This window comes from Parus major, chromosome 5, assembly GCF_001522545.3.
Source record: "Parus major isolate Abel chromosome 5, Parus_major1.1, whole genome shotgun sequence".
Taxonomy (NCBI): domain Eukaryota; kingdom Metazoa; phylum Chordata; class Aves; order Passeriformes; family Paridae; genus Parus; species Parus major.
The window spans coordinates 5,246,065-5,314,812 of NC_031774.1; the positions used below are offsets into that span (position 1 = coordinate 5,246,065).

Here is a 68,748-nt window from a genome sequence, read left to right on the forward strand (position 1 = left end):
GTGAAAATAAAAATAACTCTCTTTAGGCCCAAAGGAGAGGAGCAGGTGTACTCACACATCACAGGATAAATATTTAGATAAATAGCAAGGATATCTAAAGCCCTATCTAAAGCTTTCCCATGGACTTTCTGTTAGTACACACTTGTGCTGGATTCTGTTCAAAGCACAGCTAAGTAGCACAGAACAGTCAGAGCTTTCTAAATTCCCCTTTCAGATAAAGAAGTTTAGATGTCACATGTCAAACGTAATCTGACCTCAGGGGTTTCAGCCCAGTCTTTAACAGGCATTTCTCACCCTTGAGAAAATGCCTGGCTTTTGAAACAATGCTTCCTTTCAAGAACTTCGGCTTAATATTGTGGCATGGAGGTCAAGATTGTCTTGTACTGACTGACAGGAGCACAGCAGCTTTCACAGTGGTTCTTTTCTTCATATGTGGCTTTTACTTGTGCTTAACATTTTGAACCAGAAAATGAAGAGAAAGTATAATTTTCTGTGTGAGGCTTTGATGTGTTCTGTCTTTTAGCCTCACTATTGTTGTTGTATTGTCATAATACTGGATTCTTATTCTCCTATTAACTGATGCCCGTTATTTGACAGGACTGTTTACTTTTGTTGGTCTTAAGTTTCTGGCAAGATACACAGACAATTTTGACTTGGACCTTTCAGTGGAAGGACCCAGAGACAATTCAGTGAGTCTCCTCTGTGCAGGATACCAATGGAATAAACAAAGGATGGCCCTGTACTAGCCAGGTCAGCTCAACCCAGACAAAATGAAGGTAAGTTACAGTGCAGGCAGGCTGGGAGCAACCACCAGAAGGGCTGGAAAAGGTTATATCAAAATGGTTATATTCTCAGATCTGAATAGAGGTTGTAAAAGGAACTTGCAAATTGTACGTGTGCAATTGAGCCCCAGAGGCAGCTAGCCAGCAGACAGGGGACCATGTGGCAAATTCCCCTGGGAACAGCCCTGCCTGGCTTAGGTTACACGTCCTTGCCATCACCTGTATGAAGTCCTACTCTTGCTGTGGTGGCTGTCAGGTGGCTGTGTGAGCTGGCTCCTGGCCTGCTTTCCTGGGGTGGGACAATGTGCCAGGAATAATGCACTTGTTTGGCAGCTGTGGATTGGAACATGAATCTGCAGTGTGGGGGTCTTAGAGGAGCCTGTGTTCCTCTTGATTCACAAGACACAGTGGTCAAACAAGCAAGTTTTTTTTGATGTAGCTGACATGTTATGTGCGACCTCTTCTACTGGAAGTGGCCTTTTCTCAGAGGTACCTGAGTCACTCACTGTCACCTCAGGCTACACTTGCTGTGATGTATTTTTTTCTCAGACTGAAACTGAAGTAATTTAGAAAGGATGCCTGGAAGGACAAGAGCGAGATAGCTTAAGTAGTAGGGCTCTTCCCAAACTCTCAGGGATAGCAAATGTTGAGGAATTGAAGTATACTTATTCAGTTTTTATTTTTTTTCCTAAGTTTTGAAAAAAGTTAGAAGTCTCTTTCTAAGTTTTCCTTTTTGCCTGAAAGGCACTCTTTTTTATTAAATAAATCTTTGCAAAAGCTCTCTTAGCTTTTGGTACTTGTGGTCACAAGCCAGGAACAGAATTGTAGGTGATGTGCCTGAGTCACTGTAAAACTAAATGGGGACTCCTCCCTGAAGCTCACTCCGTGCAAGGAAAAAATTAATACCCCCCAAAAAATGAGACCACAAGTGGTCAAATTTTAGTGGGAATGCCACGAAATAGTATGCAAGACAGGGAAAACCCCATTTTCTCACTAAATCACCATTAGAGCCACCTGTTTTCGGGTTTCTCCAGGGCTGAAAAATACATCCCCATGTCTTTACATCTAGGAATTTCATAATCTTTCTTCAGGAAAAAAATAATGTCAACTACATTGGCATACAAAGGATGCATAATAAACCACCTGGAGAAATGGATGTATCTGTTGCCTGAGTCCTAAAAACCTCAGTTTCTAACTGGGTGAATATCTGAGATCTAACAGTAAACTTTGGCAAGGTGGCTTATCTGTTTGAATTATACTGGTTTCAAAGTCCTGTGTAATATGATGATATCAAGGTTTGGGGAGAATGTCTTTAAGCCTGGCTTTTTAAGCTTCTCTTGTTTAGGACTAATTCTTTCTGAAGCAAACCTGGGAGTCAATAGTGGGTTTGGTAGGAGATGCCAAGCTCTTAAAAACCCACCCTGAGGTAACTCAGGGAGATTGAGCAAGCATCTTCAGATTCCTGTTTCATAATATATAATGAGCAGAATACAAACACTTAAAAATAGAACCTTTTAATTTTTTTATTTTTTTAACTGGAAAACCAAATATGTTTCAATCAGATACTTCAGGCATTGGTACTTATGAAATAAAAATGACATTATTTTTGGCATGGAAAGAATGTTGGAAGACTTAGAAAAGAAAATGGATAGCTACTGCATAAAGGTAGCTTTTAATATGCTGATCTCCAGAGGTGCTGCCCCTTGGGCTGGGAGCTGACTGCAGGCACAAGAATTGATGTGATGTTTGCTGCCTCTCCAGTGGTGATTAACTTTAGGAAAATAAATGTAATTAGTTGAAGTACCTTATGTGTCATGCTCCTAATGAATGCTAATGAATGCTATCATTTAAGAATAGTACTTACATTTATTACAAACACCTCCTTAAGAGTATTGTTTTCTTGGGTTTTTTTCCTAAAATAAACTTATCTGGGTCTTAATAATGCCAATGCCAAGGAGTAGAGTCTCTGTTCCAGGCAGCCCATGCAGTAGCTCATACTGTTCCACTTCTCCCACAGAATTTTGTGGGTAAACAGGATGTACAAACACATAGCACCAGGCATGGATTCTCCAGCAGGATGTGTCCTGTGTGCAGGGACAGCCATGTCCCTCCAGTCCTGGGTGAACCACGGGTGGATTTCCTGGATGGTTCTGAGTTTATTTGCATGTCAAAAGTGATTTATGGGTCATGGAGTTCGTTTTAAATGAGTTAAAAATTAGAGAGGTAATTTATCTTACAATTAATAAATTGTAAGCGTCTAGATTTTTCTGGCTTACCAGCAGAATATTTTGGTATTCTCTCATATTTAACAATCTGTCTGTTTTCATTATGAACTGAATTTTCAATAAAGTACAGGGTTTAATTTTGATAAAATTATTATTGGGTAATGTGCATTTCTAACTCTCTCTGTTTGCTTGTAATAATCCAGTTTATCCAGATATTGCAGAAAAGGTCATCTAAGAGTAACTTGACTGAAGTACAGCATGTTGGCAATGTGAAATGCCACCTTTTTAAACCAAGGCATAAATAAGTCTTTTAACTTTACTGCTACTTTTTCTCCTCTTTCCCAATAATGTAGCTATGTTCTGATCATATGGCAGTACAAACATTCACATTCCTTATCTTCTCCATAGTTGTGCAGACCTTGATCCTATAAAGCCCTCACATTCTTCACATAGAAGGTTTGTTTTGTTTTGTATTATTAATTTAGAGATGGAAATGATTGTTTGCAGTCAGTTTATTTTAATACTCTGGAACCAGTAAACAGTGTCGGGGCTAAGACACAAAGGTTAGCTGCTGAGTCTGGCTCTGTTGCATAGCTCTTCTGGGGTTAAGATATGTATTTAGTGTTCCAAATCTCTGATATTATTCATAATTCTAGAGAAAAAAAAAAGAGCCAGTTAAAGAATAGCAACAATTTTTGAAAGATGTAACATTATGTCATGCAAAAGACACGCAGGGAGAAGGTAGGATTGCATTTGAGTATTTTCCAGCATTGAAAATATGGCAGAAACATTGTTCCTCAAAAGTGCTCTTCCTGAAATGTATTATTTAACAGAAACGTGGGGGTTGTGAGGATTTGGGTTGGTGTGGCAGTGATTTTAATTCACCATCTGGCTCCCTAGACCCTAATAGCCTTTCATTTATCTCATATTCACTAGGGCATAGAAAATGCTGAAGGTGTTTAAAATATTACGTGGTTTAAAAAGAACTAGGTAAATGAAATTATAATTATTAAGTAGGGGAATTACAGTGGAAAGTTTTTGAGTGCTTTCCAGGAGGATGCACAATCTCAGACTTGCCTGATCTATTTCCACCTATGTCCTTTCATGGTCTCTTTTTCCAAGCCATTTGGGAAGCTTCCTTATCTGCACATTGCTCTGTAAGGGGTAGGTGTGCCATCTGCATATTACTGTAAATTAGAGGATCCATCCATCTACTATCTTAGATGAGTATGGCTTTCCTGCAGGACTTTGTTAAATTGTGTAAATTTAATTTTCATATCCCTTCTGGAATATTGAACAAAACTAATTTTATGACTGTAGGGTTTGAAAGCAGAAGGGGCAGTAAGTTAATATAATTAATCATTGTGTCATTGCTGCAGAATAATGGACTAATTCTCTTCCTAATTTCCAGTTACTTATCATTTGAAATCTCACAGGGAAAACAGCACTGTGTAGAAAGAACAACCAATTAAAGTAAGTGTTTTGTTTCATCATCTTAAGCAACTGTAACAGAACTGAGGAAACTCTGTTTGTGATTTACTAGTTGCATTTTTTGAGTTTTTATATACAGTTAGATATTTGCCTAAACTGCTTCATATGGAAAAAGTAATGAATTTCCCCATATTGACATATTTTTGTGCATCAAATTTGCATTTTTAGAAAACAGTCAAGTACACAGAATAATTAGCTTGAGTTAAAAGGAACAAAACAAGCCATCTAAAACTCTTTGTTAATTTTTTTTTTATGCCAGCTCTGAAAAATTAAACCCCTCCTGCAATTACGAAAAATCAACAGTGGTCTGCCAACAGGTCCTAATTTGGCCCCTTAAACTAACTACTTAGGTTTTACTTACAGGACTGTTTCAAATATTTATTTTATAGCTGCTCATTTTAAATGTACTTACTACCTGTCACTCACTTTAGTGTGGGACTGTGGGCTCTACTAAATCTTTGCAGGTTCAGGGTTGGACTGGCACAACAAAGATATCTCTGATATCCCCCACTGGGTTTGGAATCTGGATGATTTTTAGAGAGAATACCAAGAAGGTGAAAGAGAACAAACAGGAATGAAGCACTGGGAAATACTGGATCAGACGTAGAACTAAGGGAGGAGCTGGGGAAAAGAGCATCACAGAAATGACTGTGTGGAGCCCATAAAGGTGCAGCTGAGTGCCAGGTGAGGTGATGGAAAAGCAGAGTGGGAATGGAGGAAGGAATAGGAAGTTTTGGCACATGTGAGATAAGACTCCGTGGGATGGGCAGGACAGGAAATGAATAGAAGATAATGTGGTAGCTTCTGTTGCTGTATAGAGTTCAGCATCATTTCTGGCAGCAAGCTGGAAAGCATTTAAATGCTGAGCTTTCAACTAAAAATTCTCATTAAGTTGAGGCCCAGTAACCCTGTCTGAAAGGTTAAAGCAAAAACACCAAACAAGGCAGAATTTTGCCCACTGTTTTTTATGTAAGTACAGATAATTGAACTGAACTTGGAGGAAATACTAACTTGAACCTTTTTATTTTCTTTCCTTGAACAGGAATTCAGCATGAACTGTTTGCTAGTTTGAAGTTTTATTAATTTGGAGCAACTTTAGTCACTGCTGAACCCAAATGAGAATCAAATTAAATAGCTGAAACACTTGACTGTCTAAGTAGATGTAAAAATTCATGATCAGTTTGTTGCAATACTATTTTCTGCATTTTTAGTTTTGATCCCACTTTTCATTTATCCTGCCCAGATTCTTTCCAGGCTCCTGCTTTGACTCAGGGGGTGCTATGGCTTGTAGGGGACGTTCTGGTGGGATGAGGTGGAGAGAATTCATGTTGGGGTTTAGACTGTGTGAGTAGCATTGCTCAGAGTCCTCTTTCTTTGACATTGCTCAATTACTGCTTTCATCCTCAGAATGAGCTTCAGGAAGGATGCAGAAGAATGACTTACCTGCCTGCCAGACACTAGAGAGAATATTTCTCCACGTTGTGCTGTGCTGTGGAGTCAGCTGTCCTCACTTCCTAATTTTTAGATGAGCACTGCTGTGACAAGCCACTTGGAAAAAGCAGGTATTGTGTGGGTTTTCATCTAGAGCTGACATCAGGTGTTTTTAAGAAAAAAAAAGCTGGGAGATTCATATAGAAATTGCCACTCAAGAGTTCATGCCAGTTTTGTTGTTAGCAAACTTAAATGCTGCACAAGCAAGCTTTTGGAGTTTGATTTTTGTTTTCCTCTGTCTGGGGAACATGGTGTCAAGTGCCCATTTTTTATTTTAAGAATACTCTCAAAGACTTGATTGTTCTTTGATCCTAATGCTGTGCTGAAGGTAGTTCAAAGTTATAAGGAGTTATGTATGCTGTGTCTTAATGAAATGCTTGTCTGAAATTGTACTGATAGCCTGCTGTGAAAAAATCAATTTGCCATCAGCAACTGAATGTACTTGATGCTCAATTTAGTTCACCCAACTATTTCACGTTCGTTCCCTGTAGTAAAACAAAAGGGTCCTGAGAATTAATTACAGTGTTAGCATCTGCTCGTGGCAGCTTTGCTGATATACTTGGTGGAATAAGATACTTGAGGCGGGAGGGAGATGGAGTGTAAAGTTTCTCCCACTGCCATTTCTTATGCAAATATCTTTTGAAGGACAGGCTCCTCCGGTGTTTCCTGTACTTTTTCTTTTGGCATTAGAGCACTCAGTTGTGTTCAAAACTAGAAAATACTAATTGCTTCCAGATAATTTGTGTTATGACACTTTTTTGTAGTTCATATTTCCGTAACTGCTGGCTGCACAGTGGAGTATTTTTTGTTTGAATGTTGGTAATGATATTTCTTAAAGTAAATCCCAAACATTTTGGGGGATCAGTAGATGAATGAGAAGTTGTTAAAAATGCAGGTTCCTGAGATTCCCAATGTTGAATCTTGTGTTAGTGTAATTCCAGCCTGCTGTACCAAGCACATTGTGGAGAAGCCTTGAATGCTGGACAAGAATACTTTTGTCTTGTGCAAAGTCTTCTTCAACAGTTTCATGTTTTTTAACATTAAAAGTTGTCAGTGTGCTCACATGCACTGAGGTTTTATTGTGCTGAACATATAAACTGAGCAGAGACACAAGCACACAAAATATCAGTAACTTTAGGATTTTAATATCTCATAATTTTGTATTTTCATGCATATTAAAGTAAACAAACCTTGGTCACTTTGTCTAGGAGAAGGATCAGGTCCCGTAATTTTTGCCTGGGCTTTTTATTTTTATTTTTTTTTGCTGACCCATCACAAGGTATAAATTTTCTTTCTTAGAATGCTTGAGAAAACATGACCTCTCAATTCCAAGAGATTTTATTTGTAAGTTGTCTATAAGTTCTGTCATGTTGGATTTGAAATGTGTTCATCCACTTCACTGCATTTTGGAGAGGATCATCTTAGACTGTTGTGAGAGAGGGCTTGAAATTTAATCTACTCATGGATGATTGGGATGCCTGTAATGGTGGTAGAGTTCTCCTATTTGCATTGGACAATGATTTTGCTTCATGTAATTATAATAAAACCCCTAAATTTAGTGAAGTCAGACCAGGTTCATTTAAATTTTCTGTCCATTAGGTTGCCATGTACCAAATGGTTTTAACTTCTTAACTCATAAGAAGATTGTTGAAGCAGCGCCTGACACTGGTCAGGTGCAGTGGTAATTAATACTGAAGTCAAAAGAAAAATACATAAATTAAATATTTAATAAACTAATGCTCTTATAAAACTGCAGTAACATAATGTGACATTTAATATGCACACCTGCCTATCTTGTTTCTTCTACCCTCTTAAATTTTAACTGAGGGTTCAAAGAGTTTTTCTTTGCTCCCCATTGGCTCAGAAATGGAAGAACATTTCTGTATTTTGCAGATATGCTTTATTAGAACATAACATGGCAGGAATTTAAACTCTCTGCATATGGAACCATTTTAAAAGAACATTTGCTTCTCCAACAGAGTAATCATAGCCTCTAAATAATTATTTTTGTATCTACTTAGCATGGCCATCCTAATCAGGAAAAAAGTCGTATTTCCTTATAAATGAAAGGCGGTTATTTACCAAAAGTGCTGCTGAGAGTTTTTATGATCTCTTTAGACATGAGCAGATACTCAGGTGAATTAAAAACTAGGGTTTTTACAGTTCTTGAATATAGTTTTTATCAAGGTATATGCTTCAAGTGTTGTTTGGCAGTATTGAGGGGACAGAAAAGAAAAAAACTGTTCTATCATTCTATAATTTTTATAGTACATGGTAATTGTTACCATAAAAATACATTATATATGTTTACATAAGCTGTAAGTCTTCCAAACCAATTTTTTTCTGTGTTAGCTTTGGTCCACAAGGCATGCAGAATCTTCTCATCACCATTCCTTGCCTGAGAAATAATTGCCAAAAAGAAGTGGTTTTTTTTTTTGAATACTTCAGCAAAACAGAAGTGGGAATTTGTATGTGCTTTCAATTTGATAGGTAGGGAAACAATTAATAATTTTCCTTTTTTCTTTTTTTGGTGTGGGAAAAGTATTCCTGATAGCCTAATATTTAACACAGCTGGGAGGAAAACTGTAGGTTTTGTACACCATTTAATTTCTCTAGACATTGAGATGTCTTCACCTGGAGAAGGAGCCTATTTTGTGTCTAGCATTTTTCATTAGAGGTACTAATTAGCAATAGCTAACAAATGATGCTGTTATGCATTAATACTCAGAAGTGCATCCAGGATGGATGGATTCACATTGGATCCATCACTGAAATTGGGGACACCTGCTCTCAGAGCTCTGGGCAAGATACCAAATGTAGAAATGCTATTGAAAAAGCATGTACAGAGTATTTAATATAGTTTTAAATAGATTGTTTTGTGGATTATTTTGAAGTAAGCACTCTTAGTGTGGTTGCCTGCACTGCTTGGAATTGGACTTGATCATTCAGATTGTGCCAGGTCAAAGGTCCAGTGGAGGGGTGAGGGCACTATTGTCTTTATCCATGTTTGGTGTCAGTAAAATATAGAATATTTTGTTACACTCCTATTTAACATAGATGAGTTTTCAAGCCCTGATTAACTCCTTACTACACCTTGTTTATCTCTGTGGCAAAAAAGACCTTTCCTTCAGCTTTGAAGGGCATTCATTACTTATCTTTCCTTGATTTGTGGTAGCTGCATACATCACATTGAAACCCTCACCTTCCTTTATGTAACAGAAAGGTTTCAAGTCCACCTTAAAATACTTCAGGAGTTGAACTCATGTGTGTAGTTAAGAAATATAAATTCAATAAGGTCCTTCTTTCAAACAAACCCCTCTCTGTTAACCATGGCTGGACATATGGGGCAAATGCACACATTGCAAAACTCTCTTTTCTTCTGTTCTTATTTTAGTCCAGCTCATAAATTTGCAGATATTTATTTTTTTCCCCTGAATGTTCCTAAAATAATAAATTATAAACTCAAATTAAAGTTATTATTTATGTTATATTATTATTACTTCTATATTATTAATATATTTAAAATATATATGGAGATATATTAATATATATTATGTTATAATATTATTATTTATATATTTAGTTCTTCTAGTTATTATTTATGAAGTTACAGCTCCTAATTTTTTCGTGCTCCTGTACCTACTGGAAAACCAACCAAATGGACTTTTTATTTGTGGGATGTTTTTATTTTATTGTTTCCTTGTTTGTTGGCTGCTTTGCACTGAAACAATGTTTTCATCTGCTTCCTTACCCAAGGCAGAAAAGTCTTGATTTGGACTTGTCAAATTTCTCATGCTTTTAGCATGTAGGTATAGAAAGGTTAAAGGGTTGGATTTTTTAGATGATTTCTCTTATCATATATTGTCTGCAAACCAGAGGTTTAGAGGGAGGGTGGGGAACTACATTAGAACAAGTCTTTAATAAGCCATCACAAAAGGTACATATATTTTATTGGAGTCTATTCCATTGCCACAGCCCAATGCCTACTAAGATAAATATTTATGTAAGAGGGTGCTTTCTACCTGCATATCTTATTTCATTTATATTAGTTTTTTAAACTATGGAAACCACTTCATATTCTTTGTACAGCAATCTGTACAAAAATTCTGCAGTAACTTGTGTTTTAACTGAAAAACTTTTAGGGGTCTTCCAGTTGAAGAAGTTTGGAACAAATGCATTAAATTTGATGGCAGGCAACCTTTGAGGAATATAGACAGTTGTATTGAAAAGTAAAGTAACAGTAAAAATTAATTTTTACTCTTGACATTTCTCTTCAGTGAATAACTTTCTTACAACTGCTCTCGTAATTCACATGGCCCTGTTTGTATTCTTAAATTTTGATAGATCTCTGCACTTTACAACTGTTCAAACTGCATGTTGATGGCAGTAAAAATGAATCACGTTTAATTTAGTACCACAGAGTTTTCATTTTCAGGGAATATCTTAAGTAAATGCACCAATGTGGTACACTCTGGAAGATCCTAGGAACAGTTTTCTGTACCCTTTTCCCCTTTCCAATCTTTGAGAGCCAATCTTTGAGATTATAGATGTTATTTTGAGATTTTTGCATAAAGTAGATAGCTGAGCATGTGTTTGTGTGCACTAAACCATGTGTGTTCCTGGGAACTTTTTTATTTAATGTTAAAGAGAAATTGGTACCTTCCCAGTTCATGATAACAAAGTATGGAATTAAGGAATACATACATTTGATTGTGGCAGAAAACCAAGTGGAAAAGAACAGCACTGAAAACAAGACAGCAGGGTTAACATAACTTTTAGGGGAGAAAGGCATATTTGGTTGCTTACCTTTTCCTTCTACTTAATATAATTACCTCATTTGTGACTTTGCATTAAAATCTGCCTTACTGTCATGTAGAAAAATAAATTTTAATTAGTGCTACCTTTAGTGCATTTTCAGAGACCCAGTGAAATCTGTAATTACTTGCAATTTTATAATTCATTTTAAACACATAATGACATAGCTGTTTGCCTATGTAATCTCTGTACTGGTATGTAACTTCATGCAGGGAAGAATGTGGGTTTTTTTTTGCAGGCCCATTTTTAGGTGATGCTTGATTTAATTTTTTAATTATAAACCTTAGATAGCATTTAAAATTGAGATTTTTGTGTGTAAGTGCTGAGTGACTGAACTGTTTTGATTGGTATCAGACAGGTTTAAGGCTGGCTTTACATGTTTAAGCTAGCTTTATGCATGTTATAGGGTTTTCATTATGAAAGTTTTAACACTGAGAATACCAAGTATCAGTGCACAAAATACCAAGAGATTTTACTGCCATCACATCTAAGGCATTTCTCTTTCATATTTACTACAGGAAAAGTTTTGAACTGGATGCCATGACTTGCAAATTGATCCCCAGCTCAATGGTAAAATCAGTAAATGTTTGATCTGAAAGGAAGAAATATTGATGATTTCTGAATATAAATTCTAACACATCATTGTACAGTGACCTCCACTTTTCATTTAAGGTCACATCACCTTTTATAAAGGATAGCTTGAGCCTCTCTAGACTATTGAAAAGGAAATGTAGAATAAAGATGCCACCTTGTGGGTGAACTAAATGATGCAGTAGATGATTCAAAATGTTTGACAAGCAGATTCTATGCATTTGTGACTGGCTGCTGGAAATTGAATTTATTTTTTCTTAAATATTTAAAGTTATTTTTAGAGTTTAGGTTCATGCATTTTTATGAAGTATCTAAGTAACTACAGCTGGACCATTCTGGAGTAGGTGTTAAATGACTGCTAAAAATCATGCTTGTAACCACCACATAATTTTGGCATCAAATTCAATGCATTGTTCCTAATGTATTAAAGCACAATTTTAATTGTGTCATCCTAACCTGATTGAGTGACCAAAAAAAACAAACAAAAAAGGGAAGATTTTGCAGCTATTCCCTGTGTGAAAACCAAATGGTGACACATTCAGGTTCCTGTGCTGGAATTTCCAATACATACCAAGATTAACACATTACCTGTGTTAATTTGTCATTCTTAACTGCACGTCATGGATTTCTTGCAGTGTTCAATGAAATACCAGGTGTCTACAGACCCTGGTGCCATGGTTTTGACTCATCTTTGCCTTGGGCAGGTTTATATAGAATGCTCTGGACTTTTAGGACTTTATTTCAGTGTTTTTTGACACATTCAATGGTAATGGCCTCTCACAGCTGCTCTACATGGGGAACACAACTGAGAGAAATGGTACTAATACCTCCATTCTTGTATAGATTTTTGGAGATCCATTCATTCTGGATTTTGCTTTGGAAAATCCATGTTTGCTGTGCACCCCAGGTTTCTTGCATAAGAATCTGATAAACTCTTCAGTGTTGCTTAGACTTGTTTGTGGCATTGTGAATCTTTGATGTGACACTGGTGTGAAGAACACTTTCTGCTTATTTAAGGCACTGTGAACAACATCATATTCCTTTGGCTTTGGATTTATTTCTTCCTGGCTTGTCTGCAGGTTCCAGGAGGATTGTTAATGTAACTGATGTAAATACCTCAGTAGGGTTCTCTTTTTCCATGAAATTTGGTTCAGATTTGGCAAAGGCAACTCCTGTCCTCTCCCTTTTTTATGGACAATTGGGTTAATGCAGGAGGGGGCTCTGCAGTGCCGCTGAGCAAGTCATCACTGGCAATTAATTTCTCCACATCTGGCATCTTGGATTATTTTATAAAGGCATGGTTTTGCTGGCCAAGAGATAGACCTTTTATTTGGTAGCTGGAATGGCAGAGGAATTCCTGATGCCTGGTCACAGCTCTGAAATCTGCTTCTTGTCCACATGCTGCCCCCTGAGCTGCTGAAAAGACTGTGGGAGGCTGCAGTAGCACAGAGTCTTCCCTGTGAGCAATGCTGTCTGGGGGCTGAATGTCTGGTGGCTTTTCTTGGCTGATGTTGACCATGAGAGGTCAGGTATTAAAAAAATTTATTACAGCATACTGTAAAATATTCCTAGCCTGAAGATGTTTTAGGCTTTAGATGTTTTAGGCTATTCTGTGTTATGCTCTGAGTTATCACCCTTAGGAAATAATCAATGACATCAAAATCATCCAAGAAGTCAAGCAATAAGTGCCAGATGCAGATTATTTTTTGAGTTTGGTTGTGTACACCTTTTAAGCATGTCAAGTTTTAATAACCCCATGCCCCATTATTTCAGTGGTGTTTATGTATATTTAAACACTAGTGCAAAAAATTAACATTGTATTTGCTGGTTCAAAATCTATTACTGCAGCTGCCTATTCTTAATGTCCTGTAAGTGCTTGTGATTTGAATGATTTTTCTCTTCTATGGCAGCTGAGTATTCTGAACTTAATGCTTTGTGCTCCGGCTCAGAAATTACAGGGTATACAAAATATATTCTGAAATTCATTCAAACTTTTAAAACTTATTATGTCTAGCAGAGACAGATCTAAGATTACTGAGGTTTCTGCTTGAAGTACTCCAAGCAGAAATCCATACTCCATTAGGTTCTGAAACATTATGTGACCTTAATTTTCCAGGTATTTTGCCCTTCAAATTGAAGATAGTATTTTAATACTATTTAAGTCTCCTGAAGAGCCTTGTAATACTATAGGCTTAAGTTGTGAAAGATTTGAACAAAATGAAAGATAAAAAAGTAATTTAGAATTTTTTATTTTTTTAAATGTATAGCAACATAAATATATGCATCAAATAACACATTGAAATTGGTGATAAAAATTGCATATTTTCAGTGCATTTTCCAGTGAAATTATGTGTACATGCAATCAACCATATTTCTTGTATGAAGGTCTTTCTTTGCATTTGACTTTTTTAGGCAGAGGCATTTCCAGTGATTCGAACCTAGGGATTTGTCTTTTATGTTGTGGTGTACTTCACATAAAATTCTACCTGCAGAGTAGATGTAGGATCACATCTCAGGAGATGAAAGACAATTTCAGAGCTAAACTTTCTTTGTGTGGAAAAAAAGAGAAGAATTAGCTTTAAAAAATCTTGCAGAAAATGTTAGGGGAGAAACTGATGTTTTCCTATTAATAAATGCAATGTTTTCTTTCAGCAATATTAAATACAAGGAAATGAAAATTATCAGCACCTGCTGGTATGCCCAGCTCCATGAGATGTTAGAACTGGACCTAATAAATGACAGCAATGGCTTCTGATATTTTATCCCCTTTAACAAAATCCTTGAGCACTCCCATGGCTGTGCAGTAGGACAGAGGCAAAATGCATTAATGCCAAAAATCTGGACAAATGGAAGAGAATGTAATTGAACTACAAGGGCACTTATTCTGGATGTGCAATTGGATCTATTCATGTGTATATTTTGTATGTAAAAATATTTTGATAAAGTGTGTATCTCAGTGGTTACTCTAAGTTTTGGTGTTTTTTTTTTTGTCTAAAAATCATGTTTTTTTCATATATAATGAATAAGATATGTTCATTGATATGATATGTTTATTTCATATGCAAAAAAGTGTTAATGGCAGGGTTTTCTGTAAATGTGTAAGACACTGCTTGCTATTATTTACTGTAACAACTTAGTGTAGGTTGCCTTACCTAAAGATTTTCATGAATTTTCTGATAAGCCCAAAGAACTGTTGAATGGAACATCCTTTTGGCAGGCCTGTGTGCTAATAGTTGCCTAACAGATTATACAAATGTCACAACCTCAAAGAGAATGGCCAGGGATGTGGCTGTCAGCACTGAGACATTTTTCAGTCACAGCTTCAGGTTGGGCATTCTAGTTATTGAGCACAGGAAAAAAATATAAAACATAACCCAGCAGGCAACCATTAATTGCATTTTGCTTGTCTGAGCTGCTGTTCTAGGCTGCCAAACACAGAGCTTTTCCCACGTATTTCCTTCACTGTTTCCCAGTCCTGGGGGTTTGCTGCTTGTTTGGGATCCTTCTTTGAGAGCTGCAAGTGCAGTGGTCACTGGTGGCTACTGAACTGGGTCTTAGTGGCTGGTCCAGTCCTGATGAAGTCAGAATAAATTCCTTTTGTTGACTAGACTGCCAATTCTGGTTTTGAGCATTGCAGGCTGCCTTGGCACTTGGTGAGTGTGAACATTCACCCTGTATTTCTGCCAAGCTAGGAGTAGGACAACTGTGAGTGCAGAAAGGCAGCCAGGAATCTTGAATCAGAGCTGTGAAAAATTATGTCTCCTTTAGTCTGTGCTTGTGGGTTTTATTTTGCCAAAAACTGCAAACTTGACCTCTGATTTGCTAAATATTCCTAACTAGCAAGTGCAAGCAATCTAAATAAGGCTGTTTTAAATGATTCAAGATAGTATATTTGTTGATTTTTTTAAATTTTTTTTTGTTTCATCTAGAAAGCTGCGAAGTTTTGTATCTACTTTACTAAGAGGAATTAGCCCAGCACTCTGAAATGCACAGAGTGAAAGGAGGAAGTTAGGAAGATTGTGGAAAATGCCATCAGAATATGAAAAGGTTAAACACTTATAAAAATTTCCAATGTTGGTGGGGTTAAAGAAAGATCTTTGTCAGATTTCTAGAAGTACTGAGTGTACACCATAACACATTCACTTACTACTTAGAATTTTTGTCAACTGTAATTTTTGTGATCATATTAATCTTTATTGAGAGAACAAGCTTCAGTCTGGTACTGGAAGGGTGGATCTGTTTTTATATCTTACTCTCACTAAGAACTAAATAAACTTGTGGCCACTGTTTCTTCCAGTTGCAGAATTTCCTTACAGTGTTATGTCATTTGTAATTGTAAGCTTGTAATCTCTGGTTTTGCATGGCAAATTCTCTGGCATTCCCAAACAAAATCAAACTTCCCTGTTCTTCACATTCCAGTCACATACAAAATGTTTTATCTCATAAAATACTGGGGAAGAATGTTTTTATCTATCATTTCACAAGAGAAGAACAAAACTAAGTTTTATTTTTGAAGAAACAACATGATCTTGTCCTTTTAAAGGAAAGAAGAGATCATTTGCCTGTGAAAATTAAATCCTCCACAGTTTGTAGTTGCTTTTCAAACTCCTCAGCCTGACAGTGAAATCATGTAATCTGATAATAGCATGCCTGAGGCTTATTGTGATTTTTTGGGCAGTGGTATTAGCAGCTGCTGTGCTCTGTTGATTTTAGTCACTTAGGGTTTGATGCTGATCCCTCTGACCTGAGTGTAAATGTAGTGTGACTACACTGCCTTCACTGGAATTAGCATAAACATTTTGGAGTAACTGAAATCCACATTTATTTAATCTCACTTGTTGTTCTGCTGTGGGCTTTTCAGAAGTCACTAAAGAAAGAAAGGTATGGGTGACTTTACCCATCTCTTTGTGACAGGTTTCTTAATTCAAAGAGTGTTTGTTGCTGACCAGTTGTTAGAATTGCTGTTTATCTGTCTGTGTGTTTGTACTGACAACTCAAGGTCTTTGTGCTAAACGCACACACTGGTTGACTTTCCCTTGTCTTACTGCCAATTTGAATTGCTTTAAGATTCCTGTGCCTTGTCACTAGAATTTCTCTTTATTCATGAACCTCCTCACTGGCTTTATAGTCATTTTGAATGATATGAATGTATTTGAGTGTCTGTGGTTGGATGGAGTAATTTGACAGGTTCTAGAAGTGGTAAGTGGTTGGTGTTGGTAAATGGCCATAAATAAAAACTAGTGAAATGTAGGATCTAATCCCACAGTCATTTTTTCCCCTCTGATGCTGTGGGATCAGATGGGAGATCTGTCTTTATAACAGGGACTAAGGCGTCAGGATTGTACAGAACAGAAATTGCAGCCTGTTCACAGCAGATTTTATAGCACAGATGTCTTCAGTGGCACAGACATGAATGTTTCCTATTTAGTGAAGGCTTTTTCTTAACTCTGGAGGCTTTTCAGACTGGTAAACTAAACTCCCCACAGCAGACCCTTCAGTTTTTTCCTTATAATAAGACTAGTTAATTTGAGGCTGAGCCTCATGTGCTTTTTTCCTCCTTTATTTTACTGACCAAAGAAATTTAATGGGAATCCTATGCCCCTTTGTTTCTCATGGCTCTCAAAATCTCCCATTTCAGTATTTTAAAACTTCAAGTAAAAGATGAAGGTGTTAGAGATATCTGTGTTAATAACTACTGAGTGCTACTCATAACTGGTGATTAAGTAGTGACCAGTGTCTGTAATCTCTGATAATAAACTGGTTCGCTGTATCTTTCATGCATCCTCAGTGTAATTTAGGGATAGCACAGAAATGTTAAACAAAATCAAGAGGTAAGAAAAGGAGGAGAATGAAAGAGTTTTTTTGAGCTGTTTTTTTCCTGGTACAAGGGAGGCTGTCTGGAATACATGTGAAAGTAGGATTTTAGCTGTGTCCAGGCTTGGAGGAGCTGCAACACACAGAGAAGGTCACCCTTCTGCCTCCTTTCCTTTGTGATTCTGATCTCAGTGGCCACAGAAGAAAGCAAATGTGTTGGTCTAGGAGAGAAAGTCTCCAGAAGTGTCTGACCTAAGCCATGGCTTTCTCTTGGCTTAGACTGCCAAGTTCTGCTTTTGTCACTGAGGGCAGGGGTGACCCAGTATTCCAGTGCTTCTGCTCCCTGCTCAGACAAAATCTGATGCAGCTGTTAAAGGGCTGGAGTGCTGCACAGGACACACCTGGCTCTGGGAATCTCTAGGAAAGCATTCATGTGCTTTTTAGGAATTCCTGGCCTGCTTTCTAGGAATTCACCTCTCAGATTTCCAGGCATTTGCACTGTGCTTTCTAGGAAATGCCAGCTTCTGCTTTCTACTTATATTTTGTCATCATTTTCCAGGATTATTTCCCTATGTTATTTTGTGGCTTTTTTTTTTTAGTTTGTTTTGTTTTTTGTATTTTTTCCCCTGTGCTACATCATGATAATTTCCCCTCAATTTACAGGAATCGCTTATGTGCCTTCTGGAAATTTCCTCTTTCATTTCCAGGAATTTATTTCTGGTTTTCAATAATTCTCCTTGTCTGCTTGCTATGAATTTAACCTCCCACGTTTTGTGAATTTTCTTTGTGCTCTCTGAGGAATCTCCCCTCTAGGGAGGTATCCTCCATAGATTTTTTGCTCTGTACTTTGTAGGGATTTACTTTGCATGTTCTAGAAAATTTTCCTTATGCTTTCAAGGAATTCTTCTCTGTCTTCTAGAAATTTTCTCTGCTCTGCCTAGATATTTTCTCCTGCAAATTCAAGTAATTTACACTCTGCTTTCTCAGACATTTCTATATGTATTTTGTAGAAATTTTATGCAGGTTTTTGAGGAATAAACCCTTTACTTTCTAAGAATTTCTCACACGCTTCCTTGGATTTCACCTTTCATTTTCTGGGAATTACACCTTTTTCATTTAAACTAAGGGCAAAAATGTACTACTCACAAATGGTTATGTATTAATTTATTAACCAGTAGAATCAACTATTTATATGGTTTATAGCTCAGGCCTTTTGTGTTGAGCCTTTACTTATTGCAAGCTGCAATGGGGTCCTGGCCCCATTTTTTTTCTGTTCTAGGTGCTGCTCTTTTATAAGTAAAACTGTAGGATGAGGCCTCAGTGTGCATTCATAGCTCTTGCAGTACTTGTCTTCTTGTATGAATCAATTTCCATGTAATAATATTAGAACATTAATTGTGCTAACTGGTGTTATCTTAATTTAACAGATAAGGAAAATTGTAGCAGGAAGGTGATGTAACTTCTCAGCTCCCAAAGGAGCTTAGGGAAGATTTAATTTCTAGCTCAATTTAGAAGCAGATACGCCAAAAGTAGAAGTGAACAGTTAGCAAGAGTTGAACCCCAGCATTCTGCTTTGCTTCAGGTTTTTTAATCAAGTTCAGGTATTGCAGATGCTAAAAATCATGGAGGAATTGAAACAAAACAACTAGAATGTTAGATTCTAATATATTGGCCACATAGTTCCCACCTTCCAACACCAGAAAGCTCAAGGGAGCTCCCAGCATGGCCATTTTTTATCCATGATGGACATCATGTCCCTTGGCATGTCCACCTTGACCAGCAACAGCTAAATACATCGATCTGAGCCCTCAGTTTCTTGGATCCCTTACAGTTTTAACTTTGGTCAAAAGCACCTAAACCTAAAAAATCCTGTGGGTTGGGAAAGATAAACAACTTGAAATTGCTCTTTGGTCACATTGTCAGTTCACACAGGAAAAGAAATCAGACTACAAAAGAAATCAGACTACAAATGTGTTAGGAAAATGCCTCTAGGTGCTGAAAGCTGCCACATTCCTCCTCTCTTTCCCTGATTGTGTCACATGATATTAAAAAGAGGCAGGTATTAATCTGCTCCTCCTGTACAACTCTAAGTTGTATAAAATGTGCTTTTATCATAGTTACCCTGAGTGGTTAAGGCAGATAATTCACTGCTGGAGTGTTTGAGATTTTTATCTATCCATGGGGCAGTCTGCTACACCATTTGCTCATTCTTTAATTGGTTAATTAAATATGTTATAGCTTCTAGATTTGGAGATTAATAAAATCTTGCAAAATAATCTGTTAGGCACATAGAGATGGGGTAGGCTTTGCCTGGTGTCTTGCCCTGTGGTTCTGACACCCACACGATTCTGACAAAGACCACACGACTCTCATGAGGGGATTAAAATAACATGAATAGGAAATCTCAATCAAAAACTAATGTAAAATCTGTATTTTTATTTTTTCTTTATTCCTTTAATTTTTTTTAATATTGGCAGTAATCTCAATTAAGAGAGCTGTAAGCCACTCCCTCATTTATTGTTTTGCTGATTTATTTATTTTGAACTTGTAGTATTTTCTTGTGCCTCATTTATTATTTTGTTGATTTATTTATTTATTGTTTTGTTGTTTTATTTATTTTGAACTAGTAGTATTTTCTAGGGTTTACAAAGGTGTTTGTGAAAAAATTCCTATTCCTCCTTTTTCTTTAATTGTCATATTGATAATATTAAAGAGAAAAAAGTATATACTTCAGTTGATTGATTTATTAACAGAAGATTTTACTCCAGTCAGAATTTTTTAATACAAAAATTTTGTTCAGAAGTAAAAATGTAAAATAAATTCAGGATTTTAGCCCTTTTTAAATATTTTCAGAACATCTTCAAGAGAACAGAAAGATTTCTACATATCATTAAGCTTATCTCTTTTTTGTGTTAGTTATCACATTTTTTTTTCCTGGAACATTTCAGAGAATCAAGAACTGTAATAACTTCATCATATTACAGTTAAAAATTTCTTAGATAGTAAGACTAAGAGTATTAATATTGTCAGAGACTTAAATATGGAAATAGGGTATTAATCACGTTTCATGTAAATTGCAGAACGTAGGCTATTGAGTGAGATTAGAAGTTATCTCATGATAAAAGCACTCGATCAGAAAAGAACATTCTCTTAAGTAGTTTTTGTCTCCATGTAAGTATTTTGTACTATTGTTTTCTAATAAGTCACCTGTCATTCAAATAGAAAAGCCCTAGATCTGGGAAATGAGAGGCTAGGATGGAACCAAAGGGCTTAAGGATGTTGAAATGACATCTGAGATTATCTCTGAGGTTCATCAGAGGCAATGGAGCAGAGGAGCTTTTGCAGAACGCCAGCTGAAAACCTGGTCCTTGTTTTCTGTGGGAATGCAGGTTGCATGATCTCAGCTTAAGCCAATGTTTTCCATTTCCTTGCAGCTTGGATCCTTCCTTCAGCTCACTGATGTCTCCCTGTGTCTAATATACCACCCCCTCGTGGTCTCCAGAGACTGAAGCCCCCTTCACCAGATGAGAGCTGTGCTGCTTTTTGCTCAGGGCAGCAGCTGTCTCAGCATGGGGAGCAGCTGCTTGCTCTGAGACATGACCCCAAATTTCGGTCCTGTGATCCCTGTCCTGCAAGAGTTGAGCCAGCTGAAAGCAGTTTCCAGTGCCACACTTGCAGTAGCCATTTGCAATGGTAGAATGAGTCTCTTTATTAAAGGTGGGAAACTTGATGGTATTTCAAGAGTTAAAGGCTTGTTAATCCCCCAGCACTTCAGAGATTGCTTCTTCTCTTTTTTTCTGCTGTGGAGCAAATGAGCTCTGACCTTCTTGCCCGGAAATGTTTAGCTAAGCTTTCCTTCTTTGGAGCATTTTAACTCCCTCTGAGCCTTGTTGTGCAGCTTCTCTTTTGGGAAAAGTAGACTTGGAGGAATCATGTGCAAATCAGCTCTCCAGGGGAATTGCAAGAGTACCCAGAAATCCTTGCATTTGTTATCCCTGTTTTGGCAGCACTGCTGAAGGATGTCCTCACACGATGCCAGTTAGAAGCAAAAGTGCTTTTTTATTGGGTGCTCCAGATCAATGGCTTCCCAGGTTTTTTGAAGTATTTTGAAATCCTCTTAAAATGTGTTGTATACCATTTGCTTTGAAGGAAAAATCTATTATAGTTTTGTACTGTCTGGTGGGAAAAAAATGTGCTTTTTCCATCTCTGAATGCACCCAGCGATTCTAAAAAAGCTGAAGTATCATTTTTGACTGTGTGTTTTTTGTTTTTGCAGATCTGCTGTCCAAACCAGCATGCTGTGTTATGCCAACCCTGTGCCTTGTCAGCGTGGCAGACAGAATACAGGGCTTTTGTGTTCCACCCGCCCCCTCATCTCTCAGGTTTTATTCCACTTCTCTGAACAGTGGACACATTCCTGCCAGTCTCAGTGTTTTAATTTAATTTGGGCACAGGCTATATAAAACTGAACAGATGTCTGAAAGCAGTGAAGAGAAGACCATAAAATGAACCTCATAATCAGCTTCATTTGAACCAAGCAATATTTTATTTTTTTTTGTCTCTGTTGCCACAAAGTTCACACATGACTTGGGTGTGACAAGAGGATGCAACATGGAGAGAGGAGGTAAGGAAACTGGAATTTGACCTAATTTTCTTGGCTATGTATATTTATTTTCAAGACTGGGTGTTTCTTCATCTTCTACAGTTACCAGCACTCATTTCTCCAAAGCAAAGTAAGTTAAAAAGTAAAATTCCCCATTAAGTTAAAAAAAATATTAAAGAAAAGAATAAAATATCTTCCACAGAAAATATTTTTCAACTCTTGCCCCCAAGAGACAACATAACATTCTTTTCAATGGTCATAGAAAGTGCTGGTTTCCAACAAGTTCCTGGAAACACAGGGTGGTAGTTCCATCCAGTAGGCAGGCCAGGAATTCCACAGCACAATATTTCACTGCCTAAAAGAATCCATTCATCAGAAGATAAGCTGAAAAAAAATTAACCTGAAATACTGAACTTTTGAAAATGTTTTATTTTTAAGACATTTAACATTATTTATTTTTACCTCCAGGTAATGTAATAAATGAGGTTAATTACATAATTTTTTGAAAAGATGTCATGGTTGTGACATGACAGTGATATTCATATGTGATATCATGCCTTAAGATTGAGTCAATTCTTGCAAAGGTTTGTCTGCATGAATGTCTGCAGTAGATATATTTTATTACCAGTGTCTAAACTGATGAAGAAATACATGCCCTAAAGCACTTATTAATCCTATAAATAGTCTAACACAGAGTAAGTTTACAGGCTTTAAAGGTATTGTGTTTTGAACATAAAGCTTTTGTTTTAGGAGTCAGAGGTTGCATGTGATCAGCAATTTTCTGGTTTTCCTCCCACCCACTTCAAGGTACACCTTGATGTCTTTCAATTATGGTACCCCTCAGATGTAGAAAAGTGTGTAAATGGTAATATTTTTACAAAGATAGTAGGTGAAAAAACTGAGACTGAAGCTGGATTTGAAGTTGATTGTCTTTAATTTCTCAGTATTTCACTCTCATTGAAGTCTCTTTTCTTATCATTCCTGCAGTAGTTAACATTGATGGAGACATATTTATCCTGTATCATAATCCTCTCTTTGGGCTTTAAAATTGTTCAGTTGAAAACTTTAAAAGCTTTTGTTGGAGGAGTTTGTTACATGTAAATCTGAAAAGAAAATTGAAAAAGGCACTGAAACTGAAATTTCAGAATTAAATGCATCATCTTGGAAAGCAACATAAATGGATCCCCTTTCCAGGAGCACTTCTATATATACATTTCTTTATATTCATCTACATGGGTATAAAGTAACAATCACCCTAAATTAGAAATATCTGAATATGCAATCAATTATTTGCCTTTGTGACTTATGTGGAAAATGTGAGTAGGAGGAGGACACATAAAGTCTAAGCAAGGAAAATGAAGATGTGTAGCCACACATAGATGTTGGTCACTACTGCAAAAGCAGTGTCGAATTATGTTGGATAGTCAGCCCTAGCAATTGGAGATGTCATAGCTCTCTAGATGTGTTACTGGCATCTAAACACTATCCACTTTCAGATCTCCCAGGAGTTTTATGAAAATGCATGACAAAGTTTGCTTAAATGACACTCTTTTCAAAGAAAATATGCTTGGGAGGCTGTGGGGTTTTTTCAGTATTATATTCAGGAACTGCCACTGCATTAACAACAGTTTTTAATATGTAAATTCTCAGCTATGGAAAATTTTTGCAATTCCCAAGCCATAGGCACCATGGAAGGTGGTTTTGTTTCTTTTTTTTGGTTTTATTTACCAGTTGTTTTTACAGAGTGACTACTCACTCACTTTGTCTAGTTTCCTAAGACAGCACCTGTGAAATTTCTGGAAATCAGTAGGAAAAGGCACGAAAAGCAGCTGGGAAACTGGGAAGGCATTGGGAAATTTTCTAGGAAGCACTTAGTAAATTCCTGAAAGTTGGGACAGAATTCCTAGAAAACAGAGGGAGGTTTTTCCAAAAACACATGGAGGAAAATACCTGCAGAGAAAGGGGAAATTTCCTGAAAAATGAAGTGGTATGGCCTAGAAAGTGGAAAGTAGAAAAAGGAGGAGAGCAATCAAAGCGAATACTTTCAACAACACACTTAAAATTTCTAGGTAGTTGGCTGTGGATTCCCCAAAAACACACAAGGAAGTCTTATAAAGCAAAGGGAGAATTCCCAGAAATCTCGTGCAAAGTTATGGGCATGGGGAAAATTGTGGAAAGTGTGGAATAAATGGAAAATTTCCCAGAAAGCTGAGGATATTCCTTTAAAACAGTGGCATACACTCCTGCAAAGAATGAGGTAAATTCCTATGATTTGGGGTATGGATGGGCACTCGTAGAAAGCAGGATGGGAATTTTCCAGAAATCATCTGGGAATTTGATGGAAAACAGAGAAGAATTCTGGACAATGACAGGTGGCAGCTCATGATACTTTACAAAGTGAAGCAGAAAACTTGTACCAAACTCTGCAAGTTGCTGATCCTAAACCTTACAGCAAACATGCATGAAGACTGAAACATATTGAGTAGAAAATACTGCAAATATTTTTGTTGGAAAAATCAGATTGCTTCTCTTTGATAGCAAAAACATCTTTTGGACATACGATTGCAAGGTTTAAATTAGTTTCTATTAATAGATAATCAATAAAGTAAGATTTTTAAGTAGTTGCAGTACTTGTTATGCTTATCTGTTTTTCGATGAAATTCATCCATTTGGAAGGAAACTAGAAGGTGGCAGCCTTGGGATGATAACTGAAGTGAAACACAAGACTACTGTCAAAAAACAAGCCACTAAAAAAACTAAAGGAAAAGAGTAAATATCTTGTAGATGTGTGATATTCTTTAAATTATTCCTAGCTTTCTTATTATCTGATGATTCTCCTCTTCCAATATCTCTTTGAGCACCAAGACAGAGGTCATATCAGATACAGAATTTCTCTTTTCAGTTATGGAGATGTATATGATTTTTCAGGTAGTCCTTTGTGTCTCATTCATTGATCATGTGGCAGAAACCTGAAGCAGCATAAGTTGTGAAAACACTCAAACTCTTTGTCTAACTTGTAATTCAGGGCTCTTATTCTTTCATGAAAGAATAATTGAGAATATATTTGCATTTTAGATTGCATAGTAACCAAATCTCTTCAAAGGATATATGCAATTGAATAGTGTTTCTTGTTTAAGTATTTATTTGAGTTTTTATCAATAAAGCAAGGTAAAAATAAGGAATAAAAAAAAGCATTCCATTCACAAATCAGCATGAATACCATGGTGCAAATTTTTCACTAAAATTTTGTGGCTGAGCTGACAGATAAGTTTTCAGCACTTCATAATGGCAGCACATATTATAAATACTACAGTAGGATATGTAAAACAGTATTTGCTGTTAGCTGCATGTGTAGGAATTTTTTTTCTTGGGATATTGAATTGTTTGGAAGTCTCATTTGATTCAAATATTACAGTTTTAATTCCTGGTTGCTGAAAAGTTGCATTTTACTTTTTTTTTCAAGGGTTGGTAATCAGGCTTTCTAGAAGCCATTTTCAATGCATTAAATGGAAGAGGCTTTAAGCTAAATCCATACTTAGCCCTTGATTTGAAATCACAGTATTTTTGTATATTTTAAAAAGTATATGTTTTGAAAGCTTCCGGGTTTGTTGTAGTAAACACAATACTGACAATATTTGTGGCTGATCAATTGTCCTTTGTCTTCTGTCCATGAAATACTAAGTGCATTGGGGTTCTGGTCATCACAACAGCTGTAGCATTGCAATTAGTTATATATTGTTATTATATTAGAAAAAACTAAACTCAGAGAGTACAAAATCATTACATTCTCCCTTTTATTAATATTAGCAGACATATCTTGTAATGGAGCTGTGTGAGGATGGAGAACTTAAAAAATGCTTTGTGGTAAAGCACATTTTACAGAAAATGAGACAGGACACATAATTCAAAGCCTTTCTTCAGCAATAGGGTGTCTGCACAAAAACTGTAATTACATTCCTCTGTTTCTCTCGTATGTTCATTGATTTCAAGTGTTCATACATTTAAAAACAGTTACTGATTGATATTTTATCTATTATTTATTTCATAGGATAAAAATAATCCGGTAAAGAAAAAGTAAAATCCACTACATGAATGCTTTTTCAGAACTTTATTTTTCTTACAGATGCAGTATGTGCTGCCATTTTCTTTTATTTCTCTTTCTGCTCCAGCTATGGAAATAACTGTGTTATTATTTTTTAGCTTGCAATTGCTTTGCATTATAACTTTAACTTAGTTCAGTTGTTATATGTACAGTGTATTACAGGAGATAAAAAAGCAGAAGTGGATTGCTCCTGATACTTCCTAACAGCATATGTTACCTTTAGGGTTTAATAAACATCAGCAGAACTATTGCAGTCCTGAACAGTCCACAGCAGAATTAACCTATCCATCCAAAAATTTAGAGTTTGTAGACGGTGCCAGGCTTGGAATTCTTAAGTTTTTTTGCAAAAAAAATATTAATCTTTGTTAGAACATAGTGCTTTTTGGAACCTTGCCTTTAATTCTTTTTCCAGAGAGATATATGGCATTATGGAATGGAATAAGGCCTTGTTTCTTCTGGGCCCTCATCACAGGGGCAAAAACGCTTGACTGGTTTGGTAAATAAAAATGGATTTCAGGTCTGAAAATAAGGGCAAAAAAATAGACAAGATACACTTTACTTTTTTTTTTTAGGTGATATCAGATGATCTGATTTTAATAGACTGAACCATTATGTGCTTTTGCCTTTCTCACAGGATTGTGGTGAGGAATGCGATTTCAAAATTTGAAATTCTTGTATGACTCCCTGGAAGAAGTAAGGAAGATGGTTTTTGTTAGGCTGCCACTAGTTTAGAGTAAAATGCATGGGAACTGCTCATAGGAATTGATCAAAAGATTTAAAAATGTTTCAGTCAGAATATGCTCACTGTAACTGATAACACTTTATTTCTTACTCAATCTTGTCAGGTATTGTTCGCAGAGATCTAAAACTGGAAAACATTTCAGTTAAAAGCAGTGACATCAATGAAGTAAATGCAGTGAAATTAAACATAAAGGTAAGATGACAATTGTAGCAGTTCAGCTTCAAGAACCATCTTTAATATCCAGGTATTACTGGGAGACCTGACTTTGGTACCTATAAGTAGGTTTTGAAATGAGTCACTAAATGATGTTATTAGGGGAAAAAAAAAATCATTTGGAAGCTACAAGCCACTGTTGAAAAGAGTGTTTGTTTTTTTTTAAGTTGTAAGTACATTTCTTGGTCAATCAAAAAAAAATTTTTTTAAATAACCATACGTTGTTCATCCAGATCTACATTTGCATAGTCCCAAGCCATTAGTTACAGGAAGCCAGCAGATGCTGTGAGATGTAATTAATATTTAAATTAGGAATGTTCTCAATTTAAAGTAAATCTGTTAGTAATTCAGTAAAAAGCCTATTTAGATAGTATCTTGATTGAAATACAAGTATATTATAGGATTCTTTTGATATTAATAAAAATTTGCTACCTAAAAACGATATTCCACATGCTTACATCTTCTTTTGTATTGAGGACAACAGTTTTTGATGCTTTATAAATCATGTGTTAATTGTGCATCACTAATTTGCTGTTTTAGTCGTAGTTACTGTTAAAATGTAGGCATCATCTTGTAGAACTGAATTGTTGGATCAGGAATTTACTGAATTTATCTGGGATAGAGGGCTCCAGGCTGAGAAGCATTTTAGACACTGAAGTGGACAACTCAGTAATTTGTAATGGATAATTCCAGACTGCAAAACTCTGTTCTCTTTTTCTTAGACCTGTGTATTTTTATATAATCTCATGCTCATCTTAAGAAACATCGTTCTGGATTTCTATGTACCCTTCAGTTTGGGGCAGTGTACGTCTTTCTTCCCGAAAATGCCAGGGGTAGGAAAGACATTGATGAGTTTTCTGTCTTTTCCACAGGTTTTCCATCCTTTCAGTTGACTCACCACTTCCATCAGTAGAAACCACCATGGCCAGCTTCTCTTTTTTCATGGCCTTGCTTTATGTACCCATTTGGAACAGCAACTAGCACACTGTCATCTCTCCTGTGAGGCGAGGTGTAAGCATTTTTCCTATGTTCCATCCTGTGAATTAGGTCAGATCTTTCCTTTCTTTGCTTGTTCCTCTAATTTTAGAGGAGAATAACTCCTGAATGACTTTAATGGGAGGAGTGGAAAATGCAGAACCAAGTCGCAAGGCTAGCATGGCCAGCAGCAATTAAAGTGACTATGGGAAAGGAGAGATCCATCACACAATGTGAGACTAAAAAACCAGCTAAAAACAACATTTAAGTACTTCAGACACTTCAGGCAAAAGTTCACACTCTCCTGTTTTTTGGCTATAAGAAATTCTTCCTGGATCTTTATGATTTTCTGGTTTTGGGCAGGATATGCAGCAGAGTTATGGGACAAATCCAGACCTAGCTTGCTCCTGGTGAAAGGGGTTCTTCCATATGGCACACAAGTACATGGCACAGGTGCATACTGGCTTGGGGCTGAGATGAAATTTTGTTAATATGAAAAGAAAGAACTTCTTTTACAAGCCACCTGTCAGTATCAGGACATTCATTCCTGAGCTCACAGATATTGATATCTTCAGGTATATGTATTGTCTCACAGACTTTGATATGAAAAGTGTAAAATATAAAAGTATGCTGAAGAATTTGACTTCTCCGTGTATTACACTTGAATAAGGCTTTCCATACAGGATAAAACCCTATGTTGTTTAAAAAAAAAATCAGCATTTTTTTCCACCCTTTGAAATGTCCTCTTCATGGACAGTTGATGTGTAATACCTTTTTGGTAAGACTTCTTTTAACTCTATATCACTCTGGTGGTAACCTCTCTCTGGTGACATAGAGCTAGTTTGTGACTTCTGATGTGCTGGAGAAAAATATAAGAATCTCCAGCTAAGCAGTGGGAATAAATAACAATTTTTTTCAGCCAATTTCCATCCCAAAAATGTGCTTATCCCAGTGTGTGGGACTGATTAATATTTGGTGCTGAAATGGAAGCTGAAAAACCCCCAACACCACAAAAGCAGGTAAATATGACATAGCCTGCCCAAAGCACATGCTTTTAAGGACTTTTCCCGTGTCTATTTAGGCAATGAAAACTCTGTATTCCATAACAGAGAGATTTGTAACCTTTTCTGATTTACTCTGCATGCTATAACATACTACACTACATTATCTAACATAGCATTAATTTTTTTAGTTCTGTGGAGCCTTTTCCTCAACAATTTATACCAGCAAATTTCACAGCTTGCTCCTAAAGAACTGAAGCAAAAAAATAAATCCTTTTTGGGGGAAGATAATTAGGTCCTTCCAACATTCTGATTTATTAAACACTAGTAGCATTAAATACTCTTTAAGTGAGGGGGTTGTACAGGATAAAATTACTTTCCAATTTACCAATCATGACAGAAACATAGAGTCTCATCAGTGCAAGGGGCCTTGAGTTGTCTGATTTATTTCTCTGTCCAAAGGAAGAAGCAGCTGTACTGAGGTCGTTTCTGAGGAATATTTGTGCAAAGTGTACTTAAAGACCTCCAGTGATGAAGACTCCATAACCTTCCTACGCACTCTATTCTGATACTTCATTATCCTCCTAGAAATTTTTCCTGCTGTCTGCCCCAAACCTTCAGTTTGACAATCAGCTTAAACTTATACCTGCAGGCTGTGATCTAATCACTTTTTTTCATTATAAAGTTTCAGTTAACTCACCTGCAGCCACATAATTGCTCTAGCTGACCTAAGGGAGGTGGTGGAATCCTGTGTGTAGGAAAAGGGTGGAATTCACATTTTCAGACTATTATTTCCTCCCCTATCCAGATATGAAGAACAGGTAGGCACCTTCCTACTGTCAGCAATCTGTTATTTCACTTCTCTCTTGGTCTCTTGTTCTTTAAAGAGGACAGTCAACTACAAAACATACCTTGACACAGTGACAACACTTTGACAACAAACAAGTTACAACTGTTTTCTGAAAAGCATTTTTTATGGACCTATGCATTTCTCCTGATTAATACATTGTTTAATGTATAAAATTATTACATTAAACACAGTAATTTGAATTACAAAAAAATTTAAGGGAAACAGTATCAAAATCCTTACTAAAAGAGAGATAAGTGGCATTTTGTGTTCCTCTTGTAACCCCAAACCTTCTTGTAACCCTGTCAGCCTGTGCTGCATGGAGGTTTGTTCCTGACAGGTGTAAAATATCTGTTACTCACCTCTTTGTTTTCTTCTAGGTGCCTAGTAATTCCAGCATTTCCCTGGGAGTTAAAATTAATGGGATACTTCTATAATTCTTTGATGCCAGCTTTTCCACCCTCTTACAGATAGATACCATGATTACCTTTTTTCAGTTTTCAAGTATTTTATCTGCCTTCCACTAATGGTTCTTGAAGAGCTAATAGCTCTGAAAAGTCTTGTCACTTTTAAAGTACTCTAGAATGAATTTTATCGGTTATGGCTGATTTTAAAATTTCCAACTCAAGTACTTGCTAACCTTTCTCTTCTCTGTAAAAGACTGAGGTCTTGCCCCTTCATCACTGATATTGATTGGACTATCCACTGCTTGCACTTGACATTTTGGTTAAAATTGATGCAAGAAGACATTAAATACATTTGCCTTCTAAGCATCATCAATCAATTGTGTTCTTGGTTGAATACAACACTGATGTCTTTATTCACTGTCTTCCCACCACTCATATTCTTATAGATTATTTCATTTGGAGTTACATCCCTTGCTAGCTGCTCCTCATTTTTTCTTTCTGATTTTGCCTCTCTATGCTTATATTTTCCTTTTGGTCTTATTTCCATTTTTTTGTATCCTCCCTTGTTCTGTGTGAGACTCATGGAAATTTAAAATTTAATCAGACTGGTTTAGTAATGAAGAAAAGATATAAAAGTAATATCAGCTTCCCGAGTTGGTAATTTTATTTTGTGTAGGATATGTATTTAAGGACATAAATGTATATAATTTTATAACTTTTCTCAGTATGTTAATAGCATGAATTATTGATAGCTTAAAATATTTTTAAAATGATTCATTAAAAGTTAGTGCCCACAGCAGCTATGGCCAGTTTGACAATATTAATGGTTAAAATTTCCTTTAAAATTTTATTTATCAGTTGTGGTATTATCAAACTATTAAGTTAACCCTTTCAAGATCCTTATGATAATAATTAGATATTTGAAGCTTGGTGCCTACCTAAGACATAAAAAAATCTGAGATCACAGTTCAACAGGCTGTTTTTATTTGGTGGGACAACACCAAGTAAAATATTCACTGTCAATCTCCCATTGTGTGAAGATTTTTCTATTTTGTTCCTTACTGGCACTAAGTATGTCACCTCCTTTGATTCTTGAATTAAAGCCCACAGATCTTGCTGTGAACTCAGCCATATTTCCCATGATGCAGCAGATAAAAATCTCACTGAGATGGCCCCAAACCAGCATCTTTCTGACATGTGACTGAAATAATATAAAGTGAGTAGTGAATAGGTTCTAATTTGCAAATTTTAATCCAGGACTGAAATAGTGAGTTTGAATTTTTTTATTTGAGAGCATTTTGGCACAGATTTTGTTCATCATCTGATGTGTTCAAGAAAACAGAGGCTTTGTGTTTTGCAAAAACCCCGTGTTCTGATGTGCTACCCTTATGTCTGGTAGAAAACCAAGTTCATGTCATGTCTTGCTTTAAGTCAGAACTTTAAGTCAGTGTGTTATGAATGCTTCTTTAATAACTTACTGTGGAGAAGAAAAGTACTAAGTTTAATCACACAGCTGATGTCACAATGTCACCACCCCCTTAACAGCTAAATGATAAAAGTGAGGACACATCAGCATGAATTGTTAAGGCCTGTACATTATTCATTTAAACATCTGCTGTTGGTTCCTCTTTACATATGGGAATAAATTATACCACATCAGCACATTCTTCATGCTTTGTGTTTAAGCATTTAAAAGTTTTTTTTTTCTATTATTAATACTATTTTTTCTGCTTGGTTGGCAGCCCATGAAGTTATCAGTGCCTGTGACTACAGCCAACAGTGTGACATTTGGAGCACAGGTGTCATTATGTACATGCTGTAAGTAGCTTGTAAAGGTAATATAAAATCTACAGACCCATTTATAATACAAGTACTTACAATTTTGCACTGAAATAAAAAATAAGCCTGTATGCTAAGTCTTCACAAAAGAGTGAGCTTTTATAATTGCTTGTATGTAAACAATAAAAATTTCTATTCAAAAAGAGATAAAAGATACAGTTCAGTGTTAAAAATTGAGTATTTGATTTATGGACCACTAAATAGTCTGGAAATAACAGAATGTTGCAGTGAAGCACCATAAAATCAAACTGTGAGTTTAGGCCTCTTTTTTCATTGTTGTCTGCATCTAAAAATGAGGACTGAGTGGTTGATTTACAGATTATTGGTCAAATTCTGACATGGATCACACAAACTGCAATCAGGGTAAAAGCTTTTCTTCTCCACCTCTGGCTGTGGGAACTCTGTAACTGAGATATTCCAGGGCTGCCAGGTCTCCCTGTACAGGTAACTGTATGTCTTGGAAGTTTATTAGTTTGCTGGTATAAGAGGAATAAATGAAATTTTACGTTTGTAAGACTACATGGCTATTTATATTGAAGTCTTTGATCATTTAGAACGTTTGTCTTAGCTACAAAGTAATTATTCCTCTCTGAAAAACCATAACCCACCTATACTAGCTAAAAAATATGAAAAGGTACCCCAGTAATTGAAAATTAATTGTTGTAAAGGATGTAAATTCCTGTGCCTGTGATGCAACTAAAACATCACATATTTTTCAGGCACATTTCTCTGTCATAATGCATTTGCACGTTTTTCCTCCCCAGTTTGTGTTTTTCTTCTCTGTCACCAGAGAATACTTCAATGCCATTGTTTTAGAACACCAAACCATTATTTCATTGGTTATTATTTCTGTTCTGTGATTGTTTTGCTTTCGTTGCATACAGCTGAGTTCTTTAATAACCTAAGAGTTTGTACATGGATATGTGGATACAGACACAGTTTCACAACCTCCTCTTTTCTGGATTGTCTTAGTTTGATTTTAGTTCTCACTTTATTTTGGTTCCTCAGCTTCCTTTCTGTACAATTAGCTCACACCTTTCTTCTTGTGTCAGCACAATGAAGTGCTCATAGCTTTATTGCCTTTATTTTTATTCTTTTTTTTAATTTCTATAATTCATGTGTACAATATACTGATACAGATAGAGTTTTATTGTCGTACTTCATGACATTAATATCTACATCACAGTAGTAGGATTTGTACAGAATAGTAGAATATATTATAAAATATTTGGTAGAACTGGGATGGTTTGGCTGGCTAATAAGAATCCAGAGCTGTGCCTGCAATCAGCACAATTCACAGCTCAGAACTTGTAAAATTCAGAGCAGTGAACTGTGTTGATTGCAGCTGGAGCTTAGAACTTCTGACCTTCTTCCATAATTAGCAATATAAATATTTCTTAAAATTAGCATTTTGTAATCACAACAGTGTCAGAACAAAGTAGCATTAATTCACCCCTTGTTGTGTTGACTACCCAAGAATGAAAACACCGTGTATGAATTAATAGAATGCAATTCACACTCCTTTTTATTGCTTAATTTGAAAACAGTAATACAAAAGCCATAAGATCATCTTCTGATTCTAATTCTGCTTTTGCAAATTGCTTTTCTTCCCCCCCTGAATAATAGCTCGTGCTCCTGGTGCTCCTCTAATGGGCTTAAGGATGCTGTTAGAGGCATTATTGCTACCAGTGCCTCTTTGACCCTTCCTGGCTCCAGATAATTCTTCCCTGCTAAATTCCTGGCTGCCCTGTCTCCTTTGACCATGCAGGTGGCATATTCCATATTGGTACCAGGGCTGTTACTGCCACCTCAGGCTCTGTCTGCACCTGGATGGGGGACACGAACCCCGAGGTGACTCTAGAACTCTGTTACTGCTCAGAGCTTCCTCTGCACGACAGGGCAAGGCCTCCCTGCTGGATTTTTATGTGCAATTTAAGGTGTGCTCTACACTTCCCATTTCATTTCTATCTTAACAGATACTAATAGAAGCCTCCACAATAGTAACCAGCGAAAAGAAAATCCATTAAAATACAAAAGTGTGCCAGCACATTGAAGGATTAGAGCAGCAAGAGTCCTGCTGCCTGTCATGCCCAGAGAGTGTGGCCCATGTGCTGCTGTCTAATAGGAAAGGGTCAGGGGATTCTTTTTCATGGGCAGTCTGCACTATTGGATTTCTTCCTCATTCTTCCAGGTGTGCTCTGGCCCCCACAGTAGCTCTCAAAAACCTTTGTGCAGCTGAAGAAGCCTGGGAAGCCTAATAAATTACTTCCTGCATTACAGCAATAAGAAACCTATTAAGAAAGTGTGGTAATTCTTGCTCCTTTCTAAAGGCACAGAAAATTTCTTCACAGATTTTCGAGGTGCCATGTGATATGTTTCACCTACTTAACTTGATTTCTTCAGCTGAAGTTATCTGTTGTCTGTCACTGCCTTAGTCTGGAGAGAATTTCGTCCTATCTGTGCATAGCAGAATAATGGGCATTGTCACCAGCCAACACTTGGGGTATCATGTCCTGAAATGAATTCATTCTGCCCCTTTTCTGTTCCTTAAATTGAGTTCCATGTGGATTTAAGTCCTGAGGGAGATTGGGAAGGAGAACTGGAGGATAAAAGAAAAGAGAAACTTTTGTCAAAGACATTTTGAGATTAAAAATTTTGGGGAAAATGCACCAAAATATGAATTTTATTTTTTACCTTAAAAATTAAAACCATGTGAATGAAACAACACAGTAATTTGTTTTGATAGAAAGTGACAGGCATCCCTCACTAGGATGTGACAACTACATTTTTCAGTAGCTACTTCTGTGTTTTGGGAATAGAACTAAAAAATTATTTGTTCCAAATAATTTATTTGATGAAGCTAGCTTCTTTTTTTTGTTTGTTTGTTTGCTTTAAATGGTCACAAAAAGGAGTATTAGTTTCTCAAAAGTATTTGCTACGTAATTCTTGCAAGTCAGTTGTGCATAATTAGTGTTATGTAAAATCTGTTAGGAATTTAATCTTTGTTAGTTTTGATTGAAAACACAGACCACATCACATGGTTTCTATTCTATGGGATTAGTAAAACACACAGATCAATACTTACTTTCAAAATATATTCTCTAATAGTAATTTAGAGTTGATGTTTCTGGTTAATACTCCTGCTGGTACATAGTCACAGAAATGAAACACCAAATGTCTGATATTGAAACTTCTTTTTTTATATGGATATATTTGTTTTCAGTTTAATAAATATATATATTTCCTTTTTTATTTAGTTGTTTCCACATCATTAAGAATACAGTCAGTGTAAAGGAATCAGATGACACAGAAAGATTAAACTGAACATACAGAAATCACATTCATATTCATATTAATATTCAATCATATTCAAGTATTTTACTCAAAATAACAAAAAATAGATACAGGACAAGAATGCAGCTGAGGTATTTTTTTATGAACATAGGTGCTCTTAGTATGGACACTTATGGGTAGGTCTTCACATTTTTCTGACATTTCTTTTTTTATTATCCTATTTCTACTGATAAATAACTTTGGATGAGGCCAAACAAGGCAACAGTCACACTAGATAGGTAAAGAAGATACATCTAAATAGCAAAACAAAGAGTGAAGAATTGAAAATGATGCTTTTTTTCTTCCAGTATTTTCTGCTTTATCTTTTTTTGTTCTGAAAAATGTATCTTATTATAAGAGCAATAAAAGGATATTCTAGACTTCTGTAATTTTCTATGGATCAGAGTTGTTTTAATTTACTCTTACTCTATGAAGAATAGCACTCTAGACTGAGAACTGAACACATTTCATAGGTTTTTAGAATTTAGAGCTGAGTTCTGAACAGCAGTAAAATTGACTTCAGGGATACAAGCACCTGCTATGTATTACTAATCTGACATATATAAAAAAATCTACAGAATAAAAGCCTACAGAATCAAAGTATCTAGTAGTTGCTATAATGCATCCATGACTTTTTTTTGAACTAAACCCTGTTATTAGAAAGACAGCTGACTGGGGCTCCAATGCTGAAATTGAGAGTGGTCTGTTTTGTCTTGTGGCTGTTTCAGTCCTTGTGACTGCTGTTAACCCACTAAAAACATTGGTCCGTGAGTTACTGATGGTTCTTGTCACTGCAACGTGGTGGCTCTTAGGACAGAATTGTTGAATTGTTTGATAGAAGGTATTACTTGGATGTGAAATCAAAAGCAATGATAAGTATACGGTGTTTGCAGTAAACATTATTTCTGAGATAGACTGCACACAGTGGCAGCAAGTTAGCCAAGGGATTTGGGTGAGTGAATTAGGGAGTGACAAAATAATCCATGTGTTCAGTTTAATATTTTCTAGCTGATACTTCAGTTGTTTCTTGGTAAACCTTTGGCTACTACTTCAAAAATCCATATAATAGCAATTACCTTTTGCCTCTGTGGATACCTAGTGACAAAGATTAAATCACTTCTTAACCTCATAACCTTTTCCCTTTAAATCTCTCTGAGAGACACATTTTTAGAACTTGAATCACTTTTTTAGAGTTCTCTGAAGTTTTCCCTGTCCTACCAACTTTTTGATTTCAGAGTGGTCCCATAATACACAGTTTTTGCCTTACCTGGGAAAAATAGTAGGTATTCATTCACTGACCCTAATTTTCTTGTACCTTTTATAGCAAACTTGGAAGAAAAGCTTTTGAACTAATAAGAAGGGAAGACCTCTGCTTTGAAAAATTTGGTCTGGGAAGCAGTTACCAAGGCTGGTAACTAACACAATGGTCTAACAGAATAAATGTTGGCTCCATTGCAATGAATTCCACAATTATAGTAGTTGTGATATTTTTCTTAGCTTTTAAGTAGTACATGTTTTCTGAAGAGCAAAAATGATGTTAAAAATAAATTGACATAAATGATATTGTGAACTAATTTCATGGCACTGTAAGAAGAAAGATCTCTGTTGTATTAAAGCACTCAGTTGAAAATGTGTCTCGTTGTTAGCAGAAATGAGAGGTTTAAAGTTGTGGGTTTAGTTCCTAGAAGAACAAGTTTTGAAACTACTTCTGAAAGTTGATACTGTCCACCAAATCACAGCTAATGACTTACTTGATGATTACAGGATAGCTGAATTTTGAAGAGGTGCAATTTTCTTCCCTCATATTGTACCTCTTACTTTCATGGTACATCAAGTTGCTGTATTGCCTCAGTGGAGCCCAGTAGGTTGGAAAATTTTTTGAAAATGCAGTCTAAACAACATAAAACTTGTTAGGGGTCTGATCCAAATCTCCCAAACCCGTTAGCATGTTTTTCTTGTGACCCATGGGCCTCTGATAAACCTGTTAACTAAGAGAATCTTTATTCTGTATTCCTTGCCCAAACCAACTTTACCTGGTTTCCCATAGGTTTTGACATAATGTGGAAATATGGGTTTGGTTCAGGTTTGATTAATTCAATGATAAAACTTATTTTTCTTTTTTTTTTTTTTATATTAAATAACTTTGAGCTACAGGGCCATTCTGGGGGAAGTGAAATGTAGTGCTGGAAGGGAACCTGAGAGCTTGCTGGCTGGGCTGCAGATCCTGTCACTGTGAGAATACTGAACCTTTCAGCTGTCTCTTGGAACACTGGTGCTCTTTTGTAGTTGAAATTAAAGGAGAGGGAATGGACATAGCTTCTACTGAAAGATAACCCATGATAGCAAACCCTAATTTCTTACCTAGCTGGCTTCTGTACCATTTAGAAAGAGAAATGCCGATGAATCACTGCAAAGTATTCTGGTATGTGGGAGCATAAATAGCTCTCTCTATTCAAGATGGAGCATTGGTTTTACCTGACACCTTCCCCTACAAAAGAGCCATTCTGGGCTAGCCTGCAGCTTTCTTCCTTCCTGCTAATTGAGTAGAGCTGAACAGGAAGCTTTTTTCCCAAGGTTTCATTGCGTTCTTGTGTGTGGGAGAATAGCCACAACCAAATGTGTAACTCTACAATGGCCTGGAAAATGAGGCACTTTTCATCCAGCTCTGCCCTGCCATGCTATAAGTACCACACTGTCTTTGCTTCATGAAAATGAAGATATGGAAAAGTGCCACCCAAGTGATTTCATGATTTCTCACCACGTATATTCATGGAGCTTGAGACTAATTTCCATGTGAACATCATTGCATGTAACAAGACCTTCCCACAGTTCACAGGAAGCCATTCTTATCTCCATACTACATAACATTTCAGACACAGTAGATTTTAATTTGCAATAATTTTGTTCTTTTATGAAGTAGGTAGCAGACTTGATATCTTCTCTACAAAATACCTACAGATGCAACCCTGTATTAGGGAGCTTTCCATTTGCACTTCCACAGTAAATGTGCAACAACTTTAAGCATTGGTTGCAGGCAAAATTATATTTTACATTTTTTTCATCAAGTTTGAATGGTTTCTAAATCTGGACAGGTGGTTCTCATAGGCTGATGACAGAATTCCCTCAACACTCTGAGGCCTACAGGCACTCTTGGGTCAGAAACCATCAGAAATGAGCTCTGGAAATGCACTGAAGCCATTTGTACCTCCAGCTGATCTACTTCTAACAGTTTTACCTGCTTCCTTAAAGGAAAATTTTCTGGATGAGACTGTGCTTAAGACAGTGATTTTGGCTTCATGCTTCAGCCTTTCCTGTAGGTGATCAGCCAGAGTTGTCTATTACTCAACCCTTTTTGCCTCACACCAGGCACCATAAAGGACTGTCCTGGTTTAACCCCAAGTGGCACCTAAGCACCACACACCCAACTCGCTCCTGTAAAAACTTACTCCTCAGCTTCATTAGGCAGATGGTTCTCCTGTTCCATACCTTCTACATTCCATCTGCATGTTCCACCTGAAGCCCCCAGCTGCTTTATTGGCATTTTCCTGTGATGCTTCCTTTTTTCACATATATTACATATTGTAATGTTAAATGTTTTTTCCATTTCTAGTACAAACTCTAGGTTTTCAGAGGAGTGTAAGAAGAAGAAATGGGGACTTCAAGTGACACTTAAAGTGAAAAGCCAAATTCTTAAGGAAATGCTCCTGAAGTTATCCTGATAGCGACCTGGTTTTCAGAGCTCTGGAACACCTGTGGCTTCCTCCTCACTTCAGCAGGAGCTGCAGATACTCAGCACCACTGAAAATCAGGACACGAGTTTCTACTTCATGCTTGTGCCTTCACAGCCTCTGTGATTTTACAATAGCCAGATGGGGAACATGAAAGTGCATTATCATGTAGAGAATTCTGCGTGTAAAAAAATTAACCCCTTGGAGCCATGTGACACATGAGCTTCTGCATAGGAGAGAAATGCATTTGGCACCACAGTCTCCCACCAGGAAATCCCTACCATCTGTACCAAAAATTCATGAAGTCACAAGTCATTCTCTATGATTAAAGCTGGCATTTCAAACATAGGTGCAGCAATTTTATATTCTAGAACAATACTTTAGCAATAAAAATTTTAATTTAAAAGTTACCATGTTCTTACAGCTAAACAAATGACCTCAAGCTCAATCCAAGTTAGTGGATACCTCTGGAGGTTTATGTGTTGTCAGTTTGAGACCATATAGAGTTTTGGCCGGGGGCTATGCAAAGGGTTGATGATTAATTATTTACCAGAAATACTAATTAATGCAGTCCTGTTACTAGTTTTGATTATTCTGCTCTCTGTACCAGTTAAAACTTTTCCAGACACGTTCAACTTTTTACAGTTGCTAAAAAGTAAGAGGCAGATAGATGACAGGATAGCAGAATATTTTTATTAACAAAGACTGTGTTACCACTTTATGGTACTTCTGCATTATCTGCACAGAACATTACATATACAATGAGTAAAATGTTCATGAAACATAAATCTAATTTTGCAATAAATATCTTTATGGATACATATAATTTGGTTTGATATTATAATTTCCGATTACTTTAAGCTACATTTAAAAAATAATCTCTATTTCCTACCTATATATTGTATGGATTGTTATATTTTTTAAATTTATTATTATTATGTTAAATACATTATTATAAGAATATTCTACCTCATTTTCTTAATTTCTCACTCTGAAGATTTGATATTTTCTTAGCTCTGGTTTAATGGAACTTGGTGTTTCTTTTCAGACAGTGGGGTGGTATAGTTTTTTTTCTTCTCCTGTGTTGATTTTTATTTCTATCAGAAGAAATTTTAAGCACATTGATTGTGAGCTCTGATTTAGAACTCTGTATTATTACTGTGATTTTTGGTGAAATTTACAGGTATGTGAATATGCTTGACTGAAGCAAGATCCTAAAATATAAAATTTATGTGTACAGCATGTGAGATTTCTTGTTTCTTTTCAGATTGACTTTTACAAGGAAGCCAAATGCCTAAAGCTCAAATCCTCTTGTGTCTGAATTGCTGCTCCATTTCAGCAAAATGCTTGCATATCTGTTCTGCAAATTATTTAAGCACATTTCCAAAAGTATGTGAGGACTTGAAAAATTTGAGTCAATGAAGTACTGAGATCCCTAAGGATGCTTAACAATTCTGGGAAGAAATCTGCTTAGAGCTCTCACTTCCCTGTCTTAAATTTTCTCAGCTATCTGGATTTGGATCTTTTTGTGCACCTGCACTCTATATCCTGGCAGTTCTGGGCAGTTTGGAGCAGAGTCAATTTATTGCTTTTAATTCCACAGTTACATTGGACTTGTTTTTAGACTAAAAGACTTCTCAAGGCATCAAGAATTTTCTCCATCTCTCTCAACTTTCCAGTAGTATCAGATGTATTTCCAGGCATCTTATTCTTCCTTTTACTGTGTATCATAACGAATTTGAAGGTTTTTCTGTTTACCTCTACAACATTTTAATTCTTTCAGTGGAATTATTAATGTTATTATTATTGTTTTCTCATTGTACAATTATAATAAATCAAGGATTTCCTAGTTTTTTTTCCTGCTCTTGGTATTAGCTAAACTTTTTCTCCCTGAATTGATAACTGAATTATTTTCCCCTAAGGTGTCTATTTAAAATATTCCAGACTAATGCATTGAACAATTCTTGCAAATGACCACTTTAACCAGTCCTTCTCCTAGGTGTTTTAAAATTGGTGTATATGTCAGTGAGATAAACAGAACATGGGTGCTTATCAGGCTTCAACCTTTGTATGTTACATGTTTTCATGGAGGAAATATTTCATTGCATTTTCCAAGAGTAGCTGGTTATCTCTGCATTTTTATCTTGAATCCCATTAAAATTTGCTTACTAAAAATTGAGTAGAAAAAAAAAAAGTTGAAATTTAAAAAAAAGAAACATAAACAACATAATCTGTCAATTAGTGACCCCCCCCCAGGCCTGTTACCTGCAGCTGGCTCCAGGTGCTGATGAATTAAACCCAACAGGTGTTCAAATGAGCCAACACAGATAATTAACTTAAATGGTCCCATTTTCTTAAAAACTGTCATGAAATAAACCCCCTCTTCTCTTTTATGGGGTATACAATTATCTGGCACTTTGTAAGGCTTAGCTCTTTTTAAAAGGGCTAATCTCAGCCTCTGATTTTGTGGGTGCAATTCACTGCACACTGCACATTTAACTACATAATTGTTCATGCAAAAGAGGCTGTTAGAATGTGTGTCATCAGTTATGCCCACAGTTGTCATAATTGCAGATGCAAATCAGCTTGTGCAGCAAATGAGGTTATTTTGCACAATCCAAAAACACCTTTCTACTGGCTGTGAGTGTTTGTGCCTCGGTCATTTGCTGCATAAGTGACTTAGCTCCCTGCTTCAAACAAAAGAAATGCTTTGTAAATACCAGTCCTCATGTAATAGAAAACAAATAGTTGGAAATGAGAATTGTCAGTTTAATGAGATGGATGAAAGAGCTTTAGAAACTGTCTCATTTGTGACCTCTTTGCTGGATCCACTGTGTGACCTCAAAAAATAATTAGATTTCCTGTGTTGCAGTTTACTAGTCTGTAAAGTCTAGATAAACTACCTAGTAACTATATATCATTAATTAATATTAGAAAAATACATCCCTGCTGTTACTGAAGTGCTCAAAGGGTGTCAGAAGATTAATAATATTAATGTCAAATATTATCTCTTAAAAATAAGTAACAAGACAACTCTAGTTTTCAGAATTGTGTATAAACTTTGCGTATAATATGTGCTTGCCTTTCTTTCCAAACTTTCAGATACGTAATTGCCGGCCTTACTGAATAACCAAGGTAATAAAACCAAAATTATTTCAAATCTTTCAGTGTGATCTGAGAGGACAGATGGCCTGATCAGTTTAAAAATAATTTTTCCTTTGGTATCCATAGATTTTTGCACTATCCATTGTGGATTAGGCTCAATAAAATGGGAGTGTTGTCTGGGCACATTTATTTTCTCAGTAACCTAAAGAAATGTGGATAGGTGTGGAAACAGAGAGAAGCAGGGACAGTAGAAAATCTCAGTCATCCTCTGACTCTTTGGGTTTTCTTTTTATTTTGCAGAAAGAGCTAAAATTCCTTTCCCAAAAGCACTGCAAAGTATTCTTAGAAACGGTTCCTGAGGAAGTAGAGATGGTGAAGGCTCTTTTAAGTAGGAAGTCATATCAAAATAGAAAAAAAACCCTAGAAGGTAAGAAGTTACTTATGGAGTGAGATCATTTATGTCAATGCTCTCTCTGACAATGATGACAGGAAATCCTATTTAGGGAGAATATTCAAGCCTGGCTATTTCCTCCCATGTAACACCAGGCCTGGATACTTCCTTTCATTTAGTACCCCATTATTCAGAATTATCCTTAAGGTTGTGAGAAGATGCATTCCAACATAATCCTGTTAGCATTCATCATGGCCCTGTTGTCAATGAATCTCTCTGATGCCTTGTTGAATATGCTGATGCCATCTGCCTCTGCAGCTGCCCATGGCTTTGAGATCCAGAAATGCACTATTTAATGAGTAAATAAATATTTTTGTCTTTTCTGTTTTAAAATTGTCTCCTACTCTATTCATCAGATGACCCTTATTTCTAGGAGCACAGGATGTGTCAAAAAAAGCTCACATTCACTAGTAAGTAAAACCTCAGTCATATCCCTCCTTGGTCACCTTCTCACCAAACTGGTGACTCAGAGATTGATTTCCTGACTGGTGGTTCTAACTTCCAGTTGGATCATCCTGAGCACCAGGAAGACCTGCTTTGGACTACTTTTCCCTAAGTGTACAATTTTAATTATTTTCCCTCTCTTGTTTGAACCAGTATTTTCACTGGAGGTGACCAGGTTGTTTAGAAACTTGAGTTTCTAATTGTGTATTTAGGAGTGGGATTTTCAGCTTTAAAAACATCAGACTACTCTTCTTGTTAGTACTGAATAGTATTTGAGTTAGCAGGAGTGTTCAGAGAATGACATTTTTGAAAGTCAAGAAATTGTCATTGTACTGAGGAAAAAGTTTTTCCTTCTCAGCAATATAAATCATTATTATGACTATTACTTAAATCACTGATTCTTATTAATTAAAGATCTGTACTAAAGAATATTCAGCTGTTTTGCTAGCTTTGTCTTGTTCTCTGAAGAGATTAATTTAATGGCAAAAAGTTGAATTTCATCCCATGAAGAACACTGATCCTGTCCTGGTTGAATTTTTAACCACAAAAGAGACCAGAGATACCAAAGAATATATTTTTTGTGAGACATGAAGATACAAGTCTTCATCTCTTGTTTTTATAATATGGAGATACCATTCTCTATTGTGTTTAAATATTGTGATGAGGTAGTATCTGTCATTTTGATTAAGAAGCTTAGTTTGTGAAGATTCAGATCAAGAAAAAGGTCGTTTACATTTCTTAAAGCAAGAAAAAGTTTTGTCTCAAAGATTGGGTTTAAAATTTAAAGACAAGAAGCCTGTCTCTGTGTACTTCAGGAGAGATTTAAAGTTATCTGTTATAATTCTTTTATTTCTGCATGATCTCAGTTTTGCATATTTTATGATATATATATTAGGGTAGAATTATATTAGGATATTATTTTGTAATTGTTCTCTGTTATGATATTTCATTCACATCTGTATTCTTCCCACCTGTTTAGTGCATTTATAACATTGTAGTCTTTATTTTTTTAAAAATTGCACTCCCTTGAAACTAGATTGGTATCTCTTGTATAAAGTTCAGAGCAGAATCAGTATTTCCAAAAAAAGAAGGGAGAATTTGACATGTTCTTGGTGTCTTCCACCCAGATATTGGGGAGTAAAAGCCTCCTGAAGTCTGCTGTCCCGCTCCAGTCAGACAGAAATCATAGGACATCCATTGACTTTGAACAATTCAAGAGTAAACAGCTATTACTTGTGCCAAAATGAGCAAACTATATAAAGATGGACAAATATATCCTGAAGTGTTTTGTCTCTTTACTTCCCTGAACCCTTTAATCAGAAAGCTTTAGCTTTCCTTTAGCACTGAAGAAAATCTTACAGCAGTGTGAACTCCTAACCTGTAAGAAGACATCCACTGATTGTATTTTTGTCAGAGTACAAATTATGGAATTGTCTAAAATGTATGTAATTTATTTGTTCTGTGCTAATAGACACCATGCCAGGTAGGCAATTTTCTTTCACAAATCCATTTTGTTGTGTTTTACTTGTTTTCACTTTCTTTACTTTTGTTACAAGCATTGAGAGGGTGGGGGGGACCTCTGTGTGATGAGGCCAGGATCTGCAATAAAGATTTCTGATAACTTCATGCTTCACACTCAGAGAATATTCTAGGAAATTGCTTATAAATTTGCTTGAGGCATTTTAACACAAGTGCTTCAGTCTATGAAATTTGCTACTGCTATTTTAGGTTGCTTTCAATTGCTTATTTTTGAGTAGAACTTATATTAAACTGCACGAATAAGAGATGTTCTTTAAAGTACAATAGAATTCTGGGGTTCTTGCTACTGAAATTCTGGTGTGTTGATTAAACTCTAAATAAAACAGGTGCTAGAGTAATGGCTTTTACAAGTTAATTAATCTTCATTTTCAAAGGATGAGCTACCATTTGGCTTAGGTTTATTATACGTAAGTGTAAATTACAATGTGATTTACTGTTCTAAAGAAAAAGCCACTCCCTAAGGACAGGTCTTGCCAGTAAACTGGCATTGTGGCACATGGTGTGAGCAAATTATGCACACTCCTGGTTGAAAACATTTCCTTAAATATATGTACAATCTGATTAATTGCTTATCCAAGAAATTTTGCTGAGAATATCAGTTTGAGAAAATACCACCTATTTAAATACCTTATAATCTCCAAAATAATATTGAAATTCCTTTTAAAGTCTTTATAACCTTGATTATTTTTCTGTTACAGAACCGAGATATTAACTGTATGTATGTGAACCCTTGGAGAGATTTAATTTACAGTAAGCTAAGGAAGAGCTCTTTGACATCATATAGAATTGAAAAGGTAATATATCCCTCTCATCCTCACTGTATAATATATGTACAATCAGGCACCTTTTGGGAGGATTGATCTAGTTTCTGTTTTTCAGATCAGAACAGTCAAGCCTGTTGAGGAGGAAAAAGGTGTGTTCTACAAAATGCAGTGAGTCTAAGCCACAGATTTCTGTATTTTTCTGACAGAATTCAGTAAAATTTTCACTTTAAGCAGAAAGTTGTCCCTTCTTTTCTCTTTGTTGTGCACCCACTCAGTAGCAAAGTCAACTTCACTTACAAATTGTAATAGTCACACTGTTTTTATTTGATGTGCTTCAAACCTTTTACAAAGTCCCAGCTGCTTTCTGGTCCTCATGACATCGAGATGGTAGGTCAGAGAGTGGCCTGGATAACTATCTTCTCAGCTGGGAGGTGACACTGCTCATTCCTTTCATTTAGTGAGAGTCGCTTGGAGGGCACCTCTGGATTCACCATTACCACAGTGGCTGCATCCTCAGCTCACCTCATGGCAGTCCTACCCGATCACTGCACTTGCACAGCAGCAAACTTGGGGCACACTGTTGCCCAGTGCTGGTGTTCTGTTGCCAAGTGTACTTTTTTGGAAGAGAGATGAAATTTTCACAATCCCAGCAGACATGCTGACATTTTGTACCACCCGTGCTCTTTCAAACCAAGGGAGCTTGGAAATGCACTGCTTGACGTCAAAGGGCTATGTCATTTTTACAGCACTAGCAGAAGACTGTAAGTGTAATTTGCCTTTAGACAATGAGGTATTTCCTTTTCATGAGTATATTCTCCTATCCTGAAGTGTTAAATAATTTCCCATCTCTGTTGATTTTAAAATATGTTGGTTTGTGAACAGCTTTTGTGATTGACTCCCAAACAGAATTAACTTTGATCTCAGTTGATCTTGTTGTGACTTCTCATTTCCTCCACACTCCAGGATTTATTTTGTGTGCTGTCCTGTTTTGGTTTAGTACAATTCTGCTCCCACAGCTCCTCATGTTCTTTGCCACAGACTGTTTGTACACCCTGCATTACCCTGCGCAAGGCTCGCGTATGCCCGGTGCTGTCCTGACACATCAGCGTGCTCTGGTGAGGTGCAGTGGAGCTCTCTGGGGCTCACAGGAGAGAAGGCAGCAGCCTGTCAGATCCATGGCTGTGACCTGTCTCCTGCCCAGAGGTGACTTGTGTCAGGCAAAGAAGGGAATGAGGAATTAGCACATAGGTGGGAAATATCTCGAAGGTGATGTTGCCAGGATGGGAACAGATGGGAGGTGCTAAATGGTTGAGTTTGTGCAGGAACTGCAGAAGAGTAGAACTTCATTGTCCCAAATGTTTGAGAACAAACTTTCATTCTGTCAGTGACTCCTAGCATTAAACCTCTTGTTAAACAAAATAGAGCTCTTACAGTAAGATCCACCTATTTTTTCCTTTTCTTCCTTATCCCCTTTCCCCCCTTTATCCTCTTTTTTCACTCCTTTTCAATACCTTCATTTCCTCAGTTGATTTTTTTTCATTTGCCAAAAGATTTCTTTTTTTCTTCCACAAATCCCTTTCTTCTTTCTCCTTTTGATGTGGCTTTTCTCCGTGTTTCCCTTTCAACCCTCAGAGCTTATTTTAGTCTCTTCTCTGTATTTGTTACATGGAGGAGTGCTATTGAAAAATTAAAAGTAGATTGCATGGGATTTTCTTATTTCTCTTTTTCCTCTAGAGGCCTGTTTCTCTTCCCTGCTATTTGTATGAAATTTACCATTCCCAAAAGCTTCCTTCCTTTTCTTCCAAATTATTTTACTTGTCTTTTGCTCTCTTGCTCTGTCCTTCAAGTTCCTCTTCACTTATTATTGCTAGATATTTAATTTCTCAGGCAGGGTGAGTTCTTTGTGGAAGCATTCTGGATAAATACTCCAATCTGTACCTCAGCTCTGCTGACAAACACTAACTTCCCAACTGCAGCTGTACTGGCTTTTTGTTCCATTTTTTTCCTATTTCACCCCCAGTAGCAGCAGCGAGGTTGGCAGTATTAAGTGCTACAGCCACATTATAACCACAGCCTTGTATAACCCATTAAATATCAGGTCTGTATGACATTGTAATTTTAATAGCAGTCGCTGGCAGCCTCTCTCTGCTTGTTCTCCTATTATTACAACCACCAGTAGAGCTGTTCTACTGGGAAATTTCAAGTGTAGACAAAGCTTTAATCAACAGTAATCTGATCCTTTAAAAATGCAACACCAATTCATTTATTTCTCATTTCACATATGAAATTTTAATAGGTACAATCACCCTTAAGGATGTTTCAAATATTAACATTATGCACAATTACAAAACAGAATCTTTTTTCTGCATGAAGCTATCAGCATCTTTGAACCAAGTAAGTAGTTTTCTGTGCAGACATCAAGTTTACTATCAATCAGAAGCTTATTAACAGCTGTGTTAGTCCTAATTAAGCGCAAAGCAATGGCAGACTTTTTAATTAAGTCTTATTTTCCTAAGAGGAGTCTGATGGGGCTTTTTTTTCTCTTTCTCTTCCCCACCTCCATCCTTATTTACTGCGTAAAGTTGGCTTTAAAAATATCTGGAACACAAGATGGGGCCATTGACATGAGGCCAAAGAACCAGGACATATTTCCTTTACAGAATGGCTGTGCTGTGGTTATACTTACTGTATTTTTTTTCCTTTGGTTTTGTAAAATAATTCTGAATTATTTTTTAAACTTTTCTGCAGTGTTTTTAATTTTGTTTTCTTTTTTAGTTCTCTGCTTGTCTGAAGTGTACTTCCTGCATCATCCGTTTCAACAGAATTAGAAATTAATTTTAGTGTGTAAAATCACATGAGAGAAAGTGGAAACGTGTGACATCATATACACCAGAAAGGTCCTTATTGCCTGACTAGACATCTTTGTGTAGTACAATGTAGTAAATACTCAGTTGTTATGAGAAAGAATTGGCCTCACAGGTAAGTTGAAACTTAGAATTCTCTACAAGTGTTTGATTTTCTTGGTCCTGAGCACTGCCCAGTGGTGTATGTGTACAAGTGAAGGAGGGAGAGAAGTGCCCTGAAAACTATCTTAATCTGCATTTTCTACCCAGCACTGTTTCAGCTGGAGGACTTCTGTAACCACAAGCAGTGTTAGGATTGTTACTTTGCTAAGAGGATACGCAGTATAATATATAATAAGAGTATAATATAAGAGTAATATATATAATATAAGAGGCCAGAGTAACCTCTCACTGCTCATGACAAAGAACTGTCAAGTGCAAATATTTTTCTGTACCATTACAGGTATAAAATACCTGAGCTCTGTTCAATCTCTTATTTTAACCTGAGATAAAATGTCTTGAGACAAAGCTGGGTGAGCTCACAGTTACATCAAAGGACTCCTGTGAAATGCTGACAGTTTACAAGGGGTGAGGATCTGTCCTCTACAGTTTAAAGATATTAATTTATCACCACATGAGATGAATTTCAGGGTTTACTTCTCTGACCAGCCCCTGAGCTCCTGGGTTTGCTCTTGCACGTTTTAGGCAGCAGGCTGTTTTCCTTTGGACAATGTATTCAGCAGGAAAATCTTAACGTGTTCCTGTAAAAAATTGCTTCAATGCACATTTTTAGGAAAGATCAAGGCATCTGCCAGGAAGCTTAAAAGGAACAGGAGCTTGAAAGCCATTAAACTTCATGGTGTTGCCTAGCTAGGCTTAATGCTATGGGCTCTGAGGAGCAGGAGTTGTTATTTTCTAAGGGTTTGCAGAGCATTTGGTGCAACTTGAGCTTAGGCTTGAGCCTAAGGCACTGATGTATTGTAAGCACTGAGGTTGGTAAAATCATAGTAGCAGTCGTGGTGGCTTTAAAATGCTCTGGCTCAACTATGGCAGTAAATCCAAGTCTAGATATAGCAGCTCTTCATTTATTGGCACACTTAGTTATGTCATAATTGTCTGCAATATAGTGTGATAGAAATTAAAATGGTAACACTTTACCTCCTGCTTTGTGGAGCAAACCAGTGAATTTTTATTTTCATCTGTACCTATTGTGTGGTTTCTGTGTTGTTTCCAGCACAGGTTCTGGGTTTGTATATTTAGAAGTTTCTGTTCAGTAATCAATACCTGGTACGTTCTGGTTCATTACAGCCACAGGGGTTAATGAATGACTATTGTTTATACATTGTCTGATGTTAAAGCTTAATCCATATTTGGGTCTGATGCCAGCTTTGTTTCCAGGAAGAAAGAACTGAGATAATGGCTAGGCATATTTTAAAAGAGAATAGGGTTTTTATAGTGGTTATGGATCATTTTTATACTTCGGTTATCTTGAGTACATTGGACCAGTATACTTCAGGATTGCCTAAGTCTGATTACTTTCTTCCTCTTAAATAAAAAGCAGCACAAACTCATTAATTTCTTCCACTTCTTTTCTCTGTCTCTCATCCACTTATATAAGGTTTATATTCATATAAGAAACACTAATGTCTTCTGAAGAATACATTTTAAAAATGCCATTTTACTTCTTTAGATTGCAATGACAGTGTTAAGGTGGGAGCCTTGACATCCAAACAGGATTCTCTAAGGTCCTCTGGACAAGGCAGCTGCTTGTAACCAAATCTGTGTTGGGAGCTGTTGGGAGTGCCTGGAAAGGGTGGTCAAACATTGGAATGGGCTGCCCAGGGAGGTGGTGGAGTTCCTGGAGGTGTTCAAGGAACAGCTGGATGTGGCACTCAGTGCCATGGTCTGGTTAACATGGTGGTGTTCAGTGACTTGGTGATCTTGGAGTTCTTTTCCAACATAAAAAATTCCATGTTTCTATAATGGAGACCTTGGAAATGACTAAAAACAGATAGTATGGTAAGCTTCTGCCCATTTTCCATATTTCCATAAAATATCTCCTTCCCAAAGGTGGAAGTTTGTTTTGCAGACTCCCAGACTGCCAAGAGCTCTACAACACTTACCTTGTACCACTCTCCTCTGTTTAGTGGGTATTTTTTAACTGCTGGAATTTCTTTGTTTTTCTGTGCAAGTTACACATCTTAGGGAGCACTATAAATGACACAGTGTTTATTTGATTAACTACTGTTTTCTGGCAAAATTTGAATTAATCTTTAACAAAAATATGTGATAAAGGTGAATTTATTTTTCATATTGATACTGTGAAGTAGTGCAGCTTAGGCTTTCATGATTATGCTTACAATTTCCAAGAAAAATAGAAAATAATTGTGCAAACATTAACATATCCAAATCAGAGCCTGCAAATAAAAGATGATGCTTAAAAAAAAAATTACTCTGTTTCCATAAGTAGGTGGTTTGCTAATTAGCTATAAAGATACAGGAATAGGGCAGCCATAGCTGTAACTGTTGAAGATTATATTAGGGAATTGTTGGAGGCTTCTTAGCAATAACTAGGAAACATTTTGGAATAGGTGGTACGTTAATACCTACTGTCAAAGAAAAGGAGACTGTGGGCTGAAAGAGAAGGAAGTGGAACAAGCAGCACAAGGGTGACTGCCATTACAGGTCTCTGATAAAGGATAGAGACTGCACCTGTCTGGAATGAGGATAGTCAGCAAGAACGTCTTTGAAAGAGATGAAAGGACTCTCATCCCCCTTTTCTCCCTTTATTTATTCAGTGAACTTCAGCCCTTGCAGAAAGCACCTGGCTGACAGCTCTGTACCTTGTAGTCCTTGGTGTATTCCCAGCAGGGTGTACACTACTGACATCTACAGCACCAGTTTCCAGTTTGCTCTCCTGACGGGAAATGTGGGCTATGCTTTTATTTCCAAGGTGTGTCCCACCGTGGGCCTGTCTGCCCACCTCTGCAGCAGGGTGGGCACAGGCTGGGGGGTCTGCAAGGCTTGGAGACTGGGCTAAAATGAGGCAGCTCATGCTGTTAGTGCCCAAGCCATCATCCCCACCCTTTGGTGGATGTTGCCACCCCTGAGGCAGTGATGTCTAATCCACTCATGAATCAATTATTGAACTGTCACATTTTTCAGCCTGGCCTATTAAATTAAACTGACATCAGTCTCATCTCACAAAGACATTAGATAGTGATGAATTTCAGGTACTGTTAACCTGGTTTTGAATTGGCCAGCTAGAGACAGACAGATTCATTTTACATTCTAGCTGCCAGAACTACTGTCATGTCCTATCTTGCTGTTGTGGCTTTTTGATCAATGGCCTTCCTTGCTAACTCCTGAGAAGAAGCAATTTCATTAGAAGAAAGAGAGCATAAGAAAGCCAAAAAGGTCAAAACCTGGATTTATTTTTTCTGTCTTTAGTAGCACTGAGAGGAAGAAGGTGCATATGTAAACAGTGAGATTGGCTGACTGCTTAAAAAAGCTTCACTGAAAGAATCATAGAATGGATTAGGCTGGAATGGACCTTAAAGATCATTGAGTTCTTCCTGCCATGGACACCTTTCACTAAACCAGGAGGCTCAAAGGCCCATCCAACCTGGCCTTGAGCTCTTCCAGGGACAGAGCATCCACAGCTTCTCTGGGTAACCTATGTCAGTACCTCATTGCCCTCAGAGCGAGGAAAAAGCACAATACTGCCTATATGGATTTAAAAAGGAAATCTGTGGAATTAATGCAGTCCAAGTTATGGGAGTTTACATGGAAAAATGGAAAATGGATATTCCATACTGCCAACAGTGTTGCTTTATACCTGCAATACACCCACTGTGGGTAGGGCCTGCTTGCTCTGTGCTCTACTTCATCCACTGGGTGAAGTCTGCTTCATCCACCTGGTAAGTAAAATGTGGAAACTTTTTTAGTGTGGCCTGGTAAAATGTGGAAGGTCCTCAAACTGCTCTAAGCTGAACCTGCATGTGTTTGGCTTTGTCTGTACTCCTTCCCTTCTTGGATTCTGCTTTTACTGGTAACTGAAAAAGAACAAAATAGGTGTTGGTTCACTGCTCCAACAGTTTATCCTCTTTTCTCCCCCCAGGACTTGGAGAAAATTCATGAGTGTGATTCCTTTTGTCTCCTCAAGGCAAGATGGAGTCACCTGTTACAGGGGATGGCCAGAAGGGCAGCCAGAAGGACAGCAGAGTGGGATGCTGACCTGCGCTGGTGCCCTGTAAAGCCTGTGTTTGTGAGTGCCCCTCTCTTCAAAAACACTTGTCTTTTCACTGTGGGAAAAAAAAAATCAACAAGGAAGTGCTGGCAGATATTTCCTGCCTGCTGGAGCTGCGGATTCATTACTATTAATAGAACTCTTAATTGACTATTTGAGAGCAGCTATAAAAATTGATTAGATGCATATGAGGAAATAAACATGGGTCAGTCTGTAGCGGCACAATGATATGAATTTGATGACCTATTTGGACACTTTTGTGTCTAGCAAAGGATTTTTTTTAATAAACATTAAACACTTCGCCCAAATTCTGCCCTCTAGCACTTCTCCCATCTAATGAATGTATAATGAAAGCAAATATTTGGTATAGCAAAAGAATCCCATTTTTTTAAATCTCATTCCTGTACATTTTTAAGAGGTTAGGTTACTTGACATGTAAAGCGTCTATGAATTTTAAGTGAGGCCAGATTAGTAAGGCTCTGTAGTTGGTCTTTCATCTTAATGTGACCAAGAATGTCCTCTAGCTCACTCTATTTACTAAGAAATTAAAAAATAGCAAATTGCACATCGCTGCAGGCCATATGTCCATTCCTCTCCTGGGCTCTGCTCTACAGCAATGTTAATTGACTTGCCCAAACCCTCTTCTCCTGAGTTGTGACCACTGCTGATGAAACAATCAGCAATGCTCCTGAGCAGAATAGGGAATGAAAAAACAACATAAAACACTGAACCACATTAAGAATAAATTCATTTCTGCAAAAAGATGATAAAAATTTAATACTGGCATATAACCTAGGCTTTTAAAGGTAAAATCTTGTTTTAAGCTCACTTAAAAAGAGGGGGTTTCAGCACAGCCTGAAAGCCTGAAAGTCTGAAAGTTGGAGACTTTTAAAAGGCACTTTACACTGAGAAAATAAAAACAATAATATAGAAATTATTGACTGTTACACGTTTATTTCTGGTTTAGTGGACTTTGATAAAGGCACACAAAATTTTTTAGAAACCTGCAAGGGCTGTTAAATAATGACTATATATTCTTCTATTGAGCAGATAATTTCATAAATCTATCTGTATCATATGAAGAGAATGAATATCTGTAGAAGATAAATTGGATTAGACTACATTGAACAAAAGTAAAAAGGACCATAAGCTTGTAGTGTATTAATGAGCTTGATTTTTACCTTTTCATATGAGTTTTCAGAGAACCTTCATTAAATCACAAGCTTTGTTGTTTAAGCCAATAAATAGCATTTTTTAAAAATTGTATTAGATAACATGATCAGGTCAGAAAGTGCAGAACTCCCTGCACTTTCCTTCTTGCACTTTTTTTAAAAAAACACCTAAAATAGTAAGTCTTGTGGATGTAGAGAAAATACTTCAAATATGAAAACCGAAAGGACTCAGAAATGAAAAAGCAAATGTAATGAAAACTTCATTATTCTCAATAGCCTGATCACTTTCTCTAGCTATTTTGTAATTTTTTTACTCCTCAAAGCTGGCAGTGCACAAAAATGGAACATGACTATGGGAGGCTTATTCCAGATTTTCTTTATAGTATTATTTGGTTAGTAGCTATGAAGTTAGAATTTTAATTTTAATAGCACTTTTTTTTTTCTATGCATGGTCAATCTATCTTTTTACTATGACAAGTTATTTTAAACTACTTAGTATTCAGGATATTTGCAGTTGCAACGAACAAGTTCATTTAAACACCAAATCAATCAGTATTTTCACTAGAGAGAAATTTTTAAGTACCAATTAAGAATGAAAAAGTGATCTACATTCTCTAATACAATATTAATGTGCTGAGAGGAGTGATCCCAACTGCATGAGAAAAAATGCAGCTGTGCATATGCTTGCCTTAAAAAGGGGTTTTTTTGCTGTCACTTAGAATAATTTAATGAATAAAAAGTGGCTCTTTTACTGCTTCTAATGAATGGAAATCCCATCAAATTGCAAGGCATCAACACAAGGACATTACTCTTAAACTAAAAGTGCCGTAGATTATCCCAGTGATAATGGAGGCCATGAGCACTTTGTGGGATGGATGGACTGTTCTCGTGGTGCTGTGCTGGAGTTACCTTTCAACAGTGCATAGATCACAGTTAAGAGTTATGCTAGGTGCTTAATTCTGTTATTCTCTGTTGAAATATCAACCTATCTGCTGGTAATGAGACCATTTAAAAAAACCCCATAATTACAGAGGCCGTGGGGAAATCACGTCCTTTGGGTTGATCAGGGTGTGCACGGATCTGCTGAGGGGAGTGGTGCAGTCTCATACTCATGTGAAGTAACTCATGCCCATGTTGATGGATCAATTGGACATGCAATGGTGGGAAGGATTGCTGGCCTGGCTCTGTGTTCCAGTGGCCATGCTCTCCTCTGGTACCCGCAGTGTGGGTTTTGTAAGCTTTGAATTAAGGGGAGAGCAGCGCATGAAAAAGCCCTGGGGGAAGAGAACCTGAGCTTTTTACAGGAATCAGCCTTGGGTGCAGGTACCTTGTTTAGGTGGGAATTACATTGCACGGGAAAAGGATTTTACAGGCCTCCAACAATTGGAGGGCAGTTCAGGAGACCTAAAAAAGGAAGGAATAGGTCCTTTAACCAAAAGAAGTTTTATCACCTTCACTTAGATAGCTTTGTTTCAGCTCAACGCCCACTTGCCTCTTTAGAGTTGATCTGCCAGGAACATTGCTGAACAATAAGGTGACAACCTCACCCTATCAAAATGACATAAAATACATTTTCTTTTAAGTTGTGTTTGAACTTGTCTTACCATAAAAGTATTTTTAGAGCACAGGCACCTTGGGGGAACATCTGAAAATGTGAACAGAAAAAAAAAAAAAAGAACCTGAAGTTGAATTGTTGAACCAAAGATTGCCTGGCCTCTCCAAGGATTTCATTAGTGGCTTTCCTGTGAAACAGTTTCAGGATCCTATTTACAACAATTTTGGATTTCTTATTCAAGTGACCCTCTTGCATTAATTTGTATAAAGGCTTTTTTTTTCCTGTGATATTTCTGTGTTATCTAAATATATCATTTAAAAGGACTGGTGGCTTAACTAGTTTAAGATAGTATCTTTATGAAATAGACTTTTTTTAGGACAGCAAAAGATACAGAATCTCTTTCTGATTATCTAGGGGGAAAAAAAGTATTTATTATTCATAAACACAAGAGTTTGTGCATATAAAACCAGAGCCATTGAAGCTGGCTCGATATACACAAATTGAAATCAATCCATGTTGTTCTTAAAGTACTTGTTTTGCAGTTTTGGCATGAAGAGTTTGCAAGTAAAACAGTAAAGCTTCTGCTCCCTTGCTGGTTTATAAATAGTTTATATATTAGGCATTTAGTATGCGTTTTTTAATAAATCATTAGTTGTCCTGAAATTCAGGATGCTTTGATCTGTGCATGTTTTCACAAATATGTAGCACCTCTAGGATGACCCCAGTGCTAACAGCAAACTGCATGGGAGGGTTTTTCACAGGAATATTCCAAGTTTTTGCGGTTTGGTGGGCAGCAGCCTTGGCTGTGTGCCACATCACCCTATCCCTGTGCACCACTGAGTGGGTGCTGGAGATACCACAAAACCACACTAGAAATTACTGTGCACGGGATGAAAATGCTGTGATAGTCCCAGCCTAGCAAGGTAAAGCTTCATCTAAAAGATCCCTTCAAAAGAGAATAGGAAGTGCGGTAATTGGGGAAGGGAGTGGAGTCATGTGGGAAAATGTTTGTAGCAGATGAGTCTTTTCCAGCACTGCGGCTGTTACATTAAAGAGCTAATGTGTAAGTTAATGCTGCCTGAGGCAGGATTAACTTCTGATGTGTGGGGTCTGAAGATTGCTAATGGCCTAGCTAGCATGAAAGCCAGCTTGCCTGGGAAGGTGACTTACTGTACTTGCTTCTCTCATCTGGCTGTTGCCTGGTTTGTGTCACTGAGCTCCTGGCACAGCATTTTCACTGTCTGCCCAACTCCTGAGGGGGCACAAGAGCTGCTGCCAAATCCAAGGCAGGGCAGAGCCATTGGTGAAGTGATTTGTACAAGAGAACAAATCAAGGTGTATGACTGACTGCTTTCCTCGAGCTGCTCTGCTGGCACAAAAGAGCTTGTGGTGTTTCCCTGGACCAGACTTATAGCTGCTGCCAGCCAGTGAACCCCAAAGAAAATGGCAAATTTGCACCCTCTGGGAATGTGATCCTTGTGTTTAGGTGATCCACTTTGGTGTGCTGAGGCTTTTCAGCATGAGAGAAGGTGTTTTCTCCATTGATGGAGGGGGTTTGTCAGGGTGATAAATGCTGTGATGGATAGAGATAAGAGCATGCCATTTTCCAGGCCTAGCCCTAGCTCTTGCTTTTCTCTTCGGCTGAGGGGTGGCTGGGGTCCCTCTGCTAAGTATTGGATGGAGGTAAATTCCTTTGGGAACCTGTTCCCCTGTGCCCCTTCCCAGTTTGGGGGTGAGGAAATGGGCTCACAGCATTACTCACACACACCACAAAGTAGACTTCCTGCGGGTGGGAATGCTCTGGGGACACTTGTTGTGTTTCTCATTGGATGCTGTCTTTGTAGGGATTTAGTCTTTTTTTTGCATTTCTTCCTCAAATGTGCTACTGTGCTCCCAGCTCCTTCTCTGGAAAACTACTTCAGTGTGCTCTGCTGTGCTGAGGGCATTATTTCTTCAGCTCCTGGCTGCTTTCTCACCTCCAGTGTTTTGCTTCCCTTGGTGGAGAGGCAGAGCACCTTTATGCACCCCAGCTGCTGTTGATTCGTGTCTCTGTGCAGTCAATCCACTTTCTTGTTAAAGTGATGGTGTTTCAATACAGCTATCTGACTGCCCTCTTAGGATAAAAGGGAATTTAAAAACAAAATTAAAAGCAAGAGATGGGGTAAAACAAACTACTTTTCCTCCTTTTTAAAAAAATGTGTTAAATGTGGGTGGAAGTGCTTGTATATACTCAGCAGTCTTGTACTGGGGTTTTTTCTTGAAATTTTTTTTCTAAATAAGATGTCAACATTTGTAACTAGAAATAGTATTTCAAATACAGTATTTTTTTTATGTGTCATCCTTTTGTGAATATACTACCACTCAGCTGTTGCAGAGGTAACAAGACCTATCAGCATCCATCAGTCTGAGGGTGCCTCTGTGATTGCCATTTCAGAGATTCATGCCTGTTGTGCAGCTTTCAGGCTGAGTGCTGAATGGAATATTTCTTCAGCACATGTGTGCACAGTGGCTGTGTGAGGAGGCAGAGGGGGTGAGTGGTGTTGGTGAGAAAGCCAGGAATTCCTTCAGTGGCACCAGGACATGTTTTCCTCCCAGTGAACACGGGTAACTCGATGCTAATGGGCATTATGTACAAGGGAGAGGATCTATCCCATTGTATGCTCTGGGAAGTGCAATTTAAAGCTTTCCTGAGGCATCTTTAAATTAAATTTCTTGGAGTATCTGTCTTTGAGTTGTTTCACATGCAGAACTCCCACTGACTCTACAGGGTTTGCTGCACAGTGGTGGGAGATTGCTCTATTGTTGTGTCTTTCCAAGAGATGTAAAAGAGCCAGAAGTAGATCGCTCTTACTCGTATGATAGACAGGTGCTTGCCTGTGTGTGTGGTAGGGATTCACTATGAGATGTGTGCTTTTGGGTCATTTGAATGCCAAAATACTGGAAAAATAAGCCAATGAAAAAAAAAAAGTCAGGAATTTCCTTTCCTTCAAACCAGAAAAGCCTCCTTTTTAGGAGTGCCCTTGCCTGCTGACAGGGGTTGAAGGAGGGTAGACTGGTCAGATGAGCTATAAAGACTGGATGTTTAAAATGGCTAGCAAGAACATATAGATTTGCTGTGAGAAGAATTATACAAACTTAAACAAAATCCCCATAGCCAGAGGGTGACAAAGAGGTGTGCCCATAAAAAGGTGGATTATGTAGTAGCTGTGTCAGGGCTTTGAGCGTCTTCCTCAGACATATTTGATATTAGTTGTGGTCAGTGACTGCAATGTAGGATTCAGCTGACCTCTGCAGCTGGCCAGTTCCCATGTTCTGGTTTTATCCAGTAGAATTCAAAGAGCCTGGCTACTTTTAACTCTGCAGAAGATGGACTTGTGTGATAGTTACACAGTGTTGGCCAAATCCCATGCATTTGCCTGTGAAATGAAGGAGGCAGCTTGTGGATTGTTCTGCTGAAACCAGAAGCATCAGACTAACACGTGACGCTGGTGTCTGCAATGCCAAACTGCTGCTTTGTGGTTTTACCTTAATTCTTTTTTCCTCTTTAAACACAAGGGAAATTTTGAAATGATATCTTTTTCTTAAACAGATTTTTGAAATCAGTGGGGGTTAATTAAAAACTAAATTTGGAATCTACAAACATCCAGAAATTATTTACACTGTTGTTAATTTCTTCTTTAATATTCATAAGTGTTTTCTGTTAATTAAGAAGAGAGGGAGAACATGAAGAAAGGCTCAGAACAAAAGCAGTCTGCATACAGATTAGGGACTGAGTTCTCAAAGAACTGGACTAAATACATACTGCCAACACTGAATGAGGAATTTATACACATTGAATGTGTCTTGCAGCTGAAAAATTGGGCAGACTCGTGTCTTAAACTTACTGCATTGGAATTTGACATGATCCTCTTACCACCATGGTTGCCACTTCCCTGCTTTCTGGCATTGTGTCCTAAAGCAGTTTTATAGTCATTGAATGGACAGGGCTGGAAGGGACCTTAAAGGTCATCTTGTTCCCACCAGCCTTTCACCAGACCAGGTGGCTTAGAGCTCCATCCAACCTTGACCATGTCCAGGTATGGGGCATCCACAATTTCTTTGGGAAACCTGTTCAGCAGGCATAGGTGGTGCACCTCCCTCAGTGAATATCGTTTTCTCATATGTGGAGGTATTTGCAGCCCCTTCCACAACTGGGACCTTCATCAGCTTTGTTCTTTCTAGTTTTTAGGATCACCTGTTTAGCTTCATTCCTACAGTGTATTTGCCTTCAGTATTGAAACAACCTTCTACTCTTGATCTTTTATTTGAGCTGTTTTGAGTACTGACCTATTGGGCTGCAATTTTTTGACTCTGTAGGATGTGGGTGAGCTTTAAATAATGTACTTTAGAATATTCTTACGAATAAAAGTACTGTATTTCTAAGCAAGATTGTGTTAATTGTGAATAGCTGGACTTGATGCCTTTGTGGATTCTCAGTACAGAGAAGAGATAGAAAGAATTTTTTGATAAAAATGTATTTCATTTAGGATACTGAATATGCCTGTGCCAGATCTGCTTGATGAGTAGAAAAGGCAAACACCTAGATCCCTAAAAATGCCCTTTGTGAGCAGGCTGTGTGATTGGCATTCCTGCACTGATGGCTGCTGTCTTGCAGAGCTACCAAGACAAGCCTATTTTCAGGTTTCACACTCTACCATCCCTGCCTAGCATTGTGGCAATCTTCTAAGAATGAGATGAGCGGATAATAGAAAGCTGGAAGTAAGGAAAACAGCACTTTAAAGAAAAAAGAAATTAATTGTATTTCTTACCTCAAATCAAAGGTAGCAATTTTTTTGTTTGTTTGGGTTTGTTTTTTTTTTGTTTCCTAAGGGTGGAGAATCCAGAATGTTGCTGAGGGAAGAAATAGAATTAAAAAAGAATATGAGTTCCCCCATGCTGAGGGAGGCTGTTGTATGCTCTGAACTCATTGTACACAATATTCTAAGCTGTGAGAGTAAGTCAAAAATTGCAGAAAATTTTGTTTTGGCAAAGGTTTATGGAAGAAATGAAGGATATAGGAGAGTCTGGAGAGTAGAAGCAGACTTCAGACTGGCAGCTTGAGCACAAGTTAGAGACCTGGGTTAGAGATGAGTGAGCTGTATGTACAAATACATTTCTGTGATCTTTTTGCTAGGAAAAAGATCACAAATTGTATCAGAAAATACAGGGTCAACTGTAGCAAGAACACCTCAGGGGAGATGGGAGTTGCAGTAATATCAGAAGACATCTGGTAATGGGGCTACAACAGATATTTTTCCCCCTCAGGGATGATGATGGAACAGTAATTACCAAGAAAGCCAGCAACCTGCAGAGAGCAGGAGTGTCTTGCTTGTACTTAGAGGTGCTGAAGTCTTGAATATATTGGAATCAAAATTTGGTCTCTGAACAACTGAATCTGCAGATGGTGACAGGTAAGCAGACCAATGGAATGGGGAAGGAGGAGAAGGAAATGAACACTGGGATAAAGTGAATTCCTCAAAGAGCTAATACACATTAGTTATTTTCTTTAAAGGTTCATCAGCTAATACAACTGCATCTCCCTAACCCGAATTTTATCTAAAACTGAACCCATGAAATGGAATAGTCCAGGTATAAATTGGTATATTTGGATCAGTCCCCTATGTCCCTAAAATTAAAGTGTGGCTGTAATTTTGTCTTCTCTGTTGTTCTCCTAGCTTCTTTATAAAAATATTGTGCTGGTTTAGCTGGCGATTTTTAACCCTTTATGTTGGAATTACAAACAGTGTTTGCATGGGTTGTTGGTGTTCAGATGAAATGAAACTCTGCTATAAGTAATAAGCTGCAATGTAAAAGGAGTAAAAAAGGCATACACTGTTTGAAGTGACAGTGATTTAAGATGCTTGAAGCTCAGCTTCAGTGAGAAATCTGAAAGGAAACTGAGCTCTTGGGACTGCTCAGACACCTCTGAAGATCAGCCCTCTTTATGCTATCTCAAGGAGGTCACTTAAAAGCTAGATTAGGCAAAAAGCTGTCTCCCAGGAAGGCAGTTAAAACTGAATGCCTGGAAAATAAAGTTTGGTACATATGTGGCACATGTCTTCTTCAATTCTGACTCCAGAGGCTAGAACTTACTGATGTGTTTCTGCCCTTGCCCATACTTCTCTCTCCCCTATAGAAGTAAATGTAGTTTCTTCAGGGATCTTTTGTTGTTTTCTGTGCCAATGAACTCCAGAGCAATCTGCAGTGTCAGAGGCAAAGCAAATCTAAAGGCTGAGATTTCAGTGGGAAATTGTCTATTCCCTCTTCTCCTGCAGGTGCCCTCGGAGCTGCTCATCTCAGTATCAGTTACTCTATTTCTCTTAAAAAGCCCTCCAAATTTCTTGGTTTCTGCTTTGTGCTACTGGAGCCCCGTGTGACTTCAATAAGTTGTTATACTGTATTTATATGTAGGCATGAAACATTCTTCTCTTGGAATAAGAGATGAAGAAGTGGCAATGAAAATGCAATTGAAAACAAAATCCTACACAGCTGAATAAATGCTGTCCTTTGCATATTACTGAAGATCTGGTGGGATCAGCAGAAGGTACAGTGGTGGTGAAGTGTTAGAGTGGGTTTGTCCAACCCCTGTGTAAGAATCAAAGAAGGGAGTTAAGTCACTGCAGAACAGAGTTTAAAACCCAAGGATTAAAAAAATCTTAGATGTTGTTTTTAAAAGAAATAAAGCAACAGATACTACTTTTCATTTTGTAGCTGTGGACAGAAATAATTTAGCACAAACATTTGTCTGTCAAGAGACCACTGGCTGTTCATTGGTGTAGTGGAAATCTACCATAATAATAAAACTTTTCTGTTTTTGAGCGTTAAAACATCAAAAACCGAGTAGCTTTGAAATGTATGTTTTTTAACTGAGGTCTTTCTAGAAGTAAAATTAACTGCACATCACTATTTAATGCATGAAACCACGATTTACTGTCCTGAGAACTAATTTCAGCTTGCTGCAGTTGTAAACTTGCCCTCAATTAATGCGCTACTGGGCCCAATTCAGAGATGGGTAAAGTCAGCAGGTCTTTCCAATTACTTTTATGGATATCAGATGAAGTCTTTAATTAATGCACCACTGAGTGCTCAGGCTCATTTAAAAAATTTCTCATTTCTAGATAGAATGCAGATCTTTCAAAATGTCATTGTACTTTAAAGCTGTTCTGCTCTCTTGGATGAGAAGTTATTTACACTTGTGTGACTACATCTGATATATTCCTTCTTTCCTCACACCATAATATGCCTACAGTATGTGTTTTGATATATTATGTGTATCTTTGAATACATAATATATTACCAGATGGTATGTGATTAGCAGGGTACACTAAAGTAGAAAGATGTCTTCTGCCCTGGGTACATGTACACAGTCTGGTAGTGTACGTATTTAAAGTGAATATTTCAAGATGTATTTTTAGGAGAGAAAATAATCTGTTGGTATATGCAAAAGTTCTGTGTGTGCAGTAAACGAGCTTCCCGGGAAAGTTTCCTATCTGACATGTTACTGGAATTATTGGAAAACTACTTCTGGCTCATGAGGTCAGCTTGGTGAAATTTTGACTGAGAGGACTTAGTGTTCAGATGCCCCTGGCATGGTTTCAGCCCCAGGAGCTTAATAGTTCAGATTTGGAACACAGAGTAGCTGTTCCTAATTTGTAGAGGATCAATGAAAAAGTGTTTCTGATGGGTTATTACCTACTTGGGTGGAAGCATGTGAATGCCGTTGCTTTCTCAAAACAAGTAAACAAAATGCCAGCTTTGGGGTTGAGCTCCACCATCAAGGAAAGCTTATGGATATGTTTCAGACTCCTGAAAAATGAACATTTAAATCAGAAACATGGAGACAGCCTTGCCTGAAATAATGTAATTTGCCATAACAATTCAGGCTGGTGTTGTGAAGACACCTGAAGCTATGGTCACCTGTTCCTTGCATGGATTTTAGTCAACAGAAAATGAATGTCATTGGCCAAACTTCCAGCTCTTAGCAATAAAAATTACACAGTGAAGAGGAATTATAGACATTCCAGAAGTGCACAGTTTATGGGTCGATTCAGGTTTGGAAGTAGGTTTAGGTTAGTAACTGATAGAAAATTCATGCAAGAGCCTTACCTCACATAAATCAATAAGGCTTCCTTGATTGTAACGAGCTAATGCCAATTTATACCACCTGAAGAGCTATTGCCCAGATTTACAGTGTAAGTATAATTACTGTGACATAGATCTGCTTTGGTTCACTGAGCTGGCAGCCAGCAAGGTTTACAGTATCATGTCTTTGTTCTCACTAAAATTGCCTTTCTAGAGGGTGGCTGGAGTTAGAACCCAGACCAGTTTCTCTCCCAATCTGCTGTTTTAATGGTATTGTGTATAAAGTGGAAATCCTTGTGGAGTGTGGGGCTCGTTTTTACAGGCCCTGTGTGCTGTTGGCACAGGAGGGAAGGGCCATTCCAACGTGGTTCTTGGCACAGCAGGAACATGCTGACTCCCCAGTACCTGCAGGAGACTCCATGTCTTTCAGCTGTAAGCAGCTGCAATTTATGCATTATTCTGTTGAAAGACACTGCTTGTCTTTGGCCACAAGCTTTCCTGGTCTCCAAAGTATCTCAGCACAGGTCTCTCTCTGCCTGGCTAAAGGCTACCATTCAATTTCCATTACTTTTCCCCTTTTCCATTCATGACGTGTCTTCGCCAGCTGTTAATATCAGTAAAAAGAATCAATCAAGAATTATTATTAGTAATTAAAGCATGTGTAGCCCATTATACTGGGTGGGCTTGGTCCCTCCAAGAACAGATTCTGCACTCAGCTCTGCAGGGGCACCTGGAGTTACTTGGTGCAACCATCGTGATCTCTGGATGTAACTGAGAGCAGGATATGGCTCTAGGAGATAGTCTTTTAAGATATTGTTAAACACAGTAAAACTTCTGATTTTAAATGGCTGAAATGCCACGTAACTCAGAGAAAATTGTGCAGGAAGGAAAAGAGCTGGAGTGAGTCAGTGAGCAAGCTTTTTGTGCTTGCAAAAGAGAGGAGCTCATTTCCAAGTGCTCTTTGCGTCACAAATAAGAGTACAGTAGTTTCAATGCTAGCATCTAGCAGTCATTTCCCACAGTATAAATGCACCATAACTTAGCATGATTTCTGTGCTCCTGGGAGGCCATACACTTAAATAATAAGGGTGTTCCAGGTCACAGCTGAGATGCAATTAACCCTCAGATTGAAGAAATACCTTCCCACCTGCAGGAAGGATTCTCATTTTGAATAGCTTTCCATTAGTTTTCCTGTGGGAATTACACAATATTGGCAGTATTTCTGGAACTAATGTGACAGTGCTAGCCAGGGAGCAGCTTAGCTATAGGTCCTTAATACTTCTGTGGTCACAGGAATTCTGTGGGCTTTCAGTCAAACTCTGTCTTCTGGCTATTGGGGAAATTTTTTTTGCCCTTCCTCAACTGAAGTGATGCCACGTGGCAGAAGAAATACCATGCCTGTATTTAACAAAGGCTGTGTTTGTGTACATCTGAGAGGTGATTTTGGTTGTTTGTTAATTCCTTTTGCTCCCTTGGGTGACCTGTAGACCTGAATATGGTGGTGTTTTAAGCTGACCAAAAATATTCTGATGTTTGAAAATCCATAAAAGAGATTTATTTCTGTCTCTCTATCAGGTTATTCCTGATAGGTAAATTGAGTAGGCACACTTATAAGAATCTTCTGATTATTCAAAGTCATATAACTAGGGTCACTAGGAAAAGTTTAGGAATTTGAAAATGGTCATTAAAGGTGCAAAACAATTTAATTTTTTTTAACTTACTGTGCAATTTTCACCCATGATTAACTTGACGTGTGTCTGAATTCCTTTGCCTCTTTCTCACAGAATTGATTGTGTGTTCTCTGCTTCTCTTCTACAAGGTTTTAGATAAACTGATATATCCAGACTGATTCTGTTTGCTATTCAATACCTAAATGTTCTTTTGTTTTAGCTTTTCATAACTCTTACTTTACTGTAAACCCGCTTCTGTAGGGGGACACAAAATAAAATGAGAGGACATACAATAAAAATTAAACAAAACAGGAAATACTATTGCAGAAGAAACTTGGTTAAGGACAGGATGTCCTTTGAGTCTTATGAAGTGTTGGATGCTTGAGATGTCCAGCATGAGATAATCCCAGGAAGAAGAGCCATGTTCATCTGGAGAATGGATTTGGGATGTATAATGGTTTGGTTTATTGATACTCCTGAAAATTTTAGCATCTGGGCAGTGGAACTTCAAAAGCCACTGGCTAAAGGAAGAGGTTGACTTAAGTTGGTTCTTGTAGAATCTTTAGAAGACATGGTCAGTGGGCTGAGTCACTGATACACAAGGACTGGACTGCAGTGGCTTGGAAGTGCATGTGGTGCACAGGTAAAAGAGCCTTTGTGCAACCAAGTGTTCTGCATCTCCTGCTTTCCTCCCTCCCCTGCCCGTGGAGTCTGACCTGCCTGGCTACCTGGGACTGTGACTTGGTGAGTGCTGCTGTCACCCACACAGAGATGACAGGGAGTGCTGCCAGTGGCTCATGTTATCTTTGAAAAGCAAAACCTGCGAGATCCTGTAGAACAAAAGGCAGCAATATTGAAAGCAGTGAGATGTAGCTGCAGTGATGAGGAGAAATGCGATAGCTGTGAAAGCATCACAGAAGCAGTCTGGCTCATCAGTGCTGTCCTGTGTGTGCTTAGTAAGGGATTATTTCTAGTGACCAGTTCCCACTCTGTCAGATAACTCAAAAAGTGAAAGTACTTAGAGGCATAAAAAAAAACATAGCAGATACATATTTTAATCACATGAAAGTGAAAAAAAAAATCCTAATTTTCTTAAGGGACCACGAGGTAGGTAGAGAAAATTAGGAGTACTTATTACATTTAAAGTGATTATTGAATGAACATCAAATTTGGGAAGTGGGGGGATTTGGACCAGATGACTTTCTAAGGTCCCTTTTGACTTAAATAATTCTTTGATTATCATTTTTGATGAAAGCAAGAGGCAATGAACTCTTAAAGGACGTTTTAGCCTGTAGACCCCCCTGCCATATCACGCCGCTGAGTCCATAATGTTAAATAAGAAAAAAAGGATTAGACATCAGTATAGATGAAAAAAACCCCAAAACCAAACTCCAGTCTTGGGTTGGATGAGAAAACTTTTGCTGAGGGCTGGATGTTGTCAGGCCAGCAGAGCTTGTAAAGCATTGTGAGAAGATTTCTAAAGAGTTAAAAAGGAGTTTCCTCTCCTTTCCCTAGTGTAGTTGATGTGGGCCATGGACAGAGACAGCTCCTTCGGCCTGTCAGGACAGGCTCTGTGGAGGGTGAGTTCAGACTTCAGCTATAGAAGATTGGTCCCATAATCACAGCATGGGAACTTCTTTGTAAGGCAGTTTGACTTTCATACAAAAATTATTGGGGGGAAATAAAAAAATTAATACATACGTTTTGCCTGGATTTAAAACGTGCTTTTTGCACTGACACCAGATCTACTCTCTGTTGCATGGATGGAAACAGGGTTCAATTCTTCATGTACTCATTCAAGGTGCTAGGCTAAGAAATGCATGAAGGAATTAAGCAGGGAAATGTTGAATTCTTTCCTTGAGGAGGGTACAGCCAACCTTGTTACGCTGCTCTGTGACCCCTGGAGTAATGTTACCCCAAATGAAGCCATTGGCTTCCTACTTCTTGCAAACTAGGCCAACAGATCGTTGAAGTGTTAAAAAACTATTCATCTCTTCTTGAGTAAAAGCAGATTAAGAGAAGAGGGTTGGCTCTTTTCTACAATAAACCCACCAACCTGTCCTTGTCCAGAATTTATTTCAATAAAATGCTGTCTTCAAGAGTGAGTAATAAGAAGATTATTTTTGAAAAGTGAGAGGAAAAGAATATAAGCCTGAAACCCACTTTTGTTAGTGCTGCAGTGTGAATTTGTTGCAAGGTTAATAATAGAGTTATTGCTGTCAACAAAGGAAAGAGTCTGAAAACAGACGAGAATTCCAAATGGGTTTGAGTTCCTTGCATAATTGTTATTTTAATTACCATGTTCAGGAAAGGCTTCAGAGGTTCCTCAAACACTGCTCATATCCAGATGAGATTTACCAGAGCACCACTCACAAGCTTTCTTTTGAAAAGTCACTTTCTTGTTTTATCATGTTTACAAAAAACTGAAGTGAGAGTTAGCTATGAATCTTCTGTTATTTGAGTCGATGGCAGATGCTAGGAAGGCTTTGCTTTGTGATAGAGTTAAACTCTCTGGGACTGATTACAAAGAAATTCCATTAGCAATATTTAAATGCCATCCTTGAAAGGCACTCAATAATATGTGTGTTGGCGCTGATCAAGAATAGTACCTTTTAAAAATGAAAAAGTAATGTGACTGTTAGTTTAACATAAAAATGTCAAACTGTGGGCAGTCTCTTGTCAATTAAAGAATCTGGGCTATTCCTAATGGGAATAAGGATGAAGGGGCGGGGGGAGAAGTGGATACTAAAAATTGCAGATGTGCAGAACTACTTAGAGATAATTTGTGCTGGCAAATAACACTGTCAGCCAGTTTGAGAGTAATATAGGCAGCTTGATACCTGTTCTTCCTGAGCTACCTCAGTGATTTCTTTTTCTTAGTATCTTTCTTAATAGCTAGCAAGGCTTTAACAGCAAGCAGGGCTATGGTAATGGTGTGCTGAGTGGAGGTGGATTTGTCCAGATTTAAAGAATGTGCTTGCTAAAGTTCATAAATTGTATTAAAATGGCAAACCTGCTTGTTGCTGAACTGAGGGATATTCCTGTGAGAGGGGAATGAGGATTCTTTATACTTTGGAGGCTGGTGGAGCTGAGGCTCAGGTAGGAGTCAAGGGATGAGGATGTGCATCTTTGTAACCTGTCAGTTCTTGTTAAGTATATGTCTCCATAAATAAAACACCACAGTCAGGTTTCAAACTTTGCCTCATCTGAAAGTAGCTTCCAAGGAAACAAAGGTCTGTTAGAATTTCACTTGGAGGGAATGCCATACAACAACTCTTTATTAGCTCACATGGGTCACTTTTGGAAGGTCACTGCCTGGTTTCTTTTGCCTTAAATCAGTGTTATTTCCATTACAATTCACACAGATGTTTCCTCAGCCATATTTAAACTAATCTATTTATTTAGCATTCCCTCTTCCTTCACACGTTTCAAATCCTTCTCACTTTTTAGAGAGTTTCAAGGTATTTGCTCCAAAACTGTCCCACCTAAAATGAGGCCTGTGCAACAGCTGTTGCTGTGGTAGCAGGTGGATGCACACCCAGAGCTGTCTTCTGATCTAAATGTCAATTGGGATGGAGGCACCAACATCTCTCTTTTGTGAGGTAGGAGCCCAACATCAGAGTGATGTGGCCATGGTCATGCAGGTCTGTGGCAGACCCTGAAGGTGAACATCCAGTGTGTTATCTGAGCCCTAAGACACTCTTTTTTTTCTTTTTTCTTTTTTTTTTTTTAATCTTTGCATCTTAATGACATTTTCTATCTAAACAACTGTCCAAACTGTAAGAGATTTTCTTATTCTTCACCTTCTTATTCTGGGATCTTTTATTCTTACATTT

The 68,748-nt window shown here is 37.4% G+C and overlaps 1 long non-coding RNA gene across 3 annotated transcripts; it reads left to right on the forward strand.

The window, feature by feature from the left end:
- The first annotated feature begins 4,402 nt into the window (after nt 1–4,402).
- LOC117244600 lies at nt 4,403–45,589 on the forward strand. 3 transcript variants are annotated; one of them, XR_004498015.1, is made up of 10 exons: nt 4,403–4,480; nt 4,963–5,182; nt 5,906–6,060; nt 20,644–20,926; nt 21,486–21,833; nt 26,760–26,848; nt 31,842–31,917; nt 42,405–42,531; nt 45,237–45,332; nt 45,418–45,589. It is a non-coding gene; the product is annotated as an uncharacterized LOC117244600 (long non-coding RNA). The 3 variants fall into 3 exon arrangements; XR_004498014.1 differs by having other exon boundaries at nt 4,963–6,060; XR_004498016.1 differs by lacking the exon at nt 20,644–20,926 and having other exon boundaries at nt 4,963–6,060.
- The last annotated feature ends 23,159 nt before the right edge of the window (nt 45,590–68,748 follow it).